At 39.1% G+C, this 72089-nt stretch overlaps 2 protein-coding genes across 2 annotated transcripts; both read left to right on the top strand.

The window, feature by feature from the left end:
• The first annotated feature begins 24532 nt into the window (after nucleotides 1–24532).
• Nucleotides 24533–24982, top strand: LOC138902991 (uncharacterized). The gene has a single exon (XM_070190899.1). It carries the CDS (start codon nucleotides 24533–24535, stop codon nucleotides 24980–24982), a length of 450 nt encoding a protein of 149 aa, XP_070047000.1.
• Nucleotides 24983–33584: 8602 nt separating this feature from the next.
• Nucleotides 33585–34043, top strand: LOC138902990 (uncharacterized). Its single transcript, XM_070190898.1, has one exon. The coding sequence runs from the start codon at nucleotides 33585–33587 to the stop codon at nucleotides 34041–34043; it is 459 nt and encodes a 152-aa protein (XP_070046999.1).
• The last annotated feature ends 38046 nt before the right edge of the window (nucleotides 34044–72089 follow it).

Below are 72089 nucleotides of genomic sequence, written 5' to 3'. Positions count from 1 at the left end.
CGGGTTCCTCGGATTTATGGTATCAAATCGGGGAATCAAAATCGACCCCGATAAGATCAAGGCAATCGAAGACATCCCAATCATGGAAAATGGTAAGTCCGTACAAAGATTAACAGGGCGCATAGCCGCCCTAGGCCGATTCATCTTGAGGTCTTCAGATAGAAGTCACAGGTTCTTCTCACTACTAAAAAAGAAGAACAGTTTTGTATGGACCCCAGAATGACAACAAGCATTGGAAGAATTAAAGCGGTACCTCTCGAACCCGCCACTACTTCATACCCCGAAAGCAGACGAGTGACTCTACTTGTACTTAGTTGTCTCAAAAACCGTGGTAAGTGGGGTCCTAGTTCGAGAAGAGCAAGGTACGCAATTTCCTATTTACTATGTTAGTCGAACTTTAGGCGAGGCCGAGACTCAGTACCCACACTTAGAAAAATTAGCGCTTGCCCTAATAAGTGCCTCTAGGAAATTAAAACTATATTTTCAGTGTCACCCTATCTGCGTCATGACTACTTATCCTCTTAGCAATATTTTGCATAAGCCCAAACTTTTGGGCAGATTGGCTAAATGAGCCGTCGAGATCAGTGGGTATGATATCGAGTATCAACTCCGAATGACCATCAAGTCTCAAATCTTAGCGGACTTCGTGGCCGAGTTTACGCCAACACTCGTACCCGAGGTCGAAAAGGAATTATTAATAAAGTCGGGTACATTATCGGGGGTGTGGACGCTCTTCACAGACGGTGCTTCAAGCATGAAGGGGTTCGGGTTGGTCATCATTTTGAGTCCATCCACGGGTAATACGATTAGACAAGCTATCAAAACTACCAAGTTAACTAACAATGAGGTCTAGTATGAGGCCATGATTGCAGGTCTCGAGCTAGCTAAAGGTTTGGGAGCAGAAGTCATCGAGGCCAAATGTGACTCTTTGCTTTTGGTAAACCAAGTCAACAGAACCTTCGAGGTTCGAGAAGATCGAATGCAGAGATACTTGGACAAACTACAGGTGACTCTACATCGGTTTAAAGAATGGACTCGCAAAACAAAACAGCGAGGCCGATGCCCTCGCAAATTTGGGTTCATTAGTCGAAGATGACGAGATTAGCTCGGGGATTGTCGTACAACTTTCAAGGTCAGTAATCGAAGAAGGCCACGGTGAAATCAACTCCACAAGTCTGACCTGGGATTGGAGGAACAAATATATCAAATACCTAAAGAACGGGAAGCTTCCATCGGACCCTAGGGAATCGAGGACTCTACGAACGAAGGCCGCATGATTCACATTGGCCGAAGACGGAACACTGTATAGAAGGATGTTCGATGGACCATTGGCAATATGTTTGGGACCAGGAGATACCGACTACGTTCTACGAGAAACCCACGAGGGCACCTGTGGAAATCATTCCGGTGCTGAATCATTGGTTCAAAAAGTCATCAGATCAATATACTATTGGGCCAATACGGAAAACGATACGAAAGAGTTTGTTCGAAAGTGCGACAAATGTCAAAGGTATGCGCCGATGATTCACCAATCGGAGAGAAACTCCACTTAGTCTTATCCCGATGGCCATTCATGAAGTGGGGAATGGATATCGTCGGTCATCTGCCATCGGCCCCAGGTTAAAGCTAAATTTATTTTATTTATGACTGACTATTTCTCTAAGTGGGTTGAAGCACAAGCTTTCGAGAAAATTAGAGAGAAAGAGGTCATAGACTTCATCTGGGACCACATTATATGCCGATTCGGGATGCCTGCCAAGATCGTATGCGACAATGGAAAGCAATTCATCGGCGACAAAGTGACAAAATTTCTCGAAGATCATAAAATAAAGAGGATCCTGTCGATGCCATATCATCCTAGTAGGAACGAACAGGCCAAATCAACAAACAAAACCATTATTCAAAATCTAAAGAAAATATTGAATGACGCTAAGGGAAAATAGAGAGAAATATTGCCCGAAGTCCTTTGGGCATATCGAACGACGTCAAAATCCAGTACGGGGGCAACACCGTTTTCTTTAGTATACGGTGCCGAAGCTCTGATCCCGGTTAAAGTTGGGGAACCCAGCGTTAGGCTTCAATATGCAACGGAAGAGTCAAATCACGAAGCTATGAATACAAGCCTCGAATTGCTAGATGAAAAATGGGAAGCCACCCTCATTCGAATGGCCGCATAGAAACAGTGGATCAAAAGGTATTACAATCGAAGAGCCAATCTTCGACACTTCAAAATCGAGGACATGGTTCTGAGGAAGGTCACCCTCAATACTCGAGACCCAAACGAAGGAAAACTTGGCCCGAAATGGGAGGGACCGTATCAGGTCCTCGATATCATCGGAAAGGGATCCTACAAATTTGGCACGATGGACGGCGAACAGTTACCAAACAATTGGAATATATCACTCCTCAAACGATATTACTCCTAAGGTACGACCTTCTCCATTTTCATTTATATTTTATACTAACCATTTGCAGGTGTTTAATCAAAGACATCAAAGGATTCTTCAAACGCAGAGTCCTTAGGTCTGAAAGAACACGTTGCACTCTTTTTCCCTTAGACCCTTTTTTGTCCCAAATGAGTTTTTCCGGTGAGGTTTTTAACGAGGAAACCATTGTTCGTGCTAACTTAGAGAAAATCAACAGTATCCGAGGCTCCTTTACAATCAACCTTGAATACTGGGGGGGGCATAACCCTTAGATAGGAAAATACTTTGCGCCAACAGGGTCTCGATAGGCAAATTTTATAAGGGTCAAATGGTTGAACGAACCATGCCTATGTAGATTACTCGAGCCCTAATGGCAGACATGTATGCATGTTAATCTATTGAAAAAAGTATTTTTCCTTGCTAGATATTTCATGACTTAAAGAAATATTTACTTTACAATGTCATGCTTGTGATCTGTTGTGGAAACTGACTTAAGGGCCGGTCACAACTAAAGTTGGAACAATTGACCCGCATTCGGGGACTGCCTTCGAACAATTGAACCCGCACTCGGGGACTGCCTTCGAACAATTGACCCCGCACTTGGGGACTGCCATCCAAAAAATCGACATGATCGAATTACTAAAACCTCGATTTCATAAGACCTTAAAAAAAGCAACCCTCGATCTTATAGGCCACGGCCACCCCTCCCGGGGACTGATACTTCGAACAAGTTCGAAGTATAATAAGGGAACAAGCCCTAAAGGCGAACCCCAAGATTAAGGCTACGACCAAATTAACACGGTTCAGAGACGTCCGATTTTCGTTATAAAATAGGCCTTCGAATATTTTCACAAATCGGTTAAAAAGGATACCCTCGACTAAATTTCTAAGGGTCTCGATAATATCAACCCTCGAAAATCCTAATGGTTACAAAGTCGTTCGAACTCTCCAACAAATTCTTTATTTTATGCTAAGGGATTACGAAACAAAGGGTCTCGATAATATCGACCCTTGAAAATCCTAATGGGTACGGAACCGTTCAAACTCTCGAGCAAATCCTTTATTTCGTGCTAAGGCACAACAAAAATTATATGATTAAACAATAAACTTTTCAAGCCGATAAGTGGGAGAAAGCCATTCTTTTTGTTATGGCCGTATTGGCCTAATTCAAGAGCCTAAAGGGCCAGTTTAATTTTGAGAAATCATCCTCACTTAATTAAAACCTAAGGGTCACCATACTCCGAGTTCGAGTAAATACTTACTCGATTATAAAAACTACACTAGTTTGGTTGCGATCAAATTGCCTAAGCCTCGAACTTATGAACAAATTTTTCACAAGGCATACATGAAATAAAGACAAGTCGGAAAGGAAAGAGATCTTTATATATATGATAATATTTACAAGGTCCGATCAGGATCCTATACAAAAGATCAAAAGTGAAAAATCCTAAGGATCCTGATCTTCTCCGGGGCAGCTTATTCTCCATCGAGGTCCTCCCCATTCTCGGACCCGCTCTTGCTACCATCATCATCATCATCGGAAGTGGACAATGCTCCAGCTTCGGTTTAATTCTCTCTAGCCTTTACTATCTCGTTGGTAAGATCGAAACCTCGAGCGTGGATCTCCTCGAGGGTTTCCCTCCGAGATAGGCATTTGATGAGTTCGACAATCCAATATGCTTGAGTTTGAGTGGTCTCGACTGCCTCTCTCGCTTGGACTTGAGTGGCTTCAGCATCAGCCCGTTAGACGGTCACGATCGCACCTACCTCGACCTTTTCCTTTTCAACTTCAGATTTGGCCTTGGCAAGTTCGGAAGCCAACCGAGCCTCGAGCTCCTCTATTATCTTTTCCTGAATTGAGCTTTTCTCCCTCATGCCTCAAAGCTGACTTTTGGCCGATAACAATTTGGATAAAGCAGTCTCTTTTTCTGCAGCAAAGCGGTCCATGCCTTCTTTCTACCCCAAGGTCTCCGCCTTCATCATATTGACCTCCTCGCGGAGCTGCTCGATCCTCTCGACCTTCTGCTGCAGCTGTGAGATCGAAATGTTAGCCACCATTCTCGAATCGATCCCATAAGATTTTAAGACTTTCATTACCTGCTCGATCAGGTCAGTCTGATCTTTGTGAGCCGTGGCCAATTAGGCTCAGAGGTCCTTGATCTGTTCTTCTTTTTGCTTACCGACCGGTCATTTTGAGTATTACAACCTTGCTTCTCCCTTTACTGCTCAAATTGTACTTTACAGCTGTTGTGTGAATTGCCGGGGTAATTAGTTTGGGTCCGGTGAAGTTTTGAAATGAATTGGAACACTTAGTTCCAAGGGTTAAAGCTTAAGTTAAAATAGTGATCGGATATCGACTTATGTGTAAATGACCTCGGAATATAATTATGATGATTCCAATAGCTTCGTATGGTGATTTTGGACTTAGGAGCGTGTTCGAAAAACTTTTTGGAGGTCCATAGTGGAATTTGGCGTGAATTACCGAAAGTTAAATTTTTGGGAAGTTTGACCGGGGAGTTGACTTTTTGATATCGGGGTCGGAATCCAATTCTGGAAATTTGAATAGGTCCGTAATGTGAAATGTGACTTGTGTGCAAAATTTGAGGTTAATCGGACGTGATTTGATGTGTTTTAACGTAAGTTATAGAATTTGAAGTTTCAAGGTTCAATGATTTCGGATTGAGGAGTAATTCGTCGTTTCGATGTCGTTAGGTATGATTTGAGGCCTCCAGTAGGTCCGTTTTATGTTATGGGACTTATTGATACAATTAGTTGAGGTCCCTAGGGCCTCGGGTGAGTTTCGGACGGTTAACAGATCAAATTTGGACTTAAGGAAATACTGGAACAACTTCCTACTGGTGTGATCGCACCTGCGAAGATTTTGATCGTAGGTGCGAAGCCGCATGTGCATGAAATAAGCCGCAGAAAGGGCCATGAGTGGGACTGGGCAGTGCTCGCAGGTGCGAGGAATTTGCCGCATCTGCGAGGCCGCAGGTGCGAAGGGGAATACGCATCTGCGAAGCCCGCAGATGCGAGAATATCACCGCAGATGCGAGTTTTTAGAGGACCGGCTATTTTCCACAGGCACGCATTCTTGTCCGCAAATGTGGATGCGCAGGTGCGAGCCCAGGCACCGCAGGTGCGGAAATGCCTGGGCAGTGTTTAAAAACGAGGGTTCCGTGAATTTTTCTCATTTTGGACATTCTGGAGCTCGGTTTGGGCGATTTTGGAGAGGAAATTTTCCACACAACTTGAGGTAAGTTTTCTTAACTCCCTTATGATTATATTCCATGAATTCATCTTCATTTTTGGTGTAAAAGTTTTGAATCTTCAAGTGAAATAGAAGGAAATTTCTATAATGTCACAAAACTAACTTTTCAAGCTTGAATACCGATTTAGAGTCAGATTTGAGTGAAATTAGTATGGTTGAACTTGTAATTGGATAGGTTATTGTATTTTGTGAGTTTCGTCGGATTTCGAGACGTGGTCCCCACGGGTGATTTTTGGAGTGTAATTTCGGATTTTGTGAAAATATTAGTATTTTGATATGGAATTAATTCCTATAAATTTTGTGGGTTGAATCAAATTAATTGTGACTAGATTAGAGCCGTTTGGAAGTTGATACACACATAATGGGATTTCTGGAGCATTGTTTAGCTTGCTCGATATTGGATTCAACTTGTTCGAGGTAAGTAACCCTTCTAATCTTGGAGTTGAGGGTATGAACCCTGAATATATGTATTTTTGAATTGTTGGGAGGTGACGCGCATGCTAGGTGATGGGCGTGTGGGCGTGCACTATAGAAATTATGACATAATTATTTCTGTGGAATTTTATGGTTAAATAGTCTTGGCATTTTCCATGCGGTTTTATGTGTCAAAGAAATTGAGCTGAAAAGCATATTAAAAATCATGTTGAGGCTATGTGCCAGTATTATTGGGACCCACAGAGGTCATATTGCTGTGAATTATTGTGTTAAATTGAAAATTCATACTCAGTCATATTCATTTCATTACATATCATAACTCAGTTTTATGACTCTATTTTGATGCATATAAATGTTTTGGGCCGAATGCCCTGTTTTACTGAAATGCCCGAGTGGCTTGATTTGTGAGGATGAGTGTGGATCGGGGCTGCCCGCCTGCAGCATACTTTATGACTGAGTGAGCCCTAGGGCCTGATTTGTGATGATGAGTGTCGATCGGGGCTGCCCGCCTGCAACATACTTTATTATTATCGCACGTGAGTTGTCCGTGCAGATTATAGCGCTTGGGCTGAAGGAGCCCCTCCGGAGTCTGTACACACGCCCAGTGAGCGCAGGTACCTATTGAGTGCGAGTGCCGAGTGCCGAGTGCTGAGTGACTGGGAGGCATGAGTGATTATGAGGTATGGCCGAGTGGCAAGAGTGATTGTGAGGTATGCCCGAGTGGCACGAGTGACTGTGAGGTTGCCCGAGGGGCTGTATATGAGTGATGTTCTGCCCGATGGGCTATTTATGATTTTATCACTGAATTGCATCGCATTGGCATGCACACATGACATACAGGCATAGAGATGTATTTTTCCTCATGCTGTACAACATCACATCATTCATGATTTCTCACATATTTTTTACAGATGGGCATAATGATGCATTTGTTTTTACACGGGTTATCCGGAAGGAAAATGAAATATCTTATTTATTATTGACAAGATTTTGGGAGAAATTTATTGTTTTCAAACTATTTATATTATTGGAAACTTCGACGAACAATTTGGGTTTTCACTGAGATATTTGAAAGAAGGAACTATAATTTTTGAAATCATTATTTGGCTGAGTATTGTATCCCTGAGTTATTTCTGGTATTATTTGCTTTATGTTGTTATGGATGGTTGTGGACTATTGGTTTTGGACCCGACTTGGTGGAAGCTCATCACTACTTTCAACCTACGACTAGGTTTGTTATTTACTCAGTACATGGGGCCGATTGTACTGATACTACACTTCTGCACATTGCTTGCAGATGTTGGCTGCTGTTATTGCTGGGCTCGATGGTTGCGGGACTTGAAGATATACCTGCGTTCCTGTTGTAGCTGCCTTTTGTTCAGGGTAGTCTTAGATTTATAAAAGCTCTGTTTATGTATTATTCAAACAGACTATGTATTTATTTTATTTCCGCTTTGTATACTCTATTCTTAGAAGCTCATGATTTGTACTACCAGTTCTTGGGGGATGTATAAGATTAAGATGTTTATTTACTTAAATTACTTTAAATAACTGTTATTGGAATTGGATAGTTGAAAGTTGTCTTACCTAGCGGGTTGGGTTAGGTGCTATCATGACTAGTTGGATTTTGGGCCGTGACAGCTGAGGGCATTCCTCTCCTCGGTAAGACTTTGAATGTCGGCCTCGTACCGACTCAGCTTGGCTCGAGACCGAGAAAATGCTTCTCGGTGAAGCGCTGAGGCCTATGTAGAAAGAAAATAAGTTAGACTAAAAGAGAAAAATAAACACAAAGGTAATATCAACAAGGGGAACTAAGGCTTACCCGATTCAGAGCTTGCTGCGCTTTATTAAAAAGGTTAGATGCCTCGCCCAAGTCCTTTCTCGAGACCTCCAAGTCACTCATACCAGTAAAGTAATCACGGAAGGGGTCCTCCCTTCCATGGGCTCCTTTGATGGAGAGGGTCTTCAAGGCCCGAGCCTCTTGAATTATCTCCTCAGAAAATGAGGGGAGCAGCGGGGGGCCTCCAATTTCTATTGCCCCAAGTAAATCACTTGGGGCGTTCTCCTCATCTCGAGGGGCCTCGACAGCCATACCCATCATTGGCTCAGTGTCGTGAGAGGTATATTCGATCCTCGATGACTTAGGGACTTCGCCCAAGTCTCTTCCCGAGACCCCCTCATCTAGAGACAGAGTCTCTGCAGCCTTCACCGATTTAGTAGCCTTTGGGGCCTCAGTACTCATTCCCACTCGGGCTACCAGCCCGGAGTCGTCTTCTTCCACTTCTTCGTCTTCCTCCCTTAGACGCCGAATAGACTTTTCGGTTAGGAGGATGATGTTCTTCCTCGGCTTACGAGTCGCCTTCTTCTTAGGTTCTGGATCCTCGGAGGGTGAGGACTTTTTTCTCTTTTTGTCCTTTGCCGGTTTCGGTGCAGGGATCGAAGTCTCCCCCTTACCAGATAGGGGCTTCATAACAGCATCTTTGCCAAGGCCTGCGTGAAAGGAAATTAAGTAAGAAATTCTCTGATAAAATCGTTAAAGACGTGGAAAAGGGGCTTACCATGAGTTTTGGCTTCCCATCAGCCCTTTGATATATCGCGCCATGAGCGCTCGGCATACGAAGAGGTCAAGGCCAAGTCCCGAACCCAGCTCTTGAGGTTAGGAATGGCATCGGGCATCCAAGCGATTGCTACATCACGGAAGTGGATATCGATGAGAAGAAGCAAATGAGCAAAACAATAAATAAGAGCTAACAGTGGGATTGTACTTACGCTTCATATTCCATTTCTCGGAAAATGGCATCTTATCGGTCGGGATTAGGTCGGAAGTCCTCACTCGAACATATCGGCCCATCCAGCCTCGGCCTTTGTCCTCGTCTATACTCGAGAACAACACTTTGGTAGCCCGACGTTGGAGTTTTATTAACCCGCCTCGATAGAGGCAGAGACTGTATAACCTGATGAGGTGGTCGAGGGTGAAAGGCATCCCATCGACTTTGCTCACGAAGAATCCGAGCAGAATCATAATTCGCCCAAAGGAAGGATGGATTAGGCTCAGGGTTATTTGATACTGACGGCAAAAATCAACGACGATGGGGTCGAGGGGGACCAGTGTGAAAGGGTTAGTGTAAACACTTAGAAACTCTTCCACATGGGTGGTGATGTCCTCTTCGGGGGTCGGGATCACCACCTCTTTGCCCTCCCAGTTGCAATCTTTCTTTACCTGCTTAAGGTATCCCTCAGTTATCGAGCATATATACATCGATACTGGCTCACATCGACCGGGATCGATGGGACTTTATCGATTTTAAAATCAAAAGTGAGGACCCCCCCCCCCCGAACACACTTCTCGGGGCACGGCTCCGCCGGTGTCTTGTCGCCGGCCGGCCGCGATGAAGAAACGTTTTCCTTTTGAGGAACAATTTTTTGATATTTTTGCCATTTTTGTATGGATTTGAAGTTAAAAATAGATGGATATGATAAGATTTGGTGTTTTGAGAAGAGGTTAACAGTGAAAATCGTAGATTTGTAGATGAAGAAATTAGAAGATATAAAAAGCTTTGGAGATTGAAAATCTGAAAGTAAAAGTTCAAAATTTGTGAAGAGAGGGGCTATTTATAAATTTCACAACGACTGTTCAATATTGGCGGTGGCCGACCATCAACTGACGTGCATTTAATGCCTTGGTAACTGTACAGACGGGATGTTTCAGTCACTTCCGTCACAAGTATTACATTATGACAGGTCGAGATAGAAAATCGAAAGCTCAATTCGTTTCTTGTCATTACACTCCAAAAAATGAGGGGACTATCTGTATACGGTTAAAATCGGGCCCATCCGATTTTATTATTTGACCGTGATCGGGAGTTTACATCGAAGGATGGCCTCGTAATGGAATATGCCATATCGCGAGGATAAGGTACCGAGTTCAGAACCGAGGTACCTGTCAAGATCGAGGCTAGTAGCGATCGAAGCCAAACAAGACAGACATCAAGCAAGATCGAAGATAGTACAATAACATAAAGACGAGATATCCGTGGCTGGTCGAGGATCATGGCGTAAACCTCGGTGACGGGTCGAGGATCATAGCGTAAATCTCGGAACGGATCAAATCAGAAATAATTAATTAGCTAATCATGGAATTTCCGTTTGTAATTAGAGTTATACCATAAGTAGAACTCCTCTACTATATAAAGGGGAGTATTAACCATTTGTAGGACACATTGTTCTCACTTAAAAAGGCCAATATAACGCTCTCTCTTTAGCTTATACTCTCTTGTTCATCAGCTTGCTTTATTTTTAATTAATTTGTTATCAATCAGTTCGAGGGCATCCTAGTTCGAGGGTTGAATTCCATTTCAATATTGGTTCGCTTTATTTTATAGTTCATTTTTGTTATTAATCTTCATATTTGTCTATCGGTATTAAGTGAAATCGCTTATCTTTAGAACCTCATTATAAGTTTAATTGTTATCCAATTTTAAGAGTAAACAAATATATTCTCTAAAAGAAAGATGTCCTAAGAAGACTTATCTAGTCAATACCATTGAAAGGTTTGTTTTCAAGATACTAATGAAAAATTGCATTTCATCTTCCATATCTCCTATAACTTGAAATTACCTCCGTATTATTAATTAGTAATGCTACTCACGATATAATTCGGAATAAATAGGAGATGTATTCTTTAATTAAGATACAGAATAATTTGTATATTTATTAAAATATGTTTGATGGGCATGACAAGCTAAAACTCAGGAGACTGACACAAATATGATATTTTTGTACCATTGTTGATTTTGTTTTTTATGCCGGTAATAGAAATTTTAGGAAAAACGTCTTATGCCAAAATTTTAAAGCGCACTGGGTAGGATTTTTCTTAAGCGCCAGAATTTTAAAGCACACAACAATTATGTTGATTGTTAGGGTTTTGTGGCAAAATTCTGGTGGATCATTAAATTTTTTCAGAATGTGGCTGAAATTTCGGTGATGGTCAAAATGCTGACGATCACATCATAATTGTTGCATACTTTAAAATTCTACTTAGCATACTTCAAAATTCTGGCGATCGAATAAAATCATACCTAGCATGTTTAAAAAATTTAGCACGAGATTATTTTTCTAAAATATTTTTAACGTTGTCAAAATAGAAACAGTAATTTAAAAAAAAATACATCGAGCGTCATTTTACCCCTCCTTTCCTTAAAGGAATTTTTACCTACCTATACTACATATGAAACTTATTTACCCTTCTTAATCAAGTTTAACTTAATTACACGGTCATATACAATTTATCAATTATATACAAATTAGTTTTAAATGAGTATCCTTTGATTGTAGCATTTTAATTTAGTAAATCCCGAAAAATCCTCACAATTTCTTACTTACCCAGACAAACCCCAATCTTTCGAAAAGATTTTCCTCTTTCTTTCTTTAAAATCAACCCTCTTTTTACACCGATTCTACAAGATTTTTTCTTCTAAAGCTCATAATTTTCTCTAACAATGGCGAAGAAAGGGATTAATTTCTTATCGATTTGAATTTTGCCATGGATGGAGTTTGGAGTTTTTCTAGGCTTCTCCTTTTCTTGTTGGTATTTCGATGGCGGGCTAACAGTAGATGTATATTAATTATTTGGCTGGATTGTCCGAATTGAAAATGTCAATAAATAAATTTTGAATGTGTTTGACTCTCCACCATTGACAACTATTAAAAAGTATTAAAGCTTTGAATTCGAATTCGGATTTTCAAAAAGTATTTTTTGTTTGGATTGGGTGTTATTTCAAATGATTGAGAATATTTTATGGAGTTTATATCTTGATTTTGAGGGTATTTACTAAAGATTATATTTGATTTGGCTGGATTTTCAGATTGAAATTCGAAGAAAAAGCAGAAGAACGCACCACATACAATTAGTTGTATAAAATTTGTATGAAAACTATATTTAAGTTGTATAATGTTGTAGTTTTATTTAACTAGGTAAGAATGATGTATGGATTTTGTAGATAAGTTATAAATAAGTTGTATATTGTATAATTAGTTGAATAAAATTTATTTTTAGTATGTATGTTGTTGTAGATATATCAAATTTTTATTAAATTTGTATGAAATTTATTTTTAATTTGTATGTTGTTGTACCATATATTATTCTTTTATTAAAATAGGTAATTATGGCAAAGAAAGAGAAATTTTACGCTAATTGTGGCTTAAAATACTCCGTTTACTTTTATTTATCCACTATGGATTTTGCACACCCCTTAACAAATAATAAATGAAGTGCATAATTTATTATGATACCCATATTAATTGATGAATATTTTTAATGAATTTGAGAAAATAATTTGAAATGAGTAATTAATATTGTATGTATTACAGGAAAAAAATTTGTCTTCTCTTGATATGCTAAAAGTGACAAGTAAAAGTAAAAATCTATGTTTAGAATACTGGACAAGTAAAAGTGAATGGAGGGAGTAGTTAACACACAACTGGAATGAGTTATTTAGATGGAAGGACAATTTGAACTTCGTTTCTTTTATTTGCGCCCTTTTTCAAGCAAAAGAATAGGGCGGGTAATATATAAAACTTGGATAATTTTAATAAATAAATATTGTATAGAAAGAAAAAAATAACTCCAACTTGGAAACAGATCCATCAAATAATTTTGGGAATGAGCAGAAACCCAAGTAAGGCCTCATTTGTTTGCACTTAATAGAGGTATGAATCTTAATCATTCAGATCTCAGACGTTAAGTGTGTTTGTTTTTAAAGTCTGAATCTTAATTATTCAGATCTTAATCATTAAGTGTGTTTATATTTTTTACTTCACAACCACTTAATGGGTCTGAATAGGTATGTATGATTAAGATTTATAACAGAGACTTAATTTCATTAAGATGCTATCATCCATATTCTTTATTAACTGCCGCACTGCCTACTATTATCAACTACCACCATGCCGCTACCATCACCACCACACCACCATCATCGTCATTACATAGCCGTCACCATTATCGACTATCACCACCCACAATTTCCACCACTGCCGCCACCATCATTCTCAACCACAATCAATACTCATTCGCCTTAACTACCACAACTAACTACCCCATCAACATGAACAACCAGAGCCGACACTACCCATCATTAGAACCTACTACCACCCTCCACCACTTTCCTCAATCACAACTACCACCACCACCCGCCATTATTAACTATCATCACTCACCACCACTATCCCCAATCACCATTAGCTACAACCCTGAACCACCACCATCAACCAAAACTACCTTCAACCACCGCATCTAGTCGTTATTCACCCGTTAGCCATCACCACCAACAACTATCATATTTTAAAAAATTATATATTTTATTGATAGAATATTAGATTAATTAGTATTTTATTTGAATTTTATGTTTATTAATTTTTAAATAAAGATAAATCTTATAAATTCAGATGTTAAAAATCAAACAGTTTTAATCATTTAGTATTTAGATCTTAATAGACATCTTGATATTCAGTTGTATATTGAGATTCAGATATTATAATCTTAATACACATTTTGATCTTGAGATGTGTATTCAGATTAAGATATCTTAATCTTAAATAAAACAAATTTGGCCTAAGTCCAGTCCAATTCTGATCCAGCTAAGACACGAAGATCGTTATCTGAATTGGTTGCGGTATTCTCGACACTGATAATGGGCCTATAAAATAGGGATCGGCCCTGTCCTATCCTACATGCTAGATATGGACCCCACTATCTGAAAATGAGAAACAAAGATTGGTGAAAGATTCGGGGCATTTGCAAAAAATATTTTTCAAGAATTAATCTAAATAGTTGTTCATCCAATTCATTAATTTATATATAATATATATAATTGTATATAATCTATATATATCGATTTAAAAAATTAATAATAAATTTGACTGGTTATTTGTATAAATGTTTTTTATCTTTTCTAAAGGCCCATTAATTTATCAGTAATATTATCCGTTTTGAATTTAAACTTACTCGATTCCTAAAAAGTATTGCTAGAGTTTATGACTTGCTACCTTATACACTCATCATCTTTCTCGTGCTTTATTGTTGTGGAATATATCATCCCCTCAAGGATTCAACATCTTCGTTAATGTTTGCCCATAATCATCTTAAAGTTGTGAGAATCATATAAAACTCAATCAAACGCGTATACGTGATAAACACTAATATATCATTTTTCAGAACTTTGTTCAACCACAAACTTGGCATAAGAATCCACTCGGAGATTAAAATAATAGGAGCAACTAGATGTAGCAAAATGGTTAAAAGAAAACAGTTATTCACTCATATTATTCATAAAAAAATATGTTGGATAATGAACTTTTTAAAAACGGGTCAAATATAGATAAGAAACTCATTATCCATTTAGAAAATAAATAACTAATGAGTTTAATTTTTATATTTGTAAAGTTTCAAATTGGGAGCTCTCAAGTTTAGGAGACTAGGAATCATATTCAAGAAGGCATGATTAATATGAATGTCCATATTATCCGCCGGTTAAACCTTTTTTATCCTTATTATATGGGTCGGGTTGGATCGGATAATTTATCCATTTTTTTGTATTATTTATTACCCGCATATATCCGACCCGACTCACATGTTTGGCGCCCCTAGGACCAACAACTTGTAATGCCGAGAAAGGATCCCAATTGGCAAAAATGTAAGCAACCGTGTAATACTAAAAACAAAGTTGCATGAAAGACATTTTAGAAAGATTGCTTTTAATGTAGGTTTTCCAACTTCGAGCTATAAAAGCTAAACGCAACTTCTTTTAATATAAGTCACTATGAAATATCGCTATAAATTGCCAATGAAGGAAGGATCACAATCAACGTACCATAAATGAACCAACATTGAAAGAAATAAAGTTTATGGTCCACATTAGGGTGTAGTTGCTCGAGCTCAGCCAATAATATTGAAAAATCAACCATTATATATAGCTTAGGTTGGGATATTATTTGGTGGTATCGTATCAGCTAGTTATAGTACTGCTAGATATCAAATAGCATAATGTGGCAAAGGCGGGATCACAACTTTAATCGATAATTCTCGAGGGCTGACAAACAAGAAATTAATAGGATAGACCGATCGATAGGGACTTCACTGAAAAAGGCTTCTATAAAATATAAACGAAAAAATCATGGGAAGAAACTTTACAAGTTGGTTAACAAATAAAAATCCGGTATCACTAAAAATTGTGATGGAATGAATAATATTTCTCTATTCACAATCAAAGAATTATAAATTCTGGTACAGAGTGCTTCAATTCTTTTTTGAGCCTGGTGCGGCGGGACTTCAAATTAGTAATAACCCCGAGATGTAGGGTATATATAGGTCGGATTGGTTCAGATTTTTTAATTATCAAACCAAATCATTGGTGTCGGGTTTTTAAATTTATAAACCAAACCAAACCAACAAAGTAGGGATTTTCAATCTCAGTTTTCTCGAGTTTTTTGAGGTTTTTTCCGGTAAAGTCTTTATAGCATAAAATATGTAATTTGTGCTCTAAATATTTCTTAAATCCTAGTAAAATACAACTATATAATATATTTTCCAAGAAACTAACACAATAATATGTGATAAGTCATGGCATTATACTAAAATATTCAATAATAAAGATAAAATAACAAAATTATATAAAATAAATATTGCTAATTAATAAGCCATAATGAAAATTAATATAATCTAAAAAAACTATATAGGTCATGCTAAATAAGTATAGCTAATAAGTACTAATATTAATTACATAACTAAGCACAAAAGAAAAAGATAAACAAAGTTATGCATTTTTATTATAAACCAATGTAAAACTAAAATAATTATCCAACACTAACGTCATTCCTAGTATTGAATTGAATTTCTTTTGTTAGCATTAGTATTGATTTGAACTTTGTTTAAGTTACTACATTTATGAATTTTAAAATTTATTTACTATTCAAGAATGTTATGTCTAAACTTGAAATAATACGTTAAAAGATAAAACTCTGAAAAAGTTTAAGAAATATTTATAAATGACATTATAATAAATAAATATTTATATAAATAAAATATTTTTAAAAATTATATAAATGTAGTATCGGGTTGATTTGATTTTGATTTGACTTTTTTTTACTTAAAACCAAACCAAACCAATTATGGTCGGGTTTTATTTTTCAGTACCAAACCACATCAAACCAAACCACATCGGATTTTGTTTCCGATATGATTCGAATTATCGGTTTAGTACGATTTATCGATTTTCCTTGTACACCCCTACCGAGATGTATATCTAACACCGAATGAGAAGCAAATAGAAAACCCACGGTCACTTGGCACCTTTTGGCATAGACTTTAGGGGTGTCAACTTATCGGTTCTACCGATTGTTTTATAATATTTGTACCATATTAATTTTTTCGATTACTCTATTTTGTATATAAAATATATTTCACATATAACTTTAGTAAGACAAATTCGTGTAATTTTGGGTTCTTTCTATAAGATTAAAATTACTCTAATTATTTGATACAATTATAAATTTAGATAAAAATTTACGATTTTATTTAAGAAACTTAATAATGAGTCCGATTAGGTAGATTTAGTCCCTTTTTAATCGACAGTCTAAAGCTTCCAATTTAAAGTGTTGATTACTTGAGCCGTTTTCGTGATCAAACCGGAAGAATAGTCCATTGTCACCTAAAATGGTTAATACAAGAGAAAACACAAAATTATAAATATACGTATATAGTCCGAGTTAAATTAGACAGACTTGTACTCTATTGCATCCATTTTATATTATATTATTTTTTTCGTTCCAAAAAGATTGACATATTTAATATTTTAATAAATCTTTAGTTTTAACTTTTGATTTTACTCTCAATGACTTATAGAAATAATATGACACATTATAATTCACAAGATTGTTCCAACATTATTTTTTATATGTCCCATATATTGGCTTATGTACCAAATAGTTTTTTTCTTAGATTTAATAGAAAATAAGAGAATTGATGACTTCTAGTCAGGGGCGGAGGGAGAGTATAAGTTACGGGTTCGGACGAACTCAATAACTTTTGCTTAGACCTTATATTTGTATTAGTAAATCCATTAAATATGTGTAAATATTCAATTGTGAACCCAGTAACTATAACGAGCTGTGGATTCTGATATTCGGCTTAAAGCATGCATATTTTTATGTATATTGTCTCGCATTTTGCTCATGTCTCGTAGATTTCGGACATGTAATATAATGCTTTATGCTAATTTGTTGTATTTCTATGTGTAGGAATCATACGGATGTAATTTGGGACGAAGGTGCGCGAATTGGAGCGAAAATGGGAAGAAAAGGAAAAAGTGCACAGTGCAGCGCCACTGGCAGCGTGGGGCGCTACCTCTGGCGCACAAAACAGATTCACCCAGATGGCCACATACTCGATTATTTCGACCCAAAGACGCCTCCAACTCATATAAAATCAAACCTAAACCTATTTTGGCACGGAGGGGGGCTACTTTGAGAGTGGAACAAAAGTATAAAACACTCGGGAGCACGGATTTGATCAGTTCTTCCATTCTTCTTCTAGTATTCATAGATTTTATGTTTGAAAATATTATTTGAATGATTGTTATGAATATGAGTGGCTAAGAACCTTATTAATTTAAGGTCATGGGTGCTACATGAATGTTGACGTTTGAATTTAAAATTGACGATTTTGATTTTATCATATTGGGTTATTTATTTAATTCTGTTCTTAATTATTTTGCTGCATATCTAACAGTGAAATACTACTTACGAATCTAGAGTTGAACTCGAAAGTGAGAATTCTAGATTCCCTATAAGATTAAATAGAGCAAGTTCTTGAACCAGGGCATCGGAAAATGAATTTGCAATTAGGATAGAAATATACCTAATTGTCTTGCTTGATTGAATTACAGGAAGTGTTAATGCGTTCTTGTTAGTCTACCATGCTAGTGCTAAAATCGATCACAAGAAGGGATCAACGTAATAGTCTTCTCCAAGGTTCTCTAACAAGCAAGGAGAGATCCACGAGACGTTCTTCCTCAAGATCAATCTGAAGTACTGAGCAAGATTATTAACAATACCTTTTTTTAGAGAATGTAAATAAATTCCAAAATCTATTTCGACGTCCAGTAGCGACGACTATCTTTTTGATTGGTACCGCAGTCGCCCTTTGGTTGGGCATTGGTGCAATATTACCTATTGATAAATCCCTAACTTTAGGTCTTTTTTAAAATTTTAAATTGATTCATTTGTGAAATAACACGACATGTGTATCTAGGGAATAGTTTCTTTAAAGCGAATTCTCCCTAGATATATCTGTTCAATTTAATTCAGAATTTATTTTGAATATATGATATATTAACATATTAATTGTGCTAAATATTTTCAATCGATTTTCACTAAGTAAGTCCAATAGATTTAAAACTTATTTTTTGCTAAATTAATTACGAAATATTTTTCTAAAATACCCAATATCTGTTTTACATCTTCGCTACGAAAATGTTTAATTTTCATAAGATCTTCTTGTTTGTTATTCAAAAGGTCCTAATTCATTTGCATATCTCTCTTATATGCTAGATTGTTGATTGAGCATAGTACATTAAGAAAATTCTGTGCACCAAGGTGGTTTTATATATGATTTCATGATTTTATCATATTATTGTTCCATACTTGTTGGAATTATGCATTGTACAGGTGTTTGACGAGTATCATTTATAATTCTTGCTTCTATTACCTCGCTGAGGTTAGTTATGATACTTGCTGAGTACATGGGGTTAGTTCCATAGACATATAGGTATTAAATTAGCTTAAATAGACGAGTAAAAACTCGATAGATTCTTATGAGTAATATTAACCCTGTCAATCAACAAATCAGATAAATTAATTAGTTAGTTTAAGCCAAGAATACAACAAGATTACTAATTTTTATCTGAAATTGCCTTCGTGTTTAGTCGATCTCTAGTTACTTAACTGCTTGATAGTTTCTTTTGTAATTAATATATCACCTACACATTTTGTAAAAAATCTCTTGAACAGATAAGTTGTTTGAGTTTGAGTCAGTCAAAAATCAATTATAAGTCTTTGTGGGAATGATACTCTACTCACTGCTTTATTACCTGACGACTTGCGTGTGTGTTTGGTTGCTAAAGGTTTTTGGCGCCGTTGCCGGGGACTTAAAACTTAGCTACTTGTCTGAGTTATGCTTTTATTAGTTATTTGTTCAAGTTTTAATTTTTAGTTTGCCTTATTTGTGTTAATGTAGGCTCTTCTCTTGAATGCATAGGAGTAGAAGCGCAAACAACCTCCTTCCTCTTGATCCTGAAATTGAACAAAAACTTCACAGGGTGAGGAGGGAAGTCGAAGATATAAATAGAACAGAAAGAAAGTTGGACATTGTAGTTCAACCACAACAACTAGAGATGGATGGTAATGAAGAGCATCCACTGATAGAAGCCGCAAGGTCCAATCTTGCTAATATGACTCAGGCTATTGTGATGCCTGATATCACGGGTCACTTTGAACTCAAACAGTACATGGCACAATTGATTCAGTCCACATAGTAGTATGTGGGTCTATCTCATGAAGAACGCAGCGGCACATTCAGAACTTCCTGGAAATTATGGATACTTATAATTATCTGAACGTTTCCAAGGACTACATCAAGCTGACATTATTCCCCTTTTCACTGTCGGGGGAAGCTAAATAATGGTTGCAAAAGGAGCCTGCGAACCCGATCCACACTTGGGATGATCTAGCAATAAAATTCTCGATCAAGTTTTTCCCGCTAAGAAGACAAAGTCGCTGAGGAGCCAGATTCTTCGGTTCCAACAACGGGATGGCAAGAATCTTCGTCAAGCTTGGGAAAGATACAAGAAGCTACTCAGAGACTGCCCACATCACTGTCAAACTGATGAGGTGTTGGGTCACACTTTTGTTGATGGGTTGGACGAGACATCAAAGATGAATCTTGACTCATCTTGTGGGGATAGTTGCATGGAAAGGCGGTATAGTAAAATCCAACTCCTGTTAAACAATTTTACTGCTAATGATAATAATTGGCAAGGAGATAGGAAATCACGAAGAGCACTTAAATAGAAGGCAACCGGTGTAATTGAGCTTGATGACTTCTCAGCCATATGGGCAGATATAGAGAAATTAACAAATCAGATGAATAGAATGACAATGCACCAAACACAACAGATGCAGCATGTACAACAGATGTCTACTTGCTGCGAATTATGTGGTGACGGTTACATGAATGACATATGCCCCATGAATCCCGAATCAATTTATTATGTGGGGAAATAAAGCAGAGGTTCGATAAATCAGCATGCACAATATGGGAACATTTACAACCCAAATTGGAAGAATTATCCTAACTTCTCCTAGGGTGGAAATCAGATGACTGAAAATCATTATAGGCCCCAAGGAAATTACTATCAACTTCAGAAGCCACCCCAGCAATAAAGGAGAATACGAATGACCTGTTAAAGAAGTTGTTGCTTGACAATCAACAACTCAGGACCGATTTCATAAATCTTGAAAGACAAATGGGGCAGTTAGCATCAAATCAAAATACTAGGCATGCATGCGCTCTTCCTAGTGATACAGAGAAGAACCCTCAAGTTTATGCAATCACACTCATAAATGGGAGGTAATTAGAAGAAGCGCCAAAGAAGAGAAGAGATATGCCTATACCTGAGGGGGAATTGATTCCTAAGGCAACACACGAGTCAAATAAAGATGGTGCAAGTTTAGAGCAAGTGAATTCTGCAAGGCCACCACCACCTTTCCCCCAAAGATTGTAGAAGAAGAATGATGATCTCATGTTCAATAAATTTCTCTCTATGTTGAGTTAGGTTTAATTAAATATTCCATTGGTGGATGTACTTCGAGAAATTCCAAAATATACTAAGTATATTTGTAATGACTCGACTGGTCGTTTTGAGAGTTGTAACCCCATTTCCTTATTTACTGCTCATTTTATGCTTTACAGTTATTATGTGACTTGTCGGGGTAGTTGGTTCGGGTCCGGAGGGATTTCGAAATGAATTGAGGCACTTAGTCTCAAGGTTGGAAGCTTAGGTTGAAAAGGTTAACCATATGTTGACTTATGTGTAAACGACTCCAGAATGGAGTTTTGATATTTCCGTTAGCGTTGTTGGGTGATTTTGGACTTAGGAGCATGTCCAGATTGTGATATGGAGCTCCGTAGTGGAATTAGGCTTGAAATGGTGGAAGTTAAAAATTATGAAGTTTGACCAAGAGTGGACTCTGTGCTTACCAGGCTTGGATTGGTGTTCCAGGAGTTGGAATAGGCTTGTGGTGTTATTTGTGACTTGTGTGCAAAATTTAGGGTCAATCGGACGTAATTTGATAGGTTTCGGCGTCATTTGTAGAAGTTGGAATTTCCTTAGTTTCAATAGGCTTGAATTGGGGTGCGATTCATATTTTTTGATATTATTTGAGGTGATTTGAGGGCTCGACTTAGTTCTTATCGTATTTTAGGACTTGTTGGTATGTTTGGTTGAGGTCCCGGGGGCCTCGGGGTTGATTTAGGATGGTTAAAGGATCGAATTTGGAATTTGGATGATTGCTGAAGCTGGGGGTCTACTGGTGTAATCGCACTTGCATATTTTTTTATCACAGGTGCATGATCGTAGAAGAGAGCATGGTAGCGCAGAAGAGGAAAGGAGTGAGTGGGGTAGTGGCCATAGGTGCGAGGGAAATTCCGCACCTGCGTGATCGCAGATGCCGGCGGGGTCGCAGATGCGCTGGTGTCCGCAGAAGCGGACTACTTCTCGCTGAAGCGAGTCCGCAGAAGCAAAGGTAGTGGAGCTCTCGCAGGACCGCATAAGTGGTGGATTTTTAGCAAAAGAGGAACCGCAGATGCGGCTAAGTGTCCGCAGGAGAGAAAAAGGCTGGACAGAACATTTAAATTCAAGGGTTCGCGATTTTTCTTCATTTTGGACATTTCAAACTCGGTCTAAGGAGAGTTTTGAGTGGATTTTTTTAGGAAAGTCACCTGTGTTCATTTTTAATCAATAATCTTGTTTCTCTATTGAAATTCCCACCTAATTTGTGTGTATTTAAGGTGAATTTGGGAATTTGAGGCTAGGGATTTGGAGAGTTTGATTTGGGATTTGGGTGACGATTTGGTGTCAGATTTTGGTAAATTTGGTATGGTTTGACTCGTGGTTGGATGAGATTTTGGGTTTTGTGACTTTTATCAGATTCCGAGACATGGGCCAGGGGCCAACTTTTGAGTTGACTTTTGACTTTTGATTAATAACTTAATATTTTCTTATGGAATTGATTCATTTAGCCCGTGTTAATTGTATCGAACTGTTTGTGGCTAGATTCGAGGGATTTGGAGGTCGATTTGCGAGGCAAGGGCGTATTGGAGTAGAGATTTGCACAACTTGAGGTAAGTAACATTTCTAAGCTTGGTTCTGAGGTTGTGAAATCCCGAATTACGTATTAGGTGATTGGTGTTGAGGTGACGCATGTTCTATGTGACGGGCATGTAGGCGTGTACCGTAAAAATTGTGACTTGGTCGATTCCATGGAACTGAACAGTTGTTAAATCTTGTTGTTACCCGTATTTTCACCATGTGCTAGATCTATTAAGCTGTTAGTCATGTTAGGAACTCTACTTAGGCCATATGATGGTATTATTGGGACCCACAATGGTCGTTCTTTGCTATAGAACTAATTGCTTAATCTGTCAATTTGTACTCAATCACAGTTATAACTTGCATATTATGTCTGTACATGTTATATCATATCATCATTGTGGGTTGATGATCATGATCACTGAGAGCCCGAGAGACTGGAGATTTTATTGACTGAGTGGGGTTGAGGGCCTATTATGAGTGATATTTATAGGATCGGACTGCATGCCGCAGCAAGCTTTATTGATTAAAGCTAGGATTTAGCTTATTATAGCACTTAGGCTGGATCGGCCCCTCCGAAGTCTTCATACCCAAAGTGGGCGCAATGCTAGCAGGCATGACATTTGGGCTGGATCTGCCCCGTTTACTTGCATTTGGGCTGGATCTTCCCTGTTTTATTTGCATGTGGGCTGGATCTGCCCTGTTATGTGTTATGTTTTGTCGTGAAATCTCAATGTATGTCTAAGTTCTTGTTGAAAGCATGTCTAAATTTCTTCTTGTACCTTCACTTGTAGAATATAAATATCTGAGATATCATTGTTATATTTTCGGTAACTTTCCGTACTATTAAATGTTGAAAGTGGGCCGTAATAATTGGACTTGTCACTACTTTCAGTCCAAAGGTTAGATTTTGTTAATTATTGAGTTGGTTGTACTCACGCTACACCTTGCACCTCGTGTGCAAATCCAGGTGCTTCCAATTTTGGCGGTTGTTGATTTGTAGAGGCCAAACTTTCGGAGATCATCGAGGTAGCTGCTTGGCGTTCGCAGACATTGACTCTTGTCCCTTATCTTTCAGTTTATTTATTCCGTTTTACTTCCAGATAGTGTACTGGACCTTGGTAATTAGTAGATGCTCATGTACTGAGTGACACCACGATTTTGGGAAGAATTATTTATTGAATTGTGATTTCCTATCTTGTTTTAAGAGATTTTCCTTTATTTAAACTGTTTTAGTACCTTTCAAAGATTTAAAGTGTTGGAAATGTTTGAATAGTCAGCTTGCCTAGTACCATGATAGGCGCCATTACGACGGGTTGGTTTAGGGTCGTGACAAGTTGGTATCATAGCCTAGGATACATATGTTTCACGAGTCATGAGCATGTTTAGTAGAGTCTTGCGGATCGGTACAGAGATGTATATACTTATCTTCGAGAGGTTGCAGAACCCTTAGAATACTGCACATTCTTATATTCTTAGCGTGCTGACTTGTTGATTTCGGTAACTAAACTTTTGTATTTTATTCTCTCACAGATGGTGAGAACACGTGCTACTGGATAGGATGGACAGCCACCAGTACCACCAGCTAGGGCCACGAGAGGCTGAGGTCGTAGTAGGGGCCGCAGTAGGAGCATAGGTGCAGCTCGTACAATAGCTAGAGCAGCACCTACAGATCCACCAGTTGCTCCAGCTCAGGAGCATGTTCCAGATGTGGTTAAGCTAGTGGGGCCATCTTAGGCACCAGTTGTGCCCATTGTGATTCCAGGCCTTCCGGAGGCTTTGGCTAAAATTTTGATGGTGTGCACTAGCCTTGCTCATGCAGTTTCTATTCAGACCGCGCCAACAACTTCTCAGGTTAGGAGAGGTACTCAAACTCCGCCTCCCATACTCCAGAGTAGGAGATGCAAGGACTTTAGACGCTGGGGGTATTGCCAGCCCAGTCGGTTGCAGCTGCTTAGGCCTTGGTGGGTCCCGTTATGACTGATGATGAGCAAATGAGACTTGATAGGTTTGTGAGGCTCCAACCTCCATCATTTAGTGGGGTTGAGTCTGAGGATGCCCATGACTTCTTGGATATGCGATATCGGATTCATTGCACGGCGGGTATTTTGGAGACCAGTGGGGTTTCATTCACAACTTTTCAGTTTACTGGGGCTGCCTTCAGATGGTGGGAGGCCTATGAGAGGAGCAGGACTGTCGGTGCTACACCACTATCATGGTGTGAGTTCTCCATTCTCTTCTTGGAGAAGTTTGTGCCACCGACCCGTAAGGAGGAGCTACGTAGGAAGTTTGAGCAGCTATGCCAAGACAGCCTATCTGTGATCCAGTATGAGATGAGATTTTCAGAGTTGGCTCATCACGTAGTTTGCTTGGTTCCCATAGAGAGGGAGAGGATTAGGAGGTTCATTGGTAGCCTCACCTATTAGTTGCATTTTTCTATGACTCGGGAAAGTGTATCTGGTGTCCATTTCACTGAGGTGGTTGATATTGCTCAGCGATTAGATATGGTCCGTAGTTAGGACCGTGAGGAGAGGGAGGCAAGGAGGCCTCATGGATCGAGTGATTTCGTCGGTGTTCCTTCTGGGCATCAGTTCTCCCACAACAGGGATCGTCCTTATAGGCCCGCTCAGATGGCTCGTCTAGTTCACCGTAGTGCATCATCTAGCCATGGTTCATACAGTGCTCGTCAGAGTCAATCATCTCTCAGTGCCTTTCCAGCTTAAAGTTTGTCCTGTGCTCCTTCAGTTCAGGGTTCATCTTCACCGGGTGCTTCTAGCGGGTATTCTAGTTCTTGGGGTCCGCCTTAGTACTTGCCGCCATTTTCAGAGAGGGATTGTTTTGAGTGTGGAGATTTGGGTCACATAAAGAGATATTGCCCCCGCCTTTCGGGAGGTCCAACTTAGTAGAAGAGTCATACTACGACTTCAGCTCCTGTTACTTCACACCAGTCCAGCCAGCTCAGGGTGGGGCTTAGTTAGCTAGGGGTTGCCCAAGAGGGGGAGGCCAATCAAGTGGTGGTCAAGCCCGATTCTATGTTATTCCTGCCAGGCCAAACATTGTTGCTTCAGATGTAGTGATCACAAGTATTATCTCAGTACGCCACATGGATTCTTCTGTATTATTTGACCTTAGTTCCACTTATTCGTATGTATCATTGTATTTTTCTCATTATCTAGATATTCCCCATGAGTCCTTAGTTTCATCTGTTCATGTATCTATGCCAGTAGGCGACACCATTGTTGTGGACCGTGTATATCAGTCGTGTGTAGTGACTATTGGGGGATTATAGACTAGAGTTGATCTCTTATTTCTTAGTATGGTTGATTCGACTTGATCTTGGGTATGGATTGGTTGTCTCCATGTCATGCTCATTCTAGATTATCACGCTAAGACCGTGATGTTGGTAATGCCGGGGTTGCCAATGATTGAGTGGAGAGGATCTCTAGACTATGTTCCTAGTAGAGTATTTTCATATTTAAAGGTCCAGCGGATGGTTGGGAAGGGTTGTTTATCTTATTTGGCCTTTGTGAGGGATATTGGTGTTGATACTCCTACTATTGATTTCTGTTGCAGTGGTGCGAGACTTTTCGGATATGTTTCCTACAGACCTGCCGGGCATGCCGCCCGACAAGGATATTGACTTTGGTATTGACTTGGTGCCGGACACTCAACCCATTTCTATTCCTCTGTATCGTATGGAACCAGCTGAGTTGAAGGAATTTAAAGAGTAGCTTCAGAAACTTCCTGATAAGGTGTTTATTAGGCCTAGTGTGTCGCCTCGGGGTGCACCGATTCTGTTTGTGAAGAAGAAGGATGGTACTATGTGGATGTGCATCACCTATAGGCAGTTGAACCAAGTTACAATCAAAAAAAAGTATCCTTTGTCACGCACTAATGATCTATTTGACCAGCTTTAGGGAGCGAGGGTGTTCTCTAAGATTGACTTGAGGTCTGGGTATCACCAGCTGAAGATTCAGTACTCGTATATTCTAAAGACAATATTCAGAACCCGTTATGGTCATTATGAGTTCCTTGTGATGTCTTTTGGGCTGACCAACGCCCCAACAACATTCATATATCTGATGAACAGTATATTTCAGCCTTATTTCGACTCGTTTCTCATAGTATTCATTGATGATATCCTGGTGTACTCTTGTAGCCAGGAAGAGCATGCCCAGCATTTGAGGATTGTGTTGCAGCGGTTGAGGGAGGAGAACTTTATGCCAAGTTCTCCAAATGTGAGTTTTGGCTTAGTTCAGAGGTGTTCTTAGGGCACGTGGTGTCCAGTGAGGGGATTTAGGTGGATCCAAAGAAGATAGAGGTAGTTCAGAGTTGGCCCAGACCGTCCTCAGCCACTAAGATTTGAAGCTTTCTCGGCTTGGCCAGTTATTATCGTCGTTTCGTAGAGGGTTTCTCGTCTATTGCATCGCCTTTGACCAAATTAACCCATAAGGGTGCTCCTTTCAGGTGGTCGGACGAGTGTGAGGAGAGCTTCAAGAAGCTCAAGACTGCCTTGACCACAGATCCAGTTCTAGTTTTTCCTTCAGCTTCAGGCTTTTATACAGTGTATTGTGATGCTTCTTAGATCGGTATTGAGTGTGTCTTGATTCAAGGAGGTAGAGTGATTGCTTATACTTCGTGTCAGTTGAAGACTCATGAGAAGAACTACCATATTCATGATTTGGAGTTGGATGCCATCATTCATGCATTGAAAATTTGGAGGCATTATATCTACGGTGTGTCTTGTGAGGTATTTACGGATCATCGAAGTCTTCAGCACTTGTTCAAACAAAAGGATCTAAATTTGAGGTAGCAGATTGTAATGACCTGGCTGGTCGCTTTGAGATTTATTACCCCGTTCCCCCATTTACTACTCATTTTGTACTTTATAGCTGTTATGTGACTTGTCGGGGTAGTCGGTTCGGGTCCGGTGAGATTTCAGAATGAAATGAGACACTTAGTCTCAAGGATGAAAGCTTAAGTTGAAATGATTGATCGGATGTTGATCTTTGACTAAACTACTCCAGAACGGAGTTTTGATGGTTCTGTTAGCTCCGTTAGCTGATTTTGGACTTAGGAGCGTATCCGGATTATGATTTGGAGATCCGTAGTGGAGTTAGGCTTGAAATGGCAAAAGTTATAATTTTTAAAAAATTTGACCGGGAGTGGACTTTACGATATCGGGGTTGGATTCTTATTCCCGAAGTTGGAGTAGGTCCGTAATGTCAAATATAACTTGTGTGCAAATTTTGGGGTAAATCGGATGTGTTTTGATAGGTTTCAGCATCATTTCTAGAAATTGGAAGTTTAAAATTCATTAGGGTTGAATCTATGTGCGATTCGTATTTTTGATGTTGTTCGAGGTGATTTGAGGGCTCGACTAAGTTCATATCGTGTTTTAGGACTCGTTGGTATGTTTGGTTGGGGTTCCGGGGGCCTCAGGTTGGTTTCAGATGGTTAACGGATAAAAAATGAGACTTAGTGCATTGCTGAAGCTGGAGCTATTCTGGTGTGATCGCACCTGCGAGGGGTTGGCCGCAAATGCGGCTAGGTTTACACATAAGCTGAGATGGGCTGGCCTGGGCAGGGCGCAGGTGCGAGGGGTGAACCACATCTGCGAGTCTGCATGTGTGAGCGAGGCTCCGCATATGCGGAGTTGAGGGAGAGGCCTATTTCCATAGAAGTGGATGGAAGGCCGCAGAAGCAACTCCGCAGGTACGGAACCTGGAGCACAGATGCGGGCCTGGGGGATTTGAGTGATTTTTGCAGAAGCGGTTCCGCAGGTGCGGATATTTGGTTGCAGGTTCGAAAGGCTTGGGTAGAATATTTAAAACCCAGGGTTCACGATTTTGGCTTCATTTTAACATTTCAAGCACGGTTTAGGCGATTTTTGAGAGGATATTTGAGGGGATTCTTGAGGTAAGTCCCTTGTGCTCATTGTTTATCAATAATATTGCTTCCCCATTGATTAACCCACCTAGTTGGTATGTATTTAAGGTGTAAATTGGGAGTTTGAGGCTAGGGATTTGGGGAGTTTGATTTGGGGATTTGGGTGACGATTTGCCGTCGGATTTTGATAAATTTGGTATGGATAGACTCGTGATTGAATGGACTTTCGGGTTTTGTGATTTTTATCAAATTTCGAGACATGGTCCCGAGGGGCCGGCTTTTGAGTCGATTTTAGACTTTTGATTAATACCTTAGCATTTTCTTATCGAGTTGATTCCTTTAGCCCGTATTATTTATATCGCATTGTTTATAGCTAGATTCAAGGCATTCTGAGGCTTTTTCGCGAGGCAAGGGTGTATTGGAGTAGAGATTTGCTCAGATTGAGGTAAGTAATAGTTCTAAATTTGGTTCTGATTGTACGAACCCCGTATTACGTGTCATGCATTTGGTTTTGAGGTGACGCACATGCTAGGTGACGGGCGTGTGGGCGTGCACCGTAGAAATTATGACTTGGTCAAATTTCGTAGTACCGTGTAGTTGTTTAATCTGTTGTTATTTGTACATTCTCCATGTAAAACAAAATTGAATCACAAATCATTTTATAAATATTTTGATGTTTAGACTATGTGTTGGCACTATAGGGACCCATAGAGGTCGTGTACAAGTTGAATTATCTACTAAATTGTTATTTTGTTCTCAGTCACAGTTTTACCCGTTTATTATATCTCAGTCTCTATTGTTCCTTGCTGATACATTATATCATTTCTGTTGGGGCTGACTTTCATGACTACTAAGACCCCGAGAGACTGGAGAGATTTATGACTGAGTAAGGCCGAGGGCCTGATTGTGAGATAGTAATACTCTAGCATGTGAGTTGTCCGCACGGAGCCATATATTATACTGTAGCACGTGAGTTTTTCATGCAGATCCAGATATTATATTACAACACGTGAGTTGTCATGCAACACGCGAGCTGTCCGTGCCGATTGTAGCGCTTGGGCTGAAGGAGTCCCTCCGGAGTCTGCACACACTCCTAATGAGCGCAAGTACCTACTGAGTGCGAGTGTTGGGTGCTGAGTGAATGGGAGGGCTGAGTGACTGTGGCCCTGAGAGGATGTATTTGATTTCATTATTGTTGCACTTAGCTGCCATGTATCACTGTTTTAAAATTTTCTGAAAGATATTACACTCTGTTTCACTTAAACTTGTCATGGAATAACTGTTTGACCTAATTTATCGAACTTGAGAGCATGCCTACTTTTCTATGTGGAAATCACTGTAATTAAACTATAACTGTGAAGCTCCTCACTACTTTCAGTTCTTTATTTAGTCTTGTTACTTACTGAGTTGGTTGTACTCACCCTACACCCTGTACCTTGTGTGCAGACCCGGGTGCATCCGGTCACGGCAGTTGCTGAGTTGTGGAGTTCGAATTCTTGGAGACTATCGAGGTAGCTGCCTGGCGTCTCGCAGACCTTGTTTCTCCTTCCCTATCTTTCCACTTATTGTATTTAGTTTCAGATTATTATAGACAGTATCTTACGGACTTGTGATGTATTGATGCTCAAGTACTCAGTGACACCGCGATGTTGGGAATTTCCGCGTTGTATGTTGGGTTTTCTGTCCCGTTTATGAAATATTATATTACCTAAACTACTTAAATTCATTTTCTGTTAAAAGTGTTGGAAATATTTTAAATATAGGCTTGCCTAGTACCACGATAGGCGCCATCACGACATGTTAGGATTTTGGGTCGTGACAAGTTGGTATTAGAGCCTAGGTTACATATGTCTCACGAGTCATGAGCAGGTTAGTATAGTCTTGCGAAACGGTATGGAGACGTCTGTACTTATCTTTGAGAGGTTGTTGAACCCTTAGGAAATTTCACATTCTTGTATTCTTATCGTGCGGATTTATTGGTTCCGGTAACTAAAACTTCTGTATTCTATTCTCTCACAGACGGTGAGTACGCGTACTACCAAACAGGATGGACAACCACCAGTACCACCAGTTAGGGCTACGAGAGGCCGAGGTCACGGTAGGGGTCGCGATAGGGGCAGAGGTGCAGCCCGTACAACAACTAGGTCAGCACTTGCAGATCCACCAGTTGCTCTAGCTCGGGAGCAGGTTCCAGATGTGGTTGAGCCAGTGGGGCCAGCTTAGGCACCTACTTTACCCATTGTGATTCTAGGCCTTCAAGAGGCTTTCGCCCAGATATTGATAGTTTGCACTGGGCTTACTCAGGTGGTATCGGCTCAGGCCGTGCCAACCACTTCTCATGCCAGGGGAGGTACTCATACCCCCGCTGCATGTGCACCAAAGCAAGAGATATAGGGACTTCAGACACCATAGGTACTACCAGCCCAGACGGTTGCAGTTGCTCAGGCACCGGTGGTCCCCGTTATGGATGATGATGAGCAAAGGAGACTTGAGAGGTTTGGGAGGCTTCGGCCTCCATCATGTGGCAGTGCTGAGTTAGAGGATGCCCAGGCCTTCTTGGACAAGTGATAGTGGATGCTTCGTACATCAGGTATTCTAGAGACCAGTGGGGTCTCGTTCACTACTTTTCAGTTTTTTAGGGCTGCCTTCAGATGGTGGGAGGCTTATGAGAGGCACAAGCCGATTGGTGCAGCATAACTTACATGGAAGGAGTTCTCCGTTCTATTCTTGGAGAAGTTCATGCCGCAGTCTCATAGGGAGGAGCTATGCAGACAGTTTGAGCAGCTTCGACAGGATGGCATGTCTGTGACCCAGTACGAAATGAGGTTTTCTAAGTTAGCTCACCATGCAATTTGGTTGGTTTCCACTGATAGGGAGAGTATCACGAGGTTCATTGATAGACTCATGTATCGGTTGTGGTTTCTTATGACTTGGGAGAGGGAATCTGGTGCCACTTTTGATGAGGTGGTTGACATTACTCGGCAGATAGAGATGGTCCGTAGCCAGGAGCGTAGTGAGAGGGAGGCCAAGAGGCCTCGAGGTTTGGGCAGTTTCAGTGGTGTACCTTCTGGGGGTAGTCCTACAATAGTAGGGGTTGTCCTTATAGGCCCGCTCAGATGACTCGTCCAGCTCATCGTGGCGCAGCAGATACCCACGGTTCTTATAGTGTTCACTTAGGCTAGTCTTCATTCAGTGCACTACCAGTGCAGAGTTCTCACCATGCCTCGTCTGCTCAGGTTTCTACAGGTAGTTCCTCGGGTTATCAGGAGAAGCCATTCCGTCAGAGAAGGGGTTGTTTTGAGTGCGAAGACTTTGGTCATATCAAGAGGGATTGCCCTAGGTTGTTGATTTGATCTCCACAGCAGAGTTCTCGGCCTATGGCACCGGCACTAACAGTTACACCACTCACTCAACCAGATCGGGGTGGGGCCCAGGCAGCTAGAGGTCGCTCTAGAGGGGGAGGCCGATCAGGTAGCGGTCATGCCCGATTCTATGCTATCCCTTCCAGACCAGATATTGTTGCCTCCGATGAAGTGATCACATGTATTGTCTCAGTATGCCACAGGGATGCCTCTGCGTTATTTGACCCTGGTTCCACTTATTCGTATGTATCATCATATTTTGCTCATTATCTGGATATTCCTCATGAGTCCTTAGTTTCATCTGTTCGTGTATCTACACTAGTGGGTGATACTATTATTATGGACCATGTATATTGGTCGTGTGTAGTGACTATTGGGGGATTGGAGACTAGAGCTGATCTCTTATTGCTTAGTATGGTGGACTTCGATGTAATCTTAGGTATGTATTGGTTGTCTCTATGTCATGTTGTTCTGGATTGTCATGCTAAGACCGTGACATTGGCGATGCCGGGATTGCCAATGATCGAGTGGAGAGGTTCTCTAGAATATGTTCCTAGCAGAGTGATTTCATATTTGAAGGCCTAGTGGATGGTTGGGAAGGGTTGTTTATATTATTTGGCCTTTGTGAGGGATGTTGATGCTGATACTGTTGCTATTGATTATGTTCCGGTGGTGCGAGATTTTCTGGATGTGTTTCCTGCAGACCTGTCGGGCATGCCGCCCGACATTGATATTGATTTTGGTATTGACTTGCTGCCGGGAACTCAACCCGCTTATATTCCACCATATCGTATGACACCATCTGAGTTGAAGGAATTAAAGGAGCAGCTTCAGGAACTCCTTGATAAGGGGTTTATCAGGCCTAGTGTATCACCTTGGGGTGCACCGGTTTTGTTTGTGAAGAAAAATGATGGTACCATACGGATATGCATTGATTATACACCTTCCCTGTTATGTGTTAAGTTTTGTTGTGAAATCTGAAAGTATGTCTAAGTTCTTGTTGAAAGCATGTCTAAATTTCTTGTACCTTCACTTGTAGAATATAAGTATCTGAGATATCATTGTTATATTTTCTGTAACTTTCCGTACTATTAAATGTTGAAAGTGGACCGTAATAATTGGACTTGTCACTACTTTCAGTCCAAACGTTTATATTTGTTACTTATTGAGTTGGTTGTACTCACGCTACACCTTACACCTCGTGCGCAGATCCAGGTGCTTCTGGTTTTGGCGGTTGTTGATTTGTAGAGGCTAGACTTTCGGAGATCATCGAGGTAGTTGCTTGGCGTTTGCAGACCTTGACTCTCCTCCCTTATCTTTCAGTTTATTTATTCTATTTTAATTCCAAACAGTATACTAGACCTTGTTAATTAGTAGATGCTCATGTACTCAGTGACACCATGGTTTTGGGTAGAATTATTTAATGAATTGTGATTTCCTATCCTGTTTTAAGAGATTTTCCTTTATTTAAACTGTTTTAGTACCTTTCAAAGATTTAAAGTGTTGGAAATGTCTGAATAGTCGGCTTGCCTAGTACCATGATAGGCGCCATCACGACGGGTTGGTTTAGGTTCATGACAACATCAAAGATATAGTGACTCACAAGAGGAGATCGACTGAATTCGAGACAGTCGCACATATTGAGGAGTGCAATTTGAGGGTCCAAAACAAGCTCCCTCAAAAGCTTAAGGACCTTGGAAGCTTCACCATCCTTGTGCGAATTAGTAGTATTGATGCGGCCCGTGCTTTTTGTGATTTGGGAGTGAGCATAAATCAGATGCCCTTGTCCTTGTTCAAGCAATTGGGTATGGGAGCTCCAAGACCAACCACTATGATGCTGCAAATAGCTTATAGATCCATAACTTACCTTGAAGGAGTGATTGAAGATGTGTTACTGCAAATTGGGAAATTCATCTTCCTAGCGGACTTCATTATCCTAGATTATGAGGCTGATGAACAAGTTCCAATCATATTAGGACGACCTCTCTTGGATACAGATGATGCAATTATTAAAGTGAGAGAGGGAAAATTGATTATGAGGGTGGACAACGAGGAAGCAGTTTTCAATGTCTACAAGGCGATCCAACTTCCCCGCCATTATGAGGAGCTCCCTATTATATTTGTTGTGGAGGTGGTTGAGCTACTTATAGACACGAGTGCATATCTAGACGATTCTCAAGAGAAAGCACTCATATTGTTCGATAGTTGGAGATTGATGACGAGGTTGAGGAGATGATACATATAGTAGATGCATCATGTGTCTACATGCATGGATTAAATCCCTTTGAGCCCCTAAATAGGCCAAGTGGGCCTCCACCAAAGTCGTTGACTGAAGAGGCTCCAAAATTGGAATTTAAACCCTTGCCCCTTCACCTTCAATATGCTTATTTAGGTTTCTCTGACACTTTACCTTTTATTGTTTCTTCTGTCTTATCTAAATTGCAGGAAGAAAGGTTGTTAAGAGTGTTGCGTGATCATAAGCGAGAAATTGGGTGGACGATGTCTGACATTAGAGGCATTAGTCCGGCCTTCTGCATGCATAAAATCCTCATGGAGGAAGGACACAAACCAAGTGTAGAGCACCAACGCTGCCTAAATCCAATCATGAAAGAGGTGGTAAGAAAAGAAGTGATTAAGTAGCTTGATGCATGTATTGTATTTCCAATCTCTGATAACAAATAGGTAAGCCCCATCCAATGTATACCTAAAAGGGGGTGATGACTGTAGTGGCTAATGAAAATAATGAATTGATTCCTACAAGAACTTTGACTGGATGGAGAATTTGTATAGATTATAGAAAATTAAATAATGCCACCCGGAAGGACCACTTTCCCCTCCCCTTAATTGGCCAAATGCTTATTAGATTAGCTGGACAGGAATACTATTGTTTCCTAGATGGATATTCGGGGTATAATCAGATTGCTATTGCCACACAGGTCTAAGAGAAGACTACATTTACATGTCCCTATGGTACGTATGCATTCAAGATAATGCTTTTTGGTCTTTGTAATGCACCTGCAACTTTTCAAAGGTGCATGATGGCTATTTTTACTGACATGATTGAAAGATTTATATAAGTGCTCATGGATGATTTTTCTGTGTTTAGGTATTCTTTTGATTATTGTTTAATGAACCTTGATAAAGTGCTTGCTAGGTGTGAAGAGACAAACTTGGTGCTAAACTGGGAGAAATGTCATTTTATGGTATGAGAAGGTATAGTCTTGGGGCACAAGGTGTCAAAAAATGATTTACAGGTGGACAAAGAAAAGATGGAGGCGATTGAAAAATTGCCCCCACCAACATCCATCAAGGGCATTCACAATTTCTTGGCCCATGCAGGTTTTTATCGTCGTTTCATTAAAGATTGTTCAAAAATTCTTCTCCTCTGTGCAGGCTTCTTGAGAAAGATATCCCCTTCAAATTTGATGATGTTTGTCTAAAAGTATTTGAGGAGCTGAAAAAAAGATTGGTGATTGCGCCAATTATCATTACCTCGGATTGGGCGCATCCATTTCAGTTGATGTGCGATGCGAGTGATATCGCAATCAGAGCTATTTTGGGGCAAAGGAGGGATAAAAATTTTCACTCCATTTTTTACGCGAGCAAAACTCTGAATCCAGCCCAGATGAACTACACTATTACTGAAAAAGAGTTACTTGCACTGATGTGGGCGTTTGACAAGTTCAGATCCTATCTAGTGGGAACCAAAGTAATCGTCTACATAGATCACTTAGCTATAAGGAATTTGTTTGAAAAGAGAGATGTCAAACCAAGGCTGATTCGATGGGTTCTCCTCTTGCAAGAATTTGACTTAGAGATCCGAGATAGAAAAGGAACAGAGAATCAAGTGGCTGATCACTTGTCCAGATTAGAAAATCGAAACCATGTAGCTGATGGGGGTTCGATCAAGGAAACCTTTCCAGATGAGCAGTTATTGGTTGTTACCTCGAGTGCAGCCCTGTGGTATGCAGACTATGTGAATTTTATTGCAAGTGGGGTGATGCCACCAGAATTGACACCTGATAATAGAAGAAGATTTCTACATGATGTGAGGCTCTATTTGTGGGATCAACCATTCCTATATAAGCAGTGCGCAGATCAGTTGGTACGAAGGTGTTTTCCTGAGGAGGAGATGAATGCAATATTGCATCACTGTCACGCTTCTCCATATGGAGGTCATCACGGTGGGGATAAAACTGCCCAAAAAGTGTTGCAATCAGGTTTCTTTTGGCCAAAATTGTTTAAGGATACACACGCCTTTGTTAAAAAGTGTGACAGGTACCAAAGAACCAAAATAATCACGAAGAAGTACGGGATGCCTTTGCAAAATATTCTGGCAGTAGAGATCTTTGATATTTGGGGGATTGATTACATGGGACCGTTCCCATACTCTAATGGGCGCAGATATATCTTCTTGGCAGTCAAATATGTGTCTAAGTGGGTGGAGGCCGTTGCTCTTCCTACTAATGACACAAAGGTAGTGGTAAACCTTATAAAAAAGCACATCTATACACGCTTTGGGACTCCAAGAGTTCTTATAAGTGACGGAGGAACTCACTTCTGTAACAAGTTGTTGAAAAACATTCTAGCAAAGTATGGATTTAAGCACAAGGTTGCCATCGCCTATCATCCCCAAATAAGTGGTCAGGTAGAAGTGTTAAATAGAGAGGTAAATCAAATTCTGGAGAAAACGGTAAGCGAAAATAGGAAGGACTGGGCCGGAAAGCTTGATGATGCATTATGGGCATATTGAACTGCATACAAGACCCCCATAGGAACATCTTCGTATAAGATGGTTTAAGGGAAGGAGTGCCACTTGCCCGTCGAGCTTAAACACAAAGCATATTAGGCGATTAAAAAGCTAAATACAGATATAAGCTTAGTCGACGAGAAGAGGTTATTACAGATCAACGAGCTTTATGAGTTTCTATTACACGCATATAAAAATGCCAAATTGAATAAAGAAAAGACCAAGAGGTGGCATAATATGAACATCCAACATTGCGAGTTTGAGCCAGGTCAAGAAGTTCTCTTGTTTAATTCGAGGTTGAAGTTTTTCCCCTAAAATCTTAAGTCTCGATGGGCGGGTCCTTTCGAAGTGGTTAGTGTGAAGTCTCATAAAGCGGTGGAGTTGCGTGACACGAGTTCAAGTGGTATTTTATTGGTAAATGGGCAGAGAGTAAAACATTATTGGGGTGGTGACATTGCACGTCACAAGACCTCGATGGACTTAGCTGGTGCTTGAAAAATATGTTGCGTTGTGTCGCGACGTTAAATCAAGCGCTTGTTGGGAGGCAACCCAATTTTTAATGCTTTCGTAGCTTAGCTTTTTGTTTTTTTTAAAGTTAGAGTAGACTAGATTTTTGTTTTCTTTGTAGTTATAGAAACCATAGGTAGGAATGGTGTGGGGTGTGTATAATGGATGTATTAAGTGTTCGGGTAGGGGGAATGTTTATATAAAATAAAATATTTTTCGGCGAACTAGCGCCCAGGCCAGTGTCCCACATTGCCTGGGGCGCACTTTCCAGTATTTTCATAGCCCCCAACTCTAGGCTTAGCACGACGATTTGGGCTGGGGGTTACCAGGTAAGGTAATAATTGTTTTTTCTTTTTCGTTGTCTTTCGACCCAACACCCATTAACCAGACCCAACTACCCCACCTATACTCACATACTAACCCATTCCCCCATCTAAATTAAAATAACTCTAACCCAAAACCCTACTCTCTCTCCCCCCGTTACTCTCTAATGCACCCCTCTGCCCGCCTCTATCTCTCTCTCTCTCTCTCTCTACTTCTCCAGTGTTGCTTGTGTGTTTTCTTCTCAAATTCAAAGGTATGTTTATTCATCCCCTTATTCTTTTGTATTTTGTGAAGTTTGTTTTGTGTTGTAATAACCCCTCCCCCTTATCAAACGAACCCCAATGCCCTAGGTCTCTTTGACCTATTATGTTGCTATGGTGGGTGGCTCTAATATGCACGAAATTGGTTGCAAAAAAGAAAATTGGTTGTGAAGTAGTAAACTATAATTTTCTATACTTAATTTAAAATTTTGAGGGCCACCTTGTTCCACCATTATTGAAAAAAAAGAGAAACAAATTTGATGCCCACAATGTGTTTGCTAAAATTCTTAAAAGAGTGAATTGAACACCTGTGAAGTCTGAGTAGCCGAGTGTAGTTGTATATGATGTTGGGCCAAGTGTGGGGTGTTTGGGGGTGGTTTACCTAATCCGAAGCTCGTGTTCCATGTCATCATATCATAATCACACTACCTACACCTTGTCTCATGTGTAATGTATCTTGTAGATTCTTCTTAGAAGTAGTTAGTGTACAATACTAGTTGTAGTAATTTAGACTCCAGCATTGCTTGCTTGCACTATGGCTAAGTCATGTCCATATTCGGCTACTTGAATTGTGTGGCATGGGGAAGTCTTGAGTACCTATCGCATTATGGTGCAACTTTTGTGCACTTTGAACCACTATTGTGAGTAGATTATATATAGCCTTCGGTTTTAAGTGTGGGGCCATCTTTGCCTCTCACGATGACCTTGGGTGAACTTCTTGATTCATTCTCATATTCGTGCTTATCCTGTGTAGGTTGCTATGGCTCGTGATAGTGTCTCCAAAGGAAAAGTAGTGGGAAAGTCCTCCATTACTGCACCCCCCCCCCCAAAGAAATGCCAACAGGGCGAAGGTTCTTCCCGGCAAGCTAAGGGAAAGCAGGTCGCTAGCGGGTCGAAGAAGGAACCATCGGGACCAAGGCCTCATTTGGATCTAGTTCGTGATGATGCCATCCAATGGCATGGGGACTTTGTGTCGTATGGGAGATACGTCTCCGAAATGGGTATTAATGTGAAAGCTCTAGAAAATAACTTCCCGGATGTACTTTCCTGATTGGTAGAGATGAAGATGGATAAGCTCATAGAGTGCTCGGGCCATGCAAATTTGAGCATGGTGCGAGAACTGTATGCTAGTTGGAACGCAAACTTGTTCCAGTCATGGGTCTGAGGAAAGGAGACCAATACATAGGTGATACTTGTGTGAATATTTGGGAGTTGATAGCCCTAATCCGCGAAGGCTACAAAAGTTTGTCCAATGCCCAAGATACTAGGTGATACATCACACTCTTTGTGGCGTTGATTCTAATGCGAAGTGGACATGGACTAAGGGGGATGCCCACCTTGAGATGATCCGCTTCGACTTCAATAAGACTGCCAAGGTATAGCAAAACTTCGTGCAGGCTAGATTGATGCCCGTTGAGCATAACAGTGAGTGCACTCAAGCTCGAGTGTGTGTGATATTTTTTCTGATGACTGGGCGACCCATCAATGTGGGTGAGATCGTGCTAGGGGAGATAGCCGTACCCGCTTTGGGTGAAAGATCAAAAAGATTCTTTTTTGAAAACCTCCTGACACAGCACATGGGGTATCAGAGTACCCCGGCTGTGATGAGTTGGTGGAGGAACCAAAGGCATTATTGGACATTACATCCTTGTTGGAGTCTACGTCAAAGCTAAGCTAGGTTGCAAGGAATGAGAGACACGAAAACTTCAACAGGTATCTTTATAGTTCCCATAATGTGATAATGAGCAGGCTAGGGGTGTCGGATGAGGAGCATATGCATCTAAGCAATGATCTCTCTAGTTCTTCCAAGAAGATGTTGAGAATTGCACCGGGCAGTCCCGTTCACCCGTCTGAATATGAGAACACCCACAAAGGATCTGATGATGAGGATGAGATTGATGATGAAGTCATGGGGCCCATGGCTTTGGTGCCCCTGGGAGTGGATGATCATGATGAGCCAGAACTGCAGCTGGTGGGCATTCTCAGGAGGAGGAATCCGACTAGCATGGAGTTCTTTCTTTCCACCTTACTTTATTTTAAATTTGTTTATGCATCGGGGACTATGCATTATTTACGTATGGGCTGGGGGAAATACTTCCTAACTTGTAATTGTATAAAAATTTTATTTTTTTATATTTTTAGCTTAGTTTATATCTCACATAATCTAATTAGCTAGTAGTAAAAACAAAAATTAGAAAAATCTTGGTCTTTTCACGACGATGGATCTGTTGGACAATATTTTTGAGGGATTAAAGTCCGATTAAAAATACCAAAAAGATTTTCTTTTGTTTTTGTTAGGATAATTAGGTAGTATCCCTTGGTTTTTCTTTGGACGCCGGTTCTTTTCTAAGGGTGTAGCTCGAACCGAGTATTTTATTTTTTATTTTTTTTAGGAGTAGGATAGGAAAAATAACTGAGGTACTCCGAGATACCTATTGACATATTTGATGTTGGCACATTAAGCTATGGCATGCGCTCTGTCTTCCTGAGTATTTGATTTGAATTGTAATGCGTAGGTAAAATAAGTAGCCTATTCTGTGACGCTTTTTTCTCGTTCGTTTGACTTCTATGCCACATAATGCATTATTTCTTAAAATTTCTCATCTATCTGTTCTTGCTTGACTTGAGAGTTTAACAACACCGTTTTGATTTATTCTTGTGCAATGTGTGTGTATGGATTCATGGTATTCTGTGCTATCTTGTGTATGCTAGAACTTTCCCCATTTGTTAATCGAAGCGAAATCATTAAGTTGGGCCAATCTAGGAGATGACGTAGACGGTTCTTTCTTGATCATAGAGGTGCTTGTCACTCACAAATAAAGTTTTTCCGTTGCTAGCCCCTTTGAGCCTATAGACCTTTTCTTTGGCACCCACACTACAAGATGTATCCCTATTTTGTTCTTAATTTGAGCTTGTTGAACCTTTACCTCCGAATGCACTTAGGCGCAAAAATAAGTAAGGTGAGAGATTTGAGAAGTGACTTTCGAGTGGAACCATAAAAAGGCCAATAAGATGCACTAAAATCGTGAAAAACACCACTAGCTGAAGAGCCTTAATGTATGGAGTGTGTGTAGAAAAAAAGAGACAAATAATGTTGATATCAGAAAAAGAAAAAAAGAAGAAAAACAAGCGACTCCTAATCTTAATAATGCATGCTAGTGGGGATATAGAGTGCTTAATTGAAGAAAGGGATAGACTGAGTGTGGTTTGTGGAGAGTGAATTGGTTGAGACGAAAAATGCTCGATTCTTGAGTTTAGTGTATTAAAGTGCTTAGAAGGGTTAGTCACTATTCCTAAATTTATCCTACCCGTCCCTTAGCTTACATTATAATCTTAAAGTCTTAATTGATTCTATATTTGGCTAGCTTAGATTAGTAGAGATGTACACTACGGGCAAGCTTATGGTACAACCACGGGATGCACATGAAATTCTTTGTGAGAGTGAGAGAATTTTATTCAATTGTGTGATGTCCTTAATTTATGTTCAATGGCATATTTGAACGTATGGGCTACTTCTATATCCACTCTTTTGCTTGTGGTGAGGGCACGTGGTCTCATGACGGATTGGTAATGTTATAAACTTCTCTTATTGGTGAGTGCACAAGTTGAGGGTGATTAGTGGTAACAAGTCGACTCTTGAGGTAGGGTGGTTGTGGATAGGTTGTTTGAGTTGGTTGAATTGCCTTGTGTATACCTGGGCTTATTAAAAATAGGAAGAATGTGAAATTTGTGTGTTCATGCTTGATTGCCGGTATCGACCATAGTCAAAAGGTAAAGTGTGTGATTGAATTAAATTTGAATTTCTCTCTCCTAGTGAGATGTATGTTTTGGGGTGTTGATATAGTTTCATTACTCGAGGACGAGTAAGAGTCTAAGTGTGGGGTGTTAATATTCGGCTTAAAGTATGCCGATATGGGCTACTTCTATATTCACTCTTTTGGTTGTGGTGAGGGCACTTGATCTCATGACGGATTGGTAATGTTGTCAACTTCTCTTGTTAGTGAGTGCACAAGTTGAGGGTGACTAGTGGTAACGAGTAGACTCTTGAGGTAGGCTGATTGTGGATAGGTTGTTTGAGTTGGTTGAATCGCCTTATATATACCTAGGCTTATTAAAAATAGGAAGAATGTGAAATTCGTGTGTTCATGCTCGATTGCCGGTATCGACCATTGTCAAAAGGTAGAGTTTGTGATTGAATTAAATTTGAATTGCTCTCTCCTAGTGAGATGTATGTTTTGGGGTATTGATATAGTTCCATTGCTCGAGGACGAGCAATAGTCTAAGTGTAGGATGTTGATATTCGGCTTAAAGTATGCATATTTTTATGTATATTGCCTCGCATTTTGCTCATGTCTCGTAGATTTCATACGTGCAATATAATGATTTGTACTAATTTGTGATATTTTTATTTGAAGATTAAATTGATGAGTTTAATTTTATCATATTGGGTTGTTTATTTAATTTTGTTCTTAATTATTTTGCTGCGTAGCTAACAGTGAAATACTACTTACGAATCTAGAGTTGAACTAAAAAGTGAGAATTCTAGATTGCATATAGGATTAAATAGAGTAAGTTCTTGAACCCGGGCATCGGAAAATGGATTTGCAATTAGGATAGAAATATACCTAGCTAATTGTCTTGCTTGGTTGAAATACAAGAAGTGTAAGTGCATTGTTGTTAGTCTTAATTCTATATACATATAGGTATTAAGTTAGCTTGAATAGGCGAGTAAGAACTCGACAGATTCTTATGAGTAATATTAATCTTGTCAATCAACAAACCAGATAAATCAATTAGTCAGTTTAAGCTAAGAGCGCAACAAAATTATTAGCTAGCCTATGACCCTGGAATATCCCCTCCTACTGATTTTTATCTGAAATTGCCAGCGTGTTTAGTCGATTTCTAGTTACTTAACTGCTTGATAGTTTCTTTTGTAGTTAATTAATCACCTACATATTTTGTGAAAAATCTCTTGAATAGATAAGTTGTTTGAGTTTGAATCAATCAAAAGTTAATCATAAGTCTATATGGGAACGATACTCTACTCACTTCTTTATTACTTGACGATCACGTATACTTACGCGTGTGTTTGGTCGCAACAGATTTGACGGTAAATTTAAAACTTATAAACTTCAAATTCTAGCCGTTTCTAGTCCCAATAAATGCTAGTATTCGTATCATTTGTATTGAGTGTTACTAGAATATATCTTTGTTAGATTCTATCGATGTTCAATATTTTGCTATAACTGTTACACCACAATGCTACTCCCTTCTCGTACATTGATTAAATTGAGATAAAAGAATAAGAAACTTCTGAATACTTCTAATTAAAGAAAAACTTTAAATATTTGTGGGTCTTTGATCCAATTGGTTTTGCTCTAAACTCTATTTCTCACACGTCTCTATATTTATTTTGACAAATTCTTGGGCTCACATGCCACAATGACGTTTCACTTTCGCTTGTAAATTGTCAAATGATTCCAAGTTTGTTCGTTAGCACCTAAGCACTGTGGTCTACCATTTGTACCTTATAGCAATGTATCCACGACTACAAAGTTAGGTTCTCTAAATTAGATCAATTCACGTCACAATCAATTTTTTTCCATCATTGCTTATGGGTTTAGAAACCAGCTAGCATTGTTTACACTATATAAATTAAACAACAAAGTAATACATTGCTGAAGTTGAATGAAATGCTTATTAATTAATACAGGTATATCAGAAAAAGTACTAATCATCATTAGAGGTGCATATATAGGACAAAAGAAGGTTAGGTTATTCCACATTTGTATAAGTTTTTGTTCAATTATTAAAAATACCCTTAAATTTTGAAAGTGGCTTTGCATAGTAAATTAATTCTATTTCTTTAGAGATAAACTTGGTGCATTCATGATCTCTCGTTAATTCCCATAATCACGGACATTATATAGGGTAGGAAAGTGGCTATGATCTGCCATTTCTTTTTAATATATAATCAATCATGCATAATTTATGACCAACCAAATACGTGATAAGACTTATTTAAAACTTTTTCATTATTACTATTGCCCTTTCAAGAATCTAATCATGCCTATGCTCTTGTAAATTTTTTATTTTATTTTAAAATTTCAAAAGTAAAAGTAGATGTAACAGGAGTAGGAAGGAAGGGACGGATGACGAGGAGAAAATGCAGGGCTTGGTCATCCTTTATGCACTTAGAAGAAGAATTTAGAGTTTTAAATATTTTTTATATTATTAATGTAGTCTGAACTTTTTATACTTAAGTTAGTTACTATCATTTTTATTAAATTATCAGTTTTATTTTATTAACGTCTAATTATATAAATATTTTTTTAAACAATCGATGTGTAACTTAAAGTTGAAGTTCTTCTCACAAGGTGACAGAGAATTGGACAAGAGTGCTTTTCCCCTTAAAAAAAAGTGTTACGCGATACAAACTCGAATTATTCGGGCTTCAATATAGACACTGAACTCCGAATGAAAAAGAAAGAATTGGGGAAGGGAAGACGAGTTGAGAGAGAGTGTTGGATTGATAGAAAGAGATTAGGAAGAAACAATCATCATTGGTAAGAACCAGATTATACTGTGGAAGGGGCCACCATGATTCCATAAAGGGTGTTTCACATGTCACCCCGTCCTTTCAAAAGGTTCTAAAAATCCAAAAACTCTCTCCTTTTAAATTTGTTTTTTTAAAAACATTTGCTCTTTGCCCCCTCTCATAGTGCCATTCCCCAAGATTTCACTATCATTGGTATTTTGAACGGAAATTTTGCTATACTCAATTTTCTCTATATCTACTTTGATCTAGGACCATGCCCTTGGCCCACTCACTGCTCTTTTTTACTTGCTTTTCTTTCTAACCCTTAATTCTATGTTGAAGAAAGGGTGGTCTTTTTATTTATGGCCCGTTTGGCCATAAAAGAATTCACTTGTTTATGGAATTTTTTTTTATTTTTTTGCAAAATCAATATTTGGCCATGAAAATTTTAAGTTCGGGGAATGGGGAGATTGATGAAGATGTCACACATCGTATTGGGGTGGGATGGATGAAATGGAGACTCGCTTCCTGCATTTTGTGTGACAAGAAGGTGCCACCGAAACTTAAAGGTAATTTCTACAAAGTGGTAGTCAGACCGACTATGTTGTATGGGGCGGAGTGTTGGCCAGTCAAGATCGCTCATGTCCAGAAAATGAAGGTAGCAGAGATGATGATGTTAAGATGGATGTGCGAGCACACCAGGTTATATAGGATTACGAATGAGATTATTCGCGACAAGGTGGGCTTGACCTCTATTGCGGACAAGATGCGGGAAGCGCGACTTAGGTGGTTTGGTCATGTGAGGAGGAGGGGCACATACGCCCTGGTGAGGAGGTGTGAGAGGTTGATATTTGAGGGTCTACGGTGAGGTAGAGGTAGGCGAAGAAGAGGTAGGGAGAGGTAATTAGGCAAGACATGGCGCAATTTCAGCTGACCGAGGACATAACCCTTGATAGGAAGGTACGGAGATCGAGGATTAGGGCAGCAGGGTAGGTAGTCTAGAGTGTTCATAACAGTAGTATTAGAACGCAGTCTCCCAATCTGTTGGTAGTAAATTTTTATGAATAACGGTTGTTTTCTTTCATTGTTGATCACCTTACTATCTTGTTGTTTTTATTCTGCTTTTATATGTCTTTTTGGTGATGTCCCTTGTCTATATTTTTATTAATGTGGTGCTTATACTTTCCTGAGCCAAGAGTTTATTGAAAATAACATCTCTACCCTCACAAGGTAGATGTAAGGTATGCGTACACACTATCTCCCCAGACCCCCACAGTGTTGGGATAATACTGGGTATGTTGTTGTTGTTGAAAATTTTAAGTTCAATTTAAGTTGAAATTAGGAAATTTTCGATATTCAAAAAACTCCATAAAGCTTTTCTTTCACAATGTTTACTCCAAATCACTCACAAAAATTCAAAAATAACTCCAATTTATATTTATGTTCATACACAACTTTAATTTTCAAATACCATTACTCCCGCTTAGTTTTTACTTTTTGGATTTTTCAATGCTGTGGTTTGTCTTTAAAATTCAAAATCAAAGGGCTAAAGTTAATCCCACTCTATTATATTTTGGTGGGAGCACACTGATGATTAAATCATTAAAATGTACACCTCTATAGAAAACGGACATAGAAGACGTTAATTCGACATATCATTTTGAGGTGATTTAATGCGAGAAAGCATACATAGCAAGACTCACGACGCATGTAAAATCAGCTAATTAATGAAACAGTGTTGATTTATTTTTCTTTTTAATTTGTTCCTTTCTTTCTTTTTTAATCTTATGGGAGTTTTCATTATGGACCACTGTGACAAAGAATTAAAATGTGGAAGATTACTTGAAAGAAACAACACCTAGGTACATAACACTATAGATGCAAGTGTAAAATAATAAATATTCATTGCTACATATGGCAGGAAAGGAACTACAAGATCTTTTAAAAGAAGCAATGCAATCCAAGTGGTTAACAAGGATGCCGGTATTAACAGGAAGAATAGTACGACTTAATTTTATCCCTAGATGCTAAAATTGTATTAGAGTGGTGCATTATTGATTATTGAGGAGCTGCTAAAAATATTCGTTGCCCGACCCACGCCAGTTATCAAGTAGGATTTTTAACAATAAATGAATTTTCACAATTATAGGGATACCTCATTTGATAAAAGCAAGAACTAAGAAGATAAATGGAACTCAGAAATTTATGTAAGCAATCTACCAATTTTTAATAATATCATAAAGAAATATTAGTACAATTTATGTCATAGCCACCTGTATATAATAAGCTACATATAATTAAACAAAATAAAACCATACTTACTAAATGAAATTAAACTCATAACCTAGATGAACAAATTCATAAATGTATTTTGCTACATACATTGTCAACACTTCCAATATTAATGTAATATATTAAAAATATATTATTAGGGTCAGCCAGAAGGGCAAGTCCATGAACCTACTGTTCCTTCACCTGCTGAGCAAACATAATTTTCAAAACCCTTCTCAGGATGGAATTCTGATGTAGAAAATGACTGAATCTGATCATTCTGCATGTTGAACAACTTATTCTGTGCTTGTTTTGAAATTCCAATATCAGATGTGGAAGCATTTGTTCTACCAAACATGCTATTATTTAATGCACTACTAGATGGTGGCATAAATATTGGAGAATCTTGAACCTTTTGTGTTGATGGTCTTAAAGTAAAAAGAGGTCCCAAATTATCCAAATGGCCTGATCTTATGGCTGAGGTAGCAGTTGAGAAAAGATCAAGGCGGCGAGTGTAGGCTGAACCAGTAAACGGAGTTGTCGGGATCCCTGTGAATTCTTGAACCATTTGTCGAAAATTTGTAGTGTCAGTTGTTAGAACAGTTGTTGGCGCCCGCCTCGATGCCCTGCTTCGTTTCTTTGGATTTTTTCCCACATTAGGCTGATGATCAATGCTTGATTTTATTGGTATTGAATTATAGTTTGGAACATGAGTATTAGTACCCAAAATAGCATGATTAGTAGCGCTTGATGATGAGGAATTTAAGTTTCCAAAGTTGTTAAAATTGTTATCGGATCCCAATGATTTAGGCCAGAGAAGATCATTGTTGTACAGAGAATTTGCTGAATCTTGGAAATTGGAGTTGAAATTTTGTGAGTCATGAGGATCAAAGAGAGTGGGTTGGTGAGAAAGAAATTGTGGGAGTGGATTTGATGAGATTGAACCAAAATGGGCTGAAGAATTCAAGAAAGTTGAGATTGAGCCCCCATGTGAATCATACTCTTCATCACCACCACCACCACTTGAAGATTGCACACTACCACTATTTCCAGAATCCATTACTCCTATTAGGAACAAAAAAAAAAGGTGAAAGAAAACAAAGGAAAGAGATAGTGATAGTTGAAAAGTTTGGAGAAAGAGAAGAGATGAGATTCTTAAAAGAGATTGTTCAAGAAAGGAATATGAAAAGTGAACCAAAGAGGAAAACCAAAGAATTAAAGAGAAGTTTTGATAAAGTATATATCCTTATCTTGAAAGATCTGACGATGATCTAATATTAGGAGCTGACTTATCAAACTTGTCATTTGCTTCTCATTCCTGGACCACAAGGTTGTTCTCACACAAGATCAGGAAACAAAAACAAAAAAGCATGTTGGTTTTAAAGTGCAGAGATTTGAGAGTCTTGAATTTATCATACATATTTTCTGCATTATCTCTTTCTTTGTAAGCTCTGTGGATTAGGGTTTAAAATGAAAGGAAAGAGAGAAAGGAATGACAAAGAGAAAAAGGTTAAATATATTAGGCTTTGATCAGAAGGGCTCTAAAGTAGAAAAAGGAGAAATCAATTATACTACACAAACGAAGGGGGAGGGTGGTTAGTGGGGTCTCCACTGAAAGGAATCCTTTAGGATAATAAGGTGTTTCGCTAAATTTACGAGGTGGTCTTATAATCTATTTTTGGCTTATCTATATGTTTAATAAATACTAAAAATATCTATAAACTAAGTGTTTATAAGCTAAAATCAGTCATAGGTCATAAGTTGGTCACTCTTAACTTATGGTTTTTCAGCTTATAAACATTTTTAGTTTGACCAACACTTTTACTAGTTTATCCTTAATAATATTTTCTAATTCACAAAATACTTTTCCCAAAATAAATTTCTTGACTTTCTGTTCATTCCATATTCATTATTAATTCTTTTCTTTACAAAGAAATTTTTAATTTATAATCTTTTGAAAATAATTCAAGGGTATTTTAGTCATTTTAATAAAAGAATAGCTTATTAACAATTTTTAATCAAACACATCAACTGCTTATTATTAGTTTCAGCACTTCTATCCAAACACATAAATGCTTATTTTAAAAATCAGTTTCAATACTTAAAAACATTTTCACCACTACAAGCTTATCAACTATTTATAATCAGCTAATCCAAACGGGTTCTAAATGTGAAAACGAGAAAAGTTTCGTGCAATCATCTAAGAGGAAAAAAAATTCCATCCAATTTTCGATATCCCCATTATAGCCCTGATAAAAAAGGGGAGTACTTCCATTTTATTGTTAGAACTTAAACTCAAAACCTTTGATTTGAAATAAAAAAAAATTATATTAATTCCATCATAATGACGAAACCAAATGTACTAAGAGTAATAAAATGAAAAGGTAGTTGCAAAATCCATAGTTTGAAGCAAAATATGACTCCTTTATAAAGTTTTTACTTCCATTTTAAATTTCATTAAATCTCAGAATTTCGGTATGCAAGAATTAGATAACTCAGAATTGTGAAACAAGATATGACTTTTGACATCTTTATTATAGTTACTTTGGTTACCAAACGAGAAAAAATGATGATTGCGAATTGTAATTAATAAACTTTTATACAATATCAACTAGCGTGTTTGCAATTTGTGGATAGTAAATCTAATTGTGTACTTGCAAGAAAAAGTGTTTATACCAAATCAAATAATTTAATTGTAAGAGTCACTCCACAAGCTAAAATAAAAACACATACTATCACTAACTATAGTCAATAATTAAAAATCATAAGCAAAACGCATGACGTGTATTTATTTGTTTTGTCTAAGCACCAAGTAAATATATATTTTCCCTGAGTTGTATATACAAAATAAAATAAGATGTACATAATGCAATCAGTCAATTTGAAATCAATTCAGTTTAAATAAGTGATAAATAATACTCTCTCCTTTTCAGTTTATATATTTTTGTTGGAGTACAACGGCCAAACTAACAAATTTTAGGTGTGAATTTAGATTAGAATTTTTAATTTTCTAAAATAAAATTTACATATTTAGAAACTACATAAAAAGTACGATAAGTCAAAATAATTAACAATTCAAAGTATTTAGAAAAATATTTACAAATAATGTGGTCAAAGTAAACTTGGTTAGACTCCCCCAAATAGTATTAGGCTCACATAAAATAGAACCTCGGGATGAAATTCCTCATACTTTGAGCAAGTCATAATGGAGCTTGTTGGAAATTTGCTTCAAAACAGATCACAAATTAAGATAATGATTAGTTTTGGGGAATATTTTACAGTCCATCGATGGAAATGAAGTTGGAATTTGTTGATAGCCATAATTACCTCTCTAAAAAGATTCTTACGTGCGTGTGTGAGGGAGCTAGAAATATTTTGATCATCTACATTATTATGCTCCCTTTGGACATTCGAATATTACCATGCCAAAGAACCTTATATCTAGCGTCATCACTGAATTAATAATATTTTGATGGATAGAACTCATAGAGATTAGTTCATCCACATTTTAGTTAGCTGCAACGATAATAATCACAATTTTTTTTGTTTGTCTGCTGATCGCTATTGCTAAGTTGGATTTTCCAAATGAGAAAATTACTCTCTATAACCCCTCAAAATTTTAATAGTCCATATTTTTTTTCATTGACCCAAAATGTTCCTCCGACCCAAACATATTACATCTAATATCCGGAAATGTCTATTTTGTATATTTTTTGTATAGTGACAGTCTATTTTGTATATATTTTGTATAATGACAGTCTATTTTGTATATTTTTTGTATAGTGACAGTCTGTTTTGTATATATTTTGTATAATGACAGTCTATTGTATATAAATTGTATAATGACAGTCTATTTAGTATATTTTTTGTATAGTGACAGTCATTTTGTATATATTTTGTATAGTGGCAGTCTATTGTATATAAATTGTATAGTGATAGTCCATTGTATATAAATTCTATAGTGACAGTCTATTTAATATATTTTTCGTATAGTGACAGTATATTTAATATATCTTTTGTATAATGACAGTCTATTTTATATATATTTTGTATAGTGACAGTCTATTGTATATAAATTGTATAGTGACAGTATATTTTGTATAGTGACAGTTTATTTTGTATATATTTTGCATAGTGACAGTCTATTGTATATAAATTGTACAGTGACAATATATTTTGTATAGTGACAGTCTATTTTATATATATTTTGCATAGTGACAGTCTATTGTATATAAATTGTGTAGTGACAGTCTATTTAGTATATTTTTTATATAGTGACAGTCTATTTTATACATATTTTATATAGTGAATACTATGCATTTTATAAAATTAATGATGCAACCATGTTTTGCACACGTTGATGCTCCACCACAGAGTTCAACTAATTTAATGTATGTTGTTTTCATACTCGACTCCTCTATTTAGGGCATTTCTTGTAAGAAAATGACACCAAACGCCACACATGCATTTAAGTTATTGAGTTTTTTTTTTTTTTACATAAAGGATTTTCGCCATGCAAAGAAATGCATTTATATATATATATATATATATATATATATATATATATATGGAAGAGGGCAGGCTCGTGATAGTTAAGGTTTATTTCACAAATGGTCATATAATTATGATCTTTTTAATCAAAGTCATACCATTTTTCTCACATAAAAATCATAAAAGCTGCTAGTAACTCACAAAAAAAAAAAAGACCGAAAAATACAACTTTTCAATAGCATTTTTTTATTTTTCAGTCTAACAAATAATAACCAAATTAAAATAGGAATGACCCAACCTAATAAAAATACAAATAAATTGAAATAATATTAAAATTGAATCCTTCCCTCAAAATACACATAACTTCTTTTTTGGAGTATTTTGCTTTTTAAATTTTTAATTATTTATCTTACTTACAGTATGGGCACATATTGAACTCATATTGGAAAAGGCAAAAAGTAACATTTATGAAAAAAAAATTAATTTTATATTCTTCACAAGTATATATAAAATATTAATATCTAAATAGCATAAAAGCCAAAAAAGAATGAAATAATGAATGATTCCCTTTGAATAAATTAAAAGCCATCTTAGTAGACATCTCCCATTGTATTTCTGTGATAGTTGGGTTTGTCAATTTCGGAGGCTAGTCGGTAGAATTAGTTTTGGGTTATAAAATATATATTATAATTTGTGACTACCGATTGTCATTAGTTTTTCCTGTATGGCTAGACGTGATAATAGCTCTTTCCAAATCATTGTATTATTTGTGAAAGAAGGATGTAGGATCAATCACAAGTTGATCTGTTATAGATGAGCTGGATCATGGGAACATTATAGAGCAAAATTTATTTATAGCCACTCGGGCCAAACTTATAACACCTGGTAGTCCAAAATTACAATATACATTTTATAGTCCAAAAGTAATTCTAGTGGCTTCTGACCCACAAGCACAAACACATGTTCACTGGAGAAATAATTTTCGACCCAAAATGGTTTAGTTGGAAAACTTCACCGGTCGCAGCAGTGGCCGAAAAATTCACGGTCGCCGAAAAAGCTATATACCGTCCAGATCTGTCAAAATCCAAATAGCAAGCAAACCATCTTTTAGATCTAGATTTTCATAATATGAAAATCCCCAAAAACAGTAAATAAAACGAGAAGAAAGAGTCACCGAATTTAATGGAGGGTCGCCGGTGTTTGAGTTTCAAAAACTCTTCCTCTTATTGTAGGAGGAAGTTGTATTCTCCTATTAGGTCTTTTTCTAGGTTTTGTAAAAATATACTAGTTGGGTACTTACAGTATCATGTGTTGCCAGAACAACATATTGGGTAAAAGGGTATGACAGATTTAGGCGACAAGGTCCATTATTTGTCTAACAAATAATCTTTGCTTTCTTTATGTTGTACAATGTTGATGAAATGTTCATATTCATGAGCAGTGTGACACATTTGGAGTTTTGTGTCACCACCCAAAATCCACTAAATATCGTGATGGCGCCTAACGCTACAAATTAGACATAATTACTTATTTTAGTATTTTTAAATCATAATTTTCCTTAATTGAACATTATAAAATAGAATTTACAGAGTAAATAAAATATTTACACGAACCACCATAATGAATAACCTGAAAGAAAACCCCCAAAATCCAGTGTCACAAGTGCAAGAACATCAACTAAAAAATATAATAAAATACAACATCTGTGTGGGATACAAATTAGACAGGAGAATATAAATAACTCTGATGGAGACTCTGTAGGCTGGGGATAGTAACATGAAATGCAGTTCACGATAAAGTCCCTGTAATAGCCGCGCCTCTGCGCCCAAAAGACCACTAGACACATATGTACTTGCACGAAAAATGCAGCAAGTGTAGCATGAGTACGTAAATCAACACGTACCAGTGAGTATCTAGCCTAACCCCGGAGAAGTAGTGATGATGGGTCGACATCAACACTTACTAGTGGTCCAATAAGACAGATACAATAGAAGTAAACAGGTGTGAGACAAAGTTAATAAGAGAAATAACAAGTATAATACGTGGTACAATCCTCCTCTCAGCAATAACTCAAACTCTCATCTAGAACCTGCCTCCTCAATCAGATTATATATTTAATGGACCTTACCAGATAGGTCGTCACAGTTCAATCAGAAACAACTCATAGATATGCTGGCTTCTTGGAAATTATTACGCACGATTTCATAAGAGTATTTTATAGAAATGCCGAGTCATATGTCCCGATCCATCATAACATTTCCGAACCATAAATACATATATTTTATTGTCGAGGTGAATGGACCGCTCCCATGAGAGTGGTACATAATCCTGCTGAGGCGTACAACCCGATCTATCATAATGTGCGCACTGCCGAGGGTCAAACGGCACGAACCATAGATATATCTATCTGCCGAAGCGAACGGCCCGATCCCATTAGAATAAGAAGCTTTGACGGGTCCTTGACCTCATCATGAATAGATGTGTGAGTTATAAAATTTTAAGGGAAACCTTTCGATGAGAACGCATAACGCGGGAGAAATTCGTAAGAGGAGTACATTTATTTAATGGCTAATCATGAAGCCCGTTGTGTGATGACCCAAAATAATGTCATCTTTAAATTTAATAATTAATTATGTATTCCAAAACCTCAAAAAGTACTATTTATTATTCCTCGACTTGCGTGTGCAATCCGTAAAATTTCATGGAAAGTGTTTAAGTAAAAAATGGATTAAACTATGAATTAGAGCTTTAAAACTCAATTGAGTTGACTTTGGTCAAGATTTTGAGCAAACGGACTCGGATCAGTATTTTGACAGTTACGATAGGTCTGTATCGTGATTTGGAACTTGGGCGTATGCCCGAAATCAAATTCTGAGGTCCCTAACCCGAGATATGGAATTTCGAAGAAATATTAAAATGTTTAAGTTCGAATAGTGACCGGATATCTAATTATGTGAAAACGACCCCGGAATAGAATTTTGATGATTCCAACAGCTCCGTATGATGATTTTGGACTTAGGAGCGTGTTCAGAATTTTATTTGGAAGTCCGTAGTTAAATTAGGCTTGAAATGGCTAAAAACAAGAATTTAAGTTTGGATGTTTGACCGATAAGTTGACTTTTTGATACCGGAGTCGGAATCCAGTTCCGAAAATTTTCATAGCTCCGTTATATCATTTATGACTTGTGTGTAAAATTTGAGGTCAATCGGAGTTGTTTTGATAGGTTCCGACATCGAGTGTAGAAGTTGAAAACTCTTAGTTTCATTAAGCTTGAATTGGGGTATGATTCATGGTTTTAGCATTGTTTGATGTGATTTAGAGGTTTGACTAAGTTCGTATGATGTTTTAGGACTTGTTGGTATATTTTCTTGAGGTCCCGAGGGCCTCGGGTGAGTTTCGGATGGTTAACGGATCAAAAATTGGACTTAAAAGTTGCTGGCAGTATTTCCTCATCTGTTGGATATTCTGAGTTGATATCGAGCCCAGGGTTGACGAGGCTCAGGCTTGAGCTTGAGATCGAAGCCAGGATCGAAGGTCCAGCTCGAGGACATGATCGAAGGTAAGGCTCGAGGGATAGGATCGAGACCCATGCTCGATGCCCTGATTGAAGGCACATGCTCGATGCCCTGATTGAAGGCACATGCTTGATGCCCTGATCGAAGGCCCAGCCTCGATGTCCTGATTGAAGGCAGACCATGACCGAGGTCCAGGCTAAATCCTGCGATCGAAGCCGCGATCGAGGACCAGTTCCGAAGGGTGCTGGGCAGTTTTATAAAAAGAGGGCATTCATCCCATTTGCCATTTTTGACGAACTTGAGCTTGAGCAGAGACGACTTTTGGCAGATTTTCAAGGGAAAAATATTGGGATAAGTGATTCTAACTCGGATTTGGTCTACATATACAAGTATATCATTGTTTTCACCATAAATTAGTGTTCTGAGATTTAAATTTGGGAAAGTTTTAGAAATCTCATAGAAATGAATTTTTGAGTTTTCGGTATCGATTCAGAGTCGGATTTGAGTGAAACTGGTATCGTTGGAATTGTAATTTAATGGGTTGTCGGATTTCATAACTTTCGTCGGATTTCGAGACATGAGCTCCGCGGGGGAATTTTTAATTAATTTCAGGATCTTTTCTTTAAAATGTAGTATTTTCTTATAGGATTGATTCCTATAATATTTAGTGATTGTATCGAATTATTTTGGCTAGATTCGAGCTAGATGGAGTTGGATAATCATGAAAAAGGCCTTATAGTGGATTAAATTGGAGCAAGACGAGGTAAGTCTCTTGTCTAATCTTGTGAGGGGGAAATTACCTCATAGGTGATTAAGATTAAACAATTGTTGCTAAATTGTGGAGGCTACGTACGCACGAGGTGACGAGAGTCCGTGCGTAGCTACTATTAATGCTAAAATCCGGGTAGTTTAGGACTCAAACCATGCCTTACTTGTGTAAATTGTATTCTTTCATTAATTAATATTAATTGATATATATGAATATATTGTGAATTGTTAGATAAAGATATTAAAGGATGAAAATCTCATATGCTTAATTTTTGTTTAAATCAATTAATTATTAAAAGAAATTGTTCTCCTCCTAAATTTATCTTATAATAAACATACTCTCCTTCCGGAGGCACATAAGAAAATGTCCTCCTTTCTTGTGGAGCGGGCCGAACACCGCGACAGGATAGATGCATCTATGGATCGCGCCGCACATCCCTCAGCAGTGTACACGACACTCTGGATCGGGGCGTACGTCCTCGGCAGAAATCGTGCTTAATAATAATAATTACACGATATTTTAATAATTTATTTCAGCTTGTGAAGCTAATTAATAAATTGAAAAATCCTTGAAATTTAATGAATTATTATTCTTGCTTGTTAAGGAATTAACTATTTCTCCTGTAAATGAGGTTTAATTTGATCAATTGGAAATTATTTGAATTGAAGGAATTTAATTAATATATTGAGAATTATTACATTTGAAGGAATTTGATTATTTTCGCTGATTAAATAAATTATTATAAATTCTGTAATTTATGCTGATTTAAATATCCTAGTTTTATTTCAGTTATTATTGACCCATAGTGAGTGTCAAAGTCGGTCATCTCGTCTCTACCACTTCGAGATTAGGCTTGATACTTACATAGTACACGTTGTTTATGTACTCATACTATACTTGCTGCACTTTTTGTGCAGGATCTGAGACAGGTACTAGTGGAGGACCTATAATCACATACCCACGTCATCCCGAGGCATAGTGGTGAGCTGCCTTTCTAAGCCGTTCTTCAGCTACCAGTGTCTCTTCTTATATTTATATTCAGTCTATTTCATTTCAGACAGTATTTGGAGTTTTGTATAATCTACTAGATGCTCATGCACTTGTAATACTAGGTCTTGGCACACACATTGGTAGAAGTTGGTATTTTATTATTTTCTTGGAATAAAAGTTTAACCAATGTACGTTTGACTTATTAGTTGGCTTGCCTAGCTGTAGTGTTGGGCGCCATCATGACCTATAGATAAAATTAGGTTGTGACAACATGGTATCAAAGCACTAGGTTCACGTAGGTCTCACAAGTTATGAGCAGACCTAATAGAGTCTTGCGGATCGGTTTGGAGACGTATGTACTTTTCTTCAAGAGGCTATATGGTGTTAGGAAACTACCTTTCTTCATATTCCATCGTGCAATTGATGTAGTACTAAATATCCTTCTCTTATTCTCTCAGAGATGGTGAGAACACGCTCTAATGAGATTCCAGACCAGGGAAGAGCTACTGCCCCAGTTGCTAGAGGCTGAGGGAGGGATCCAGGCTGTGGTAGAGGGCGAGGACGTCCCAGGACTGTTCCAGTTATGCCGCCAGTAGATCCAGCAGAGAATCCCATTATTGAGGAGCAGGGTGAGGTGCCTGTGGCAGAGCCAGCTCCGGTGGACTTCACATCTGCACCGGTATTTCAGGAAATCATGGGTCGTATGCTGCGATTCATGGACAATATGACTCAGGCCAGTTTATTTCCAGCAGACCCAGCCACATCTCAGGCGGGCAACGGAGCACAGACCCCTACCGCGCAGGCTCATGGACAGGCATGAGGATCTACAGGATTTCATTGATCGTTGCAAGGATAGACTGTACAACATGAGGATATTGGAATCCCATGGTGTTATTTCGCTACTTTTCAGCTAGAGGGTAGAGCCCTAGATGGTGGAAGTCTTATGCTCTTGGCAGACCAGCAGACTTGGGACAGGTTCACCCGTATCTTCTTGGACAGGTATATTCCACCCTCCCAGAGGGAAGAGTTGTAGTTTCAGTTTGAGCAGCTCCAGCAGGGTCAAATGTCAGTGACTGATTATGAGGCGAGGTTTTCTGAATTATCTCGCCATGCACTAATGATACTTCCTACTAAGGCGGAGAGAGTGTGATAGTTTGTAGCCGGTTTACATACTGGTATTCAGGCCACTATGGCTCGAGAGGTTGAGATGGGTACTTCTTATGAGCGAGTTGTGGAGATAGCATGGAAGATTGAGGGTGCACGTCAGCGGAGCCGAGACCAGATTATGAGAGATAAGCGGTTCAGGTACTCTGGAGAGTTCAGATGTGCTCCGTACGGGGGCAGAGGTCAGTTCGTGAGGGGGCAGTCCAGTAGACCCCCATATCCAGCACCACCACTTCCTTGAGGTGCTCTAGTGCGACCTTATCTCAGTGCTATCCCAGAGTGTTTTTATCTCCCACCAGCTATTCAGGGTCCTCCGAGTGGGTATTCACGTCCCTAGGGCCAGACACTTAGTCAGTAGCCCATCGTACCGAAGAGTTATTACGAGTGCGGGGATCCCAATCACATGCGGAGGTTTTGCCCCAGGCTTCGAGGTAGACCAGTACAGTAGGGTCAGCAGCCTATGCTTACCGGACAAGTTGCTCCACCAGTAGTCCGACCACCCAGAGGCGGAGGACAGGTGGGTGGGGGCTATCCTAGAGGTGGAGGTCAGCTAGGCGGAGGCCAGACAGTTGGCGCTCCAGCTCGGTTCTATGCTTTTCCGGCTATACCAGATGTAGAGGCCTCAGATGCTGTGATTACAGGTATTATTTCTGTTTGTGGCAAAGATGCCTTAGTATTATTTGATCCAGGATCTACGTATTCATATGTGTCATATCTATTTGCTCCATTCCTGGGTGTTTCTCGTGAGTCCTTGAGTACTCCTGTTTATGTGTCCACTCTTGTGGGCGATTCTGTTGTTCTGAACCGGATCTACCGGTCCTGTATTATTACATTCTGTGGTTATAAAACTAGAGCAGATCTCCTATTGCTTGAGATGACCGATTTTAAATTTATTCTGGGCATGGACTGGTTATCTCCATATCATGCTATTCTAGATTGTCATTCCAAGACTGTTACCTTGGCTATTCCAGCATTGCCTAAGCTGGAGTGGAAGGGTTCGCCTGTTAGTTCATTTAATTGAGTTATTTCTTTTATAAAGGCTCAACACATGGTTGAGAAGGGTTGTTTGGATTATCTAGCCTATGTTCAGGATACTACTGCAAAGACTCCGGCTATTGATTCAGTGCCTGTAGTTCGGGAGTTCCCCGATATATTTCCTTCAAATCTTCCAGGTATGCCACCTGATCGTGATATTGATTTCTGTATTGACTTGGCTTCAGATACCTATCCTATATCTATCCCACTGTATCGCATGGCTCCGAAAGAATTGAAAGAATTGAAAGAACAACTTGAAGAGTTACTAGCCAAAGGGTTTGTCAGACCGAGTGTATCGCCTTGGGGTGCACCAGTATTATTTGTGAAAAGGAAGGATGGAACAATGCGGATATGTATTGATTATCGCCAATTGAACAAAGTCACTATTAAAAACAAGTACCCTTTTTTTGCGTATTTATGACTTATTTGATCAGTTGCAGGGTGCTAGGGTGTTCTCTAAGATTGATTTGAGGTCGGGGTATCATCAGTTGAAGATTCGAGATTCGGATGTTCTGAAAACTGCTTTCCATACTAGATATGGTCATTATGAGTTTCTGGTAATGTCTTTCGGTTTAACTAATGCCGACAGCGTTTATGGATCTGATGAACAGAGTATTCAGGCCATATATTGATTCATTTGTCATTGTCTTCATTGATGACATTTTTATCTACTCACGTAGTAAGGTTGAGCATGGGCAGCATATGAGAGTAGTGCTTCAGACATTGCGGGAACAAAAGATATATGCTAAGTTCTCTAAATGTGAGTTCTAGCTTGAGTCTATAGCATTTTTGGGACATATTGTATCGGGCGAAGGTATTAAAGTTGATCCCAAAAAGATTGAGGCAGTTCAAAATTGGCATCGTCCCACTTCGGCGACGGAGATCCGGAGTTTTCTGGGTTTGGCAGGTTATTATCATCGGTTCATGGAAGGTTTTCCATCTATTGCAGCACCTTTGACCCATTTAACCCAGAAGGGTGCTCCATTCCAATGGTCCGACGATTGTGAGGTGAGCTTTCAGAAGCTCAAGACATCATTGACTACAACACCAATGTTAGTGTTGCCTTCCGGTTCGGGGATGTATACAGTGTATTGCGATGCTTTGCGTATTGGCTTGGGTTGTGTATTGATACAGGAAAAGGAAGTTATTGCATATGCTTCACGTCAGCTGAAGCCCCACGAAAAGAATTATCCGGTACATGATTTGGAGTTAGCTGCTATTGTTCACGCTCTTAAGATTTGGAGGTATTATCTTTATGAGGTGTCTTGTGAAGTTTACACTGAACATCGCAGTTTGGAGCATTTGTTCAAATAGAGGGACCTAAATTTGAGGTAGCGCAGATGGCTGCAGTTACTAAAAGATTATGATATTACTATCATGTATCACCCGGGCAAAGCAAATGTGGTTGCAGATGCCTTGAGCAGAAAGGCGGAGAGTATGGGTAGTTTGCCTTTCATTTCAGCAGAGGAAAGGCCATTAGCCTCAGATATTCAGTCCTTTGCTAACAGACTTGTGAGGCTGGATATTTCAGAGCCCAGACGAGTTCTTACATGTGTTGTGGCCCAATCTTCACTATTTGAACAGATCAAGGCTCACCAGTATGATGACCCACACCTGATGGTTCTTCGTGAAATGGTACTACGAGGTGGTGCCAAGGAAGTCACTATTGGTGCAGATAGTGTTCTGCGACTCCAGGATTGTCTGGGCGTTCCTAATGTGGATGAACTGAGGAAAAAGATCTTGAAAGAGGCACACAGTTCTAGATATTCTATTCATCCAGGTGCTACGAAGATGTATCATGACTTGAGGCAGCATTATTGGTGGCGACAAATGAAAAAGGACATAGTTGAGTATACAGCTCGGTATCTAAATTGCCAGCAAGTTAAATATGAACACCAGATGCCAGGTGGCCTACTTCAGCAGATGACTATACCAGAGTGGAAATGGGAACGAATTACTATGGATTTTGTAGTTGGGTTGCCGCGGACCTTGCGGAAGTTTGATGCAGTTTGGGTCATTGTTGACAGGTTGACTAAGTCGGCACATTTTGTTCCTGTTGTGACTACGTATACTTCAGAGAGGTTGGCCCAGATTTATATTCAGGAGATAGTTCGGTTGCACGGTGTGCCAATTTCCATCATATCACATAGAGGCCCTCAGTTTACTTCACATTTTTGGAGAGCGGTACAGAGTGAGTTGGGGACCCATGTAGAGCTCAGCATAGCCTTTTATCCGCAGACCGATGGACAGTCAGAGAGGACAATTCAGATTTTGGAGGATATGCTCAGGGCATGTGTGATCGACTTTGGAGGTCAGTGGGATCGTTTCCTGCCTTTGGCTGAGTTTGCTTATAATAATAGTTACCAATCCAACATCGAGATGGCTCCATTTGAGGCTTTATATAGTCGACGATGTGGTTCACCTATCGGATGGTTTGATCCAGGTGAGGCTAAGTTATATGGTACTGAAGTTGATTCAAGAGCGACTTCGTACAGCACAGTCCAGACAAAAGAGTTACGCGGATCAGAAAGCGTGTGATATATCATTTATGGTAGGTGAAAAAGTTCTCTTAAAGGTTTCACCGATGAAGAGAATTATGAGATTCGGGAAGAAGGGCAAGTTGGGCCCAAGGTTTATAGGCCCATATGAGGTGTTGAAACGAGTTGGGGAGGTTGCTTATGAGCTTGCATTGCCTCCCAGCCTATCGGGAGTTCATCTGATTTTTCACGTATCTATGCTCCGGAAGTATCATGCCGACCTATCACATGTGTTAGACTTCAGCACAGTTCAGCTAGATAATAGCTTGGGTTATGAAGAGGAGCCAATTTCCATTGTTGATAAACAGGTTCGCCAGTTGAGGTCCAAGAGGATTTCTGCAGTAAAAGTCCAGTGGAGGGGCCAACCAGTCGAGGAAGCGGCTTGGGAGGCCGAGAAAAACATGCGGAGCAGGTATCCAGATTTATTCAGCACTTCAGGTATAATTCTAAACCCGTTTGAGGACGAACGTTTGTTTAAGAGGTGGAGAATGTGTTCTAAGACCTCGAAAGTACTATTTATCATTCCTCGACTTGCGTGCACAATCCGTAAAATTTCATGGAAAGTTTTTATGTGAAAAATGGATTAAAATATGGATTAGAGCTTTAAAACTCAATTGAGTTGACTTTGGTCAACATTTTGAGCAAACAGACTTGGATCAGTGTTTAACAGTTCCGGTAGGTCCGTATCGTGATTTGGGACTTGGGCGTATGCTCAGAATCAAATTCCGAGGTCTCTAGCCCGAGATATGGAATTTTGAAGAAAAATTAAAATGTTTAAGTTTGAATAGTGACCGGATGTCTAATTATGTGAAAACGACCCCAGAATAGAATTTTGATGATTCCAACAGCTTCGTATGGTGATTTTGGACTTAGAAGTGTGTTCGGAATTTTATTTGGAAGTCCGTAGTTAAATTAGGCTTGAAATGGCTAAAAACAAGAATTTAAGTTTGGAAGTTTGACCTTTTTGATACCGGGTCGGAATCCAGTTCCGAAAATTGTTATAGCTCCGTTATGTCATTTATGACTTGTGTTTAAAATTTGAGGTCAATCAGAGTTGATTTGATAGGTTCCGACATCGAATGTAAGCTTGAATTGGGGTATGATTCATGGTTTTAGCATTGTTTGATGTGATTTAGAGATTTGACTAAGTTCTTATGATGTTTTAGGACTTGTTGGTTTATTTGGTTGAGGTCCCGAGGGCCTCGGGTGAGTTTCGGATAGTTAACGGATAAAAAATTTGACTTAAAAGCTGCTGGCAGTATTTCCTCTTATGTTGCATATTCTGAGTTGATATCGAGCCCAGGTTTCGAGCCCAGGGTTGACGAGGCTCAGGCTCGAGCTTGAGATCGAAGCCAGGATTGAAGGTCCAGCTTGAGGACATGATCTAAGGTAAGGCTCGAGGGCTAGGATCGAGACCCATGCTCGATGCCCTGATCGAAGGCACATGCTCGATGCCCTGATCGAAGGCAGGCCATGACCGACGTCCAGGCTAAATCCTGTGATCGAAGCCGCAATCGAGGCCCAGTTCGAGGACCAGTTCCGAAGGCTGCTGGGCAGTTTTATAAAAAGAGGGCATTCGTCCCTTTTGCCATTTTGACGAACTTGAGCTTGAGCAGAGACGATTTTTGGCAGATTTTCAAGGGAAAAACATTGGGGTAAATGATTCTAACTCGGATTTGGTCTACATATACACGTATATCGTTGTTTTCACCATAAATTAGTGTTTTGAGATTTAAATTTGGGAAAGTTTTAGAAATCTCATAGAAATAATTTTTTGAGTTTTCGGTATCAATTAGGAGTCGGATTTGAGTGAAACTGATATCGTTGGAATTGTAATTAAATGGGTTATCGTATTTCATAACTTTCATTGGATTCTGAGATGTGGACCCCACGGGCGAATTTTTAATTAATTTCAGGATCTTTTCTTTAAAATGTAGTATTTTCTTATAGAATTGATTCCTATAATATTTAGTGATTGTATCGAATTATTTTGGCTAGATTCGAGCCAGACGGAGTTACATAATCGTGGAAAAGGCCTTATAGTGGATTAAATTGGAGCAAGACGAGGCAAGTCTCTTGTCTAATCTTGTGAGGGGGAAATTACCTCCTAGGTGATTAACATTAAAAAATTGTTGCTAAATTGTGGGGGCTACGTACGCACGAGGTGACGAGAGTCCGTGCGTAGCTACTATTAATGCTAAAATCCGGGTAGTTTAGGACTCAAACCATGCCTTACTTGTGTAAATTGTATTCTTTCATTAATTAATATTAATTGATATATATGAATATATTGTGAATTGTTAGATAAAGATATTAAAGGATGGAATTCTCATATGCTTAATTTTTGTTTAAATCAATTAATTATTAAAATAAATTGTTCTCCTCCTAAATTTATCTTATAATAAACATACTCTCCTTCCGGAGGCACATAAGAAAATGTCCTCCTTTTTTGTGGAGCGGGCCGAACACTCGGCAGGATAGATGTATCTATGGATCGCCCTGCACGTCCCTCAGCAGTGTACACGACACTCTGGATCGGGCCGTACGTCCTCGGCAGAAATCGTGCTTAATAATAATAATTACACGATACTTTAATAATTTATTTCATCTTGTGAAGCTAATTAATAAATTGAAAAATCTTTGGAATTTAATGAATTATTATTCTTGCTTGTTAAGGAATTAATTGTTACTCCTGTAAATAAGGTTTAATTTGATGAATTTGAAATTATTTAAATTGAAGGAATTTAATTAATATATTGAGAATTGTTACATTTAAAGGAATTTGATTATTTCAGCTAATTAAATAAATTATTATAAATTCTGTAATTTATGCTGATTTAAATATCCTAGTTTTATTTCAGTTATTATTGACCCATAGTGAGTGTCAAAGTCGGCCATCTCGTCTCTACCACTTCGAGATTAGGCTTGATACTTACTGGGTACACATTGTTTACGTACTTCTACTACACTTGCTGCACTTTTTGTGCAGGATCTGAGACAGGTACTAGTGGAGGACCTATCATCACATACCCACGTTATCCCGAGGCATAGTGGTGAGCTGCCTTTCTAAGCCGTTCTTCAGCTACCAGTGTCTCTTCTTATATTTATATTCTGTCTATTTCATTTCAGACAGTATTTGGAGTTTTGTATAATCTACTAGATGCTCATGCACTTGTGACACCGGGTCTTGGCACACACATTGGTAGAAGTTGGTATTTTATTATTTTCTTGGAATAAAAGTTTAACGAATGTACGTTTGACTTATTAGTTGACTTGCCTAGCTGTAGTGTTGGGAGCTATCACGACCTATAGGTGAAATTGGGTCGTGACACGTTGAATCTCTAAAATAGTAAGTCTATCACTCTACACAAGTCTAGTCTCAAGTCGCAACGTAAAATAAAGGAATTTAATAGGCAGGAGATAACTAAAGTAGTACAACTATAGCATGATGTGAACCTAAGTCTACCCGGACATAGCATGAATCTAGCTATGCACGGACTCTCGTCACCTTGTGCGTATGTAGCCCCCGCAATAAGTGACACATAATAAATACATCACCTAGGGTAGTTTCCCCCTCACAGAGTTAGACATGAGACTTACCTCGCTCCGAAGTTCCAAAACAGGCTCCAAGGACTCTCTAACACCTCAAACCAAAGTTTGTCGATCCAAATCTATTCAAACAACATGCACACCAGTCAAAATATATTCTAATACCCATAATTAATCAATTTAAACAATTCCCAACTCCAATCGAAAAGTCGATGAAGAGAACTCTCGGGCTCACGTGCCCGGGTTCTGAAACGTTTCGAAGATAAACATTACCCATAATCTTACGAACTCAAATAGATAATTATTTTCAATTCCACGTCTAATTTCGTGGTCAAATCCAATAATATCAAATTCTACGTTGTCTACCAAAACCCCCACCATTTCTATAATTTCTCATGCTTAAATCCACATATAAATCATGTATTTAACTCACAATATGTGGGAATTACTTACCTTGACATAGATGATGAAAATCTCTTCTTGAACCTCCCCAACAATCGGCCAAACCAAGTGAGAAAATGAGGGAAATGAGCAAAACCCCGATTTTAAAACAATCTGCCCAGCCGACCTTCCGCACCAGTGGAAAATCCATCGCAGGTCCGGTCCCTTCCAAGCCAGGCGAAATCCGCTTTTGCGGACCACTTTTTGCTTCTGCGGTCCACCAGGCGCTCCTGCGCTCCTGCACGTGCGAAGATTTTCCGCATCTGCGACCCCAACTGCCCATCTCATTTTCCGCTTCTGCGGAGCACCCTTCGCATCTGCGAGCTCGCAGATGCGGAAATACACTCGCATCTGCGGCCATCCCAGCTTAGTACAAATGTCACTTACGCGGTCATAGTGTCGGTTCTGCGGCTACGCACTGACGGCCAAAACCTTGCAGGTGCGGTTACACCAGATGTCAGCTGCTTCAGTATTCCTCCCAAGGCCAAACTCGGTTCGTTTTCAATCCGATTTGCACATGAGGCCCCCGGGACCCCGAACAACAAACCAAAACATCCCAAAGTATAGTACGAACTTAGTTGGAGCCTTAAACCACGTCAAACAACACCAGAATTATAAATCGACTGACAAAACCTTTCTTTCAACTTTCCAACCTTCAAACTTTGACGAACGCGTCTGATTCTTATCAAAACATTCCGAAATGACGCCAAACTTTGAGCGCAAGTCATAATTCACAATACGAACCTATTTCAAGGCTCAGAATCCTAGACGAACATCGATAACATTAAAATCTACTTTAAGTCAAACTTAAGAATTTCTTAAACTTTTAAAATACCAACCTTCCATAATAAGCGCTGAAATGCTCCCGGGTGGTCCGATACTCAACCTGAACATAAGCCCACGTACGAAATCATCATACGAACCTATTGGAACCTTCAAATTATGATTCTAAGGTCATTTATTCAAAAGTCAAACCTTAGTCAATTCTTCTAACTTAAAGCTTCCGAAATTAGAATTTTCTTTCCAAATAAACTATGAATTTCCCGAAATTCAATTACGACCACATGTACAAGTCATAATACCTGACATGAAGCTACTCAAGGCCTCAAACCGTTGAACGACGTGCTAGATCTCAAAACGACCGGTTAGGTCATTAAATTCTCCCCCACTTAAACATACATTCGTCCTCAAACGAGCTAAGGACTTCTCTGGAGTTGTCTAAAATCACTGTTTAACACTTCGTGCACATACCCGTGCCACCGCAACCCAGTTGGGCACATAAGCTTGAGCTGGATTGAAGGTCCTCCCTTGTATTTAGTCAATAAGCCTTAGAACCAAATTCCAACCTCCGAAATTCTCTACAAGACCTGATTCTAACATACGAACATCGTACCAATCACAACACACTATACCAAAACACGATCGTACACCTTTTGCTAAATTCACACCATGCCCCGTATAATTAACATGCCCATAATAACATCCTCCGACCACAATAGCTCTAATTTCACAAATTCGATGCCCGCAATACATCTCATGATGTATATAAATCATGTTCCAACTCTCGTAATACTGCCACGACGAAATAGACGCGTATAAACTCATAAACACCTGCCGAATCAATAATTCATGGAGTCTCCCCCCTGACAAGAACCATTACCTCGTTATTAACCGAATAACGATATTTTTCATTTAATGTGCCTTATATAAATCTGATTGCAAAAATTTTAGGTCCAAATAATCTCGTCTCACCCAGTACAAGCCGCTCAGGCAATAAGCCGCCTCAAACACAGACTCAGATCTCATATAAAGCCATCAATGCCCCGACAAGCTACAACTCAAATATGACACATAAGGAGGAACAAACTCTGGAAATGAATTACCCACCCCGCGTAACGAATGAAATGGACGAACAAATATTATGAACCCTTCTTAGAGGATGAGAAATAAGATATGCAGGAATAGATATAGGAAACCGTACTCAACATAACACTGTTATGGCGTGCAACCCGATCCGAACATGATACCATCACGGCGTGCAACCCGATCCAAATAACGTACCCGTGGTAGCGTGCCACCCGATCCACTCACAACAATAAACAAGGACATACCCCTCAAGCCATAATAATTCTACCTACGGAATACCGAATATCGGCCACAAGCACACCAAGTGCAAAAATATAACTCTGGGGAGACGGATAGCGCAATATGCCACAAAACCCAAGCACGACTAAGGTGCGATAAATGACATGCATCTCGAGAGCCATCCTGCTCATATGACACCACAAGCTACACGGGACCTCAACACAAGTGCGAATAATTAAGCTGTCTCAATCCGGAAAAACCCCCCACAGTTCACAACCAAAGGAATAGAGCGCCTTCCAGGCATAAACTCTCACATTAATGATAGTACCAAAAATCTCTATACTTGGTTTCGATCTTTGACAATCAAGTGACTAGCATGTCACACTCGTACAATTTCCCCGTGGGATATGCTCCCATGACCTTCCGCCCAGGTATCCAAGTCCGCACATCCATACCTCCAGATGTACTAATTCAGTATACTAAATCACAATCCGAAAATCAATACACAATGCCTCTTCCACAGAACACCATTCTTAAGTGACACTAAGATAACGTAAGCTCACTCTAAATATCTAAATACTTCCCTACTCATCCGAGCTCGTGACATTCTTATCAACACCGAACCGCAACCTTGATCCTCAACTTTCAAATTCCCATGCCGCTCACTGCACCTATCATGCCGCTATGCGAGAATACACGAATTCATCATAACTCTTGAACTATTAGTAGAATAACACTTAATTGGCTAGAAACCTCTCACTTAGCTCATTTCTAAAGAGCCCATGCAACACGCAACTGAATTCCCAAATCGCAAAAAATACAACCTCATAACTCTTCCGGAATCCATTTACACAACAAAGCCATTTGAATCAAATACCTCCCAAATCAATCAGGTCATGGTGGTTGTCAAGCCTGCACGTACAACCACAAACCCCATGTATAAGTTCACACGTTGAAGGGGATGATCTTTGCCACAATCATGCTGATTAAGCCATTACTAACCGACCTAACTTCTTTCAATTTACCCTGGACCTGACTTAGAAATATGATAGATCCATTCACAACATAACAAACTCAAACCACACTCATCTCGAGTGACCCGAATCGCGCGACCACATGGTATCAATACCCCATGACTCATCTCATACCTCCTTACGTGCATAATAGCATCTCCAACTGGTGTACCCATTCTGCAAGGCTTTTCGCGAGTCCGAAGCTATTTCTTCCTTTCCTCTAATACTAGGGCCGTTGTCTAGAGTCACTCACTCTGACCTGGGCCCAAATATAACCAAACTCCAACGCTCTACTAGCACATGAACACCCCCTCGAAGAAGAAATCGACTGAATTCGTTTCCTTGCACGTCACATCCACAAAGCATAAACTCTGAGTCTTCTCAAAACCTACACATGAATCGATAGGGTAGAATATAACATAAATTTATCAATTTTTCTACTCGTATTACCCTTGATATTTCCCTTTCTTAGTCACAAATAATCCACCAATGCACCGATAACCAGAAGTTGTACAAGTCGACAACCATGCGATCTAATCGTAGACGGTGGGGATCCCCCGCTTAGCTTTAAGATACCATCACGTAATGTAGAGCCCATAATGATTCCTCATTCTCATTTACCATGATCCCGTACCGTTAACCCGCCAAATTTCTCGAACTCTTTTGCTAAGCTTTTCATTAACATTCTGAATCACCAGTCACAGTCACACACTCGACCTCTTATCGGGTAGCAAGTTGTATTCTTCGCAGAAGCTTCATCAATATCATGCCACCGCTAACCTGCTCACAGTAGATAGCCCACATGTGGAATTCCTTACTGACATCTTCCAACGACACTGTACTGGGTATAATTACCACGTAATCAGTAAATTCTCCTGAGCTCATGCTCGCCCATCAGCTGTATAAGTCTATTCCTTCCCCATTGACATCAAATGAAAGCTCAACAATACCTTCCGAACTCAAGTCATATTGTGTCTGAAATGATAATCAAATCTTCACACCCCCCTTCATTTCAAGCAAACTCCTTTCTGCCATATTCAATCTTCCTTCGTACAATGACCATCATTCCAAATAAAATCTGTAGACCTGGTCACTTTCCACCCTGCCTCCCAAATAGCTCTAATATTCCTCAAGGTATGTGGTTATCCTACCACAGAATCCATATGCTACTCTTCCACTCCCAATTCAGTCAAACCATCTCTTTTAAGCAACTTCTCGACCTCTGCTTCTCATACTTGACCTGCTATTACTTCAACCACTGCGAAACACTTCCCGCTATGTCTCCCCTCATAGTTTTGCTGCACTAATATTGCATCAAATCAAAATCCATCTCTGTAGCACCTCAACCAATAAATTGATACCGACTCTAAGCCTCCTAGAAGATCATCTTCCTCGAGCTATCAACATTAGAAATACCAATTCGATTCTGAACCGCTGCACACCGCTATCTCTCACAACTTCGTCTTAGGCACCATTCCACAACACCCTGCCCCGAAGGAAAAAAATCAAAGAAGACTATAACACTGACGAACCTTAATGCGTTCGAACAAGGACGACGACACCACGCTCAAAAATACCAAGCCTCGTCACTTCATCAACCAAACCTGGACATCTATAGTCCGATTGTCTTTCCTCCACTGGAATTAAATGTTGAACCTCTAAATCATACACTGAGAAATCCTCCTTTTGAGTAATTCACTGCCTCGACACATAACCTAGCACCTTAGCTTTACACCAACATTGTACGATAATAATGCATAGAGATTGTAGCAATCCTTGCACAGTCTCGAAACCATAGAAAATATGGATACTGAGCTGGAACAAAAGAACATCCTTCCGTAAGGCGACGATAATAGCCTGCCCGAAAACGCAGGGAAAAATATCCTGCACCACATTTTTAGTAGTACTACAACTCCTCAACTCCCAATTGATGTCAAGCGCTTCACGTCGCATAAGATTGAGTAGGAAGGAATTAAAGGCACAAACTTCAATGGAATCAAACAACATGATGAGGAAATCAAGAAGGGAAGTGCTCCTAACAGCCCTGTAGCCGCTCGAAGATAAGTACAGATCTCTCTGTACCGATCCGCAAGACTCTACTAGACTTGCTCATGACTCATAAGACCTAAGTGAACCTAACGCTCTCATATCAAGCTATCACAATCCAAAATCCACTAAAGGTCGTGATGGCACCTAACGCCGCCGTCAAGCAAGCTAATGGTGATTTACCAATTTAATTACTCATTTTAGTATTTTGAAATCATAATTTTCCTTAATTGTTTACATGTACCACCATAATGAATAACCTGAAGGAAACTCCCAAAACTCGGTGTCACAAGTGCATCAACAACAACTAGGAAATATAATAAAATACAACATCTGTCTGGGATACAAATTAGACAGGAGAACATAAATAACTTTGATGAAGACTCTGTAGGTTGCAAATCATAACATGAAATATAGCTCACGGTAAAGTCCCCGCAATAGCCGTGCCTCTGCGCCCAAAAGACCACCAGACATATATGTACTTGCATAAAAAATGTAGCAAGTGTAGCACGGGTACGTAAATCAACGCGTACCCAGTAAGTATCTAGCCTAACCCCATAGAAGTAGTGACGAGGGGTCGACATCAACACTTACTAGTGGTTTAATAGGACAGATACAATAGAAGTAAACAGGTGTGAAACAGAGTAAATAAGCGAAATAACAAGTATAATACATGGTACAATCCTCCTCTCAGCAATAACTCAAACTCTCATATAGCAGCTGCCTTCTCAATCAGAGTATATATATAATAGACCTTACCAGATAGGTCGTCACAGTTCAATCAGGAACAACTCATAGATATGCTGGCTTCTTGCCAATTATTACGCATGATTTCATAAGAGTATTTTATTGAAATGACGATTCGTACGTCCCGATCCATCATAGCATTTCTGAACCATAGATACATCTATTTTATTGCCAAGGCGAATGGCCCGCTCCCATGAGAGTGTGGTACATAATCCTGCCGAGGCGTAAGGCCCGATCCATCATAGTGTGCGCATTGCCGAGGGTTGAACGACACGAAACATAGATGTATCTATCCTGCCAAGGAGAACGACCTGATCCCATTAGAATAAGAAGCTTTTACGGGTCCTTGAACCCACTCACGAATAGACGTGTGAGTTATAAATTTTTAAGGGAAACCTTTCGATGAGAACGCATAACGCGGGAGAAATTGATATGAGGAGTACATTTATTTAGTGGTTAATAATGAAGCCTATCGAATCTCTACAATAGGAAGTCTATCACTATACACAAGTCTAGTCTCAAGTCGCAGCTTAAAATAAAGGAATTTAATAAGTAGGAGACAACTCAAGTAGTACAACTATAGCATGGTGTGAACCTAAGTCTACCCGGACATAGCATGAATATAGCTACGCACTAAATCTCGTCACCTTGTGCGTACGTAGCCCCCGCAATAAGTAACACATAACAAATACATCACCTAGGGGTAGTTTTCCCTCACATACTTAAACAAGAGACTTACCTTGATCCGAAGTTCCAAAACCGGCTCCAAGGCCTCTCTTACACCTCAAACCAAAGTTCGTCAATTCAAAACTATTCAACAACGTGTACACTAGTCAAAATATATTCTAATACCCATAATTAATCAATTCAAACAATTTCCAACTCCGCTTGAAAAGTCGATGAAGACAACCATAGGGCCCACTTGCCCGGGTTCCAAAAATATTCGAAGATTAACATTACCCATAACCTTATGAAGTCAAATATATACTTTATTCTCAATTCCACGTCTAATTTCATGGTCAAAATCCAAAAATACCAAATTCAAGGTTTTCTACCAAAACCCCCACTATTTCTACAATTTCTCATGCTTAAATCCACATATAAATTATGTATTTAACTCACAATATGTGGGAATTACTTACCTTGACATAGATGATGAAAATATCTTCTTAAAGCTCCCCAACAATCTCCCATACCAAGTGAGAAAATGAGGGAAATGAGCAAAATGCCGATTTTAAAACAATCTGCC

The sequence above is a fragment of the Nicotiana tomentosiformis genome, chromosome 12 (assembly GCF_000390325.3).
Source record: "Nicotiana tomentosiformis chromosome 12, ASM39032v3, whole genome shotgun sequence".
NCBI lineage: Eukaryota > Viridiplantae > Streptophyta > Magnoliopsida > Solanales > Solanaceae > Nicotiana > Nicotiana tomentosiformis.
The sequence above is the reverse complement of the archived record's forward strand: the minus strand, read 5'-3'. Positions and strand labels throughout refer to the sequence as shown.

Excerpts from the sequence above, each read along its gene's own strand:
- LOC138902990 (XM_070190898.1), top strand. The coding sequence starts at position 33,585 with ATGCCCTTGTCCTTGTTCAAGCAATTGGGTATGGGAGCTCCAAGACCA.
- LOC138902991 (XM_070190899.1), top strand. The coding sequence starts at position 24,533 with ATGACTGATGATGAGCAAATGAGACTTGATAGGTTTGTGAGGCTCCAA.